Source organism: Magnolia sinica, chromosome 1 (assembly GCF_029962835.1).
Source record: "Magnolia sinica isolate HGM2019 chromosome 1, MsV1, whole genome shotgun sequence".
Taxonomy (NCBI): domain Eukaryota; kingdom Viridiplantae; phylum Streptophyta; class Magnoliopsida; order Magnoliales; family Magnoliaceae; genus Magnolia; species Magnolia sinica.
The window spans coordinates 3,511,221-3,583,309 of NC_080573.1; the positions used below are offsets into that span (position 1 = coordinate 3,511,221).

At 41.6% G+C, this 72,089-nt stretch overlaps 5 protein-coding genes across 14 annotated transcripts; 2 read left to right on the top strand and 3 right to left on the bottom strand.

The window, feature by feature from the left end:
* Nucleotides 1-1,201: 1,201 nt before the first annotated feature.
* Nucleotides 1,202-59,935, bottom strand: LOC131236943 (NADH dehydrogenase [ubiquinone] 1 beta subcomplex subunit 8, mitochondrial). 9 transcript variants are annotated; one of them, XM_058234545.1, is made up of 5 exons: nt 59,701-59,933; nt 59,463-59,549; nt 59,219-59,314; nt 46,635-46,692; nt 1,202-1,211 (listed from the first exon to the last, which is right to left on the bottom strand). In XM_058234545.1, the coding sequence occupies exons 1-4, from the start codon at nt 59,836-59,838 to the stop codon at nt 46,636-46,638; spliced, it is 378 nt and encodes a 125-aa protein (XP_058090528.1). In that variant the 5' UTR covers nt 59,839-59,933; the 3' UTR covers nt 1,202-1,211; nt 46,635. The 9 variants fall into 9 exon arrangements, with proteins under 9 accessions (XP_058090528.1, XP_058090490.1, XP_058090519.1 ...); XM_058234507.1 differs by lacking the exon at nt 1,202-1,211 and adding an exon at nt 40,846-40,901; XM_058234536.1 differs by lacking the exon at nt 1,202-1,211 and adding an exon at nt 40,889-40,926.
* LOC131236922 (14 kDa proline-rich protein DC2.15-like) lies at nt 21,226-22,248 on the top strand. Of its 2 annotated transcripts, none has more exons than XM_058234459.1 (2): nt 21,226-21,466; nt 21,620-22,248. In XM_058234459.1, the coding sequence occupies exons 1-2, from the start codon at nt 21,234-21,236 to the stop codon at nt 21,867-21,869; spliced, it is 483 nt and encodes a 160-aa protein (XP_058090442.1). In that variant the 5' UTR covers nt 21,226-21,233; the 3' UTR covers nt 21,870-22,248. The 2 variants fall into 2 exon arrangements, with proteins under 2 accessions (XP_058090442.1, XP_058090450.1); XM_058234467.1 differs by having other exon boundaries at nt 21,226-21,394; nt 21,599-22,248.
* Nucleotides 27,779-28,511, bottom strand: LOC131236935 (14 kDa proline-rich protein DC2.15-like). The gene has a single exon (XM_058234478.1). It carries the CDS (start codon nt 28,442-28,444, stop codon nt 28,031-28,033), a length of 414 nt encoding a protein of 137 aa, XP_058090461.1. The 5' UTR covers nt 28,445-28,511; the 3' UTR covers nt 27,779-28,030.
* On the top strand, nt 44,623-45,562 carry LOC131236976 (NADH dehydrogenase [ubiquinone] 1 beta subcomplex subunit 8, mitochondrial-like). The gene is made up of 3 exons (XM_058234569.1): nt 44,623-44,840; nt 44,992-45,078; nt 45,198-45,562. The coding sequence occupies exons 1-3, from the start codon at nt 44,703-44,705 to the stop codon at nt 45,300-45,302; spliced, it is 330 nt and encodes a 109-aa protein (XP_058090552.1). The 5' UTR covers nt 44,623-44,702; the 3' UTR covers nt 45,303-45,562.
* Nucleotides 59,936-64,186: 4,251 nt separating the features above from the next.
* Nucleotides 64,187-67,402, bottom strand: LOC131236982 (L-lactate dehydrogenase B-like). Its single transcript, XM_058234583.1, has 2 exons — nt 66,751-67,402; nt 64,187-64,957 (listed from the first exon to the last, which is right to left on the bottom strand). Exons 1-2 carry the CDS (start codon nt 67,351-67,353, stop codon nt 64,505-64,507), a joined length of 1,056 nt encoding a protein of 351 aa, XP_058090566.1. The 5' UTR covers nt 67,354-67,402; the 3' UTR covers nt 64,187-64,504.
* Between the last annotated feature and the right edge of the window lie 4,687 nt (nt 67,403-72,089).

The following is a 72,089-nucleotide window of genomic DNA, read 5'->3' on the forward strand; positions in this document are numbered from 1 at the left end:
AATCCAATCCAATCCAATCCACAAGTTGTGTAATCAAGTAATTTTTGTTAATGACACATCCATAAATACTGGATCACATAACTAGACTGAGTTCTATTTGAATTATTTATATGGCACGTGTATAATTTCTTAGCTCTCCAGCATATCATTCATCAAAACTCGGCCAGAGTATGAAAGTCTTTCTCAATGTGAAACGTGATTTCCAGAACTGCAGACGGTTATGAGATGGACCAAAAGAGAATTGCGCTTTGATGCTGTTCATACCAAAAGTCCACGTTCATTTGCGTAGGCGCAAGGAGGGCATGACTTTCCCTTACGTGGAGGAATGAATTCACACGCATGAGATCACCCCGTCCATGACGTATGCCATACTGTATTTGAAATGGGTCCCAGAAATCATGTCCTTTCATATGTCAAGTGAGCTACAACATGGAGAAGCGTTGAGATGGGGAGTCACACCGTTAAAATCGTCCAAATTGTTTGTGGGGTCCACCGTGGTGCGTACATGAGATCCAATCTACTCATCTGATGAGCAGAGTCAGGTTGAAAATATGTCCTAAAAATCAGGTCATTCCTCAATTGGGCCATAACACGTGAATTTAGAGGCCTAGGTATGCTTTCACAGGGATTAGAATGATTTTTAAGATCTATGGTGAAATTATGGCAGATCACCTGATGGACGGTTAGATCCGACGAATGCTCATTTTATTTAGGGCTAAGTCGACGCAAGTCACGTACTTCCATGCCTACCCGAGTCAGGGGTGGAGTACTTTTCTTTTCTTTTACTTTTTTATCTGCACGTTACCAGTCATGAGTTACCACCGTATTATTTAAGGAAATCATCACGTGCGTCGGGACAGATAGAAATTGCCAAACCGTCGAGCTATGCAGAGCCCATTTATGATTTTTCATGTGGCATCGAAACCGTTAATCTGGTGTAACTCCTCATGTATACCTCAAATACCAAGAATTATCTCAGCCCAAAATCGGGTAGGGGCACACCACAGGGAGCAATGTAAGATCTCGCCTAAAACCTGCATATTCTCGTGGGGTGGTACACCAGAATTTTGGAATGGCTTGAGTTTCAGCGTATCCCTTCATCCTAATGGGCCGCACCATGACAGGGGCAGATGAATGGACCCGACATTCCACCCCGACGTCTCTATGCTATGCGTCTCCCTCCCTCATGTCTCCATTATTCCTTTTGGTGTGGCCTATTTTAGCCATGGATCAAAATGGATTTTGAGAATCCACCACTAACATAGGTGATAGCATCTAATGAACGGGTTGGATGGCACTTATGGTGAACAGAAGGAGATGCACGGTTGGGATTCCATGCATAGCGCCCCATACAGCTCGTTCCAAGTTCCAACGCATCTTATCATGAATATATGGAAAGGATTCGGTTCGAGATCTTAGCCACGAATGATACATTCCATCCAAGTTCCAACTTGTTTGGTGTGAGTCGAACGCGGATTAGATACTGACAAGGTCAGTAGCCAAGTAGGGAAACGGAATGGCTACCCCCCGGAGACCAGCCGATGGCTGGTGGTCGGTACTCTGTGGGCCCCACCATGATGTATGTGTTTCATCCATGCCGTCCATATATTTTTACAGATCATTTTAAATTATGAGACCAACAATGAGATATATCCCGATCTCAGGTGGACCACATTGCAGGAAACAGTGTTGAATGAGCTTCAAACATTGAAAACATTTTAGGGGCCATAAAAGTTTTGGATCAAGCTGATTTTTGTTTTTACCCTTCATATGGGCCTGTATGACCTAATCAATAGAGTGGATGTCAAATAAACAGTACAGTGGGCCTTAGAAGGATTTTAATGGTGGATATCCAATCACTATTGTTTCATGTGGTGTGGTCCATGTGATATCTATATCCCTTTATATTTTTTGGATCAAGCACAAAATTATATTTATAAATGGATGAACAGAATGGATGAAACACATACATCATCGTGGGGCCCACAGAGCACCGACCACCAGCCACGGGCTGGTGTCGGGGGAGTAGCCAATCCGTTTCCGCCAAATAGCTACTGAAGTGACGTCACCAAGCTCAGTGGACCCTACCATGATGCGTGTGTTGTATCCATACCGTCCATCCATTTGGAGGGATCGTTTTATGGCATGAGAAAAAATGATATAAATCTAAAGTTCAAGTGGACCTCACCATAGAAAACAGTGGGGACAGTGACATCCACCGTTCAAAACTTCTCATGGGCCACAGAAGTTTCCAATCAAGATAATTTTTATTTTCATTTTTTCACTTCATCTATCTCTATGTTAACTTATGAATAGGTTGGATTTCAAAAATACATCATGGTGTGCCCTATAAATGTTTCAACGGTGGGTGTTACTTCTCCTATGGTTTTCTGTGGTGGGTCCACTTGAACTTTAGATCTATCTCCTTATTTTTCTCATGCCATAAAATGATCTCTACAAATGGTTGGACGGTATGGATAAAATACATGCATCATGGTGGGGTCCACAGAGCTCGGCGACGTCACTTCAGTATCCATTTGGCTACTGACCTTGTCAGTATCTAAACTGCATCAGCGCCCGTCACGGCCGCGACTTGGCTGTCGACCCGGATATGTGAGTGTAACTTGACGTGGCCCCACCTTATATATCTATGCTGTCAATTGAAACAGATACAAATCTTAGGTGTACACACCATAATAAACGGTGGTTATTGAACGCCCACTCCTGAGAGCTTCCTGAGGCCCACGGTAATATTTTATTTATTTTCCATCTAACCTATTGATATTGTTTATTGATATTGTTAATTGAATCGTTATAAAAGAAAAGTCAAATATCATCTTGATCTAAAACCGTTTTGCACACAAAATATTTTTAATAGTCATCAGTGGTGTGGTCCATCTGATATTTGTATCTTCTTCATTTTTTGTATCATGCCATAAATTGACTTAGAAAAACTGATGGTACGCGACTATGTGGACTGTGTTGCCCAGATAAACTTATTTTATGATTAATGTATTTGTTTGGCAGTGAAACTGCTTATCCAAATAAGCATATGAAATAATGTAAATCATTTAATACTCGATTCCTTCTCACATCATCATATTTGTGACAGATGATGTGTATTTTTTTCTTTTCAATCCATACTTAATTCAATGATTTGGACGGTTTTGATTGATTTAAAACATCACGGATTTACAAATGTTTTAGTGCATGTGTATTTACTACCGTACTCTACAGCCTATATCAACCATTTTTCCTTACTCAAAAGTCAAAGGTCAAAAGTCAATAATCCTGAGCAACGAGGCTTGCTTTCGTATGGTAGGAGTTAGGTAGGGGGGGAGTATCTCACCGCCAAGGTGGGGGAGATGACTTATTTTCATATGATCCAAACCGTCCATCAATGCGCCGATTCATGTTTAAATATTAATTAAAAAAAGATTAGATTGATCCAACACCCATGCAAGCGAAAATATATGAAATAGTTTAAAATTTTACATGAACCATCTAACTTGACATGGTGAGGCCCACCTTAATTTTTCAAACAGGATAATATTTTTGGGATTCCATAATTCTAGCAGGGCTCATAAAACGAACAGAGTAGATGGTGAGCCCAAACATAACTAATGGTATGCATCCCAGTGCCAACTATTTCAAATAGTGTGGCCCACTTGAATATTTGATAATCTTAATTTTTGGGATCCATGGTTAAAGTAGGTTGGAAAACCATATTGACGGTTTGGATTAGATAAAAGTTTCATCCCTATTTCTGCTAACCCGACGCAACTAAAACGCCTCTCTTATCAAAATAGTTGAATTTGACAAAATTTCTCGGAGTCCAGGCTATCCTGCTATCTCTATAACGGACGCGGATTCGGTGGATCCACTAACCTCCGAGCTCGGTGGATCCATGACATGACCGTGGGGCCCACCGTGATGTGTGTGGTTTATATCCATTCCGTCCATCGTTTCGCCAGCTTATTTTTGGGCCTTCAGTGCTGGAGCCCAAAAATGAAACAGATTCAAATCTCAGGCGGACCACACATCATATGAAACTTAGTTATAATTGAATGCTACCATTAAAATGTTCTTGGAGGCTACATAAGTTTTGGATAAGCTGATATTTGTGTTTTCCCTTTGTCCTTATCTCTGTGACCTTATTTACAATGTTCTTGGAGTAGAGTGGGGCTTCGACTATCTGCCACAGAATTTCCTTCCCTAAATGTGTGGATGAATTTAAGATTGAGGCCTAGAGAGAGCTGATGAATGATTTCTAGAGGGTACCAGAGTTTCCAGCCACATGAGTCGGAGTGGTTGGAGATTGCTTCGAAAAGAGTATGGGAATCTGTTTCAACTATGACTGAGGAAAGCCTCATTTCCTTGTAGAGCTTAAGGCTATCAACCATCACTCTGGTTTCTGCTACCATGTTAGAAACCTACCTGTAGCTGTTGTGGAAGGCGAAGATTAGATTCTCTGCAGTATCTCAGCAAATACCACCCCACTACCAGCCCCTGGGTTTTCCCAAGCCGAGCCATCAACATTCAGTTTACTCCAGTTCCTGGTTGGTCTTACCCATGTTACAATCTTGGCCTTGACAACTGAAAAATAGGGGGAATGGGAAGCCATGATGGAGCCTTGGAGAGTTTCCCCAATCCATTTCGAATTGCCAGTGTTAGTAAGTTGAGTACCAATCTCTAGAGGCCAATTTGAAACTCTGCTAATAATGGGGCCAGTGGAAAAGTTTATATTCTCGAATCTAGCTCCATTTCTACCGAGCCAAATCTCCCAAATTATGAAATATGGGGCCAGCCCTCTGAGTAATTTCTGGGCTTAGGATCTAGATGCCGAAGCAGTCCATTGTTGGATCTGGGATTGGATGGGTTGGTTGGGGTCGATGGGGATTTGGAAGAGGCAGGCAAAGTGGTTCCAAACTTGTACCGCAATCCTGCCATGGCAAAGGAGGTGGTGAATGTCTTCCACATGAGGGGTGGGGGGAGAAATTGTTGCACAGACTTGTGGGACTGATGGAAGCATGTTGCCATGATTGGTTCTGGGTTGTTGGATTTGCTTGGAAGGATGAGCTGAAATTTGAAGTGAAAGGCCTGAGTGAAGAGGTTAGGGAGGATGGGCGTTGCTGCTGTAGTCTTACAGTTGGTGGGTGTTGATTCGCAACGAGCGCAGGTTAGAGCAAAGAAGTGGTGGTCGTTGCTAGCCATGGGAAGGCTTTGGTCTGTTGATGGATGTGATGGGAGGGGTGGACATGCTGGGGGACTGCTGGAATCTGTAGAGAAATTGGGTCAAACAAAGATGGACGAGCTGCGGGTGGTTGGGGTAGAAGGGAATCAATGGGCGGGGCAGTTATGTCGCCAGCAGGGTGGTCACATCAAACACATACGGAGGCTAGGCTGATCCCAATATGTTGGATTACGACGTCCACTGGGACGACATTATGCATAACCTTCCAGGAGAAGACTGCTATCTAGGGGGGGAGAAATTTGTTCCATGCCCATAGAGCCCAACGTCGTTTGGATTTGGACGTGCGAATAGCATTCCAGGCTGATTTGGTTGAGAACTGGCCATTCGATGATAGATTCTAGATAAGTTTATCTCTCCTATCATATTTGAAAACACCGCTATAAAGAATATTATTGATGGCTTCGGCTGGGAGAATGTCTTGAACTTGGGCCAGATCCCAATTGCCAGAAGAATCCCAAAAGTCAGAGAAGATTTTATCTTTGTCGTGGAGCTGTGGTGGAGAGATTGCTGCACCAATCAGAATGCCTTTTTCTGTCCAATTCTGGAGCCAAAACTTGACGTCCCCTTTTCCAACTAACCATTTGGAATTGAGAATAATGAATGAAAACTTGCTTCTGATGTCTTTCCAAATACTTGAACCGAAGTTCCTGCCAAGCCTGATGTGGTTGAGGTGCCTCTGCATATATTTAGTTGAAAAAAGTTTGGCCCAAAGTGATTTTCCTTGAATCAGGCGTCAAGCCATCTTGCAGCGAAAGGTCTGCATGACTTCGCCTATCCAACGGATCCCTGGGCCTCCCTTGGTTATCGGGTAACACATCTCTGCCTAACTAACCCAGTGGTGTTTCTCAGAGCCTTACGCGGATCCCCAGAAGAAGGATGCAATTGTTTTTTCAATGAGCTTGATGGCTTTCCTTTGGATGTTGACTGCTGAGAGGATGTGCATTAGAATGCTAAATAGAATGTGTTTGATAAGAACTAGCCTAGCTGCCTGGTTCAAAAGCTTTCCTTTCCAACTGGCAATCCTACGTTCAATCTTCTGGATGAGAGGAAGTAGGTGGATGTACTGGATCCTTCCTTTGAGGAGAGGGACTCCAAGGTAAAGGATGGGAAGCGTCGATGACTAAAAGCCCGAGATGTTTGTGATTTGTCTGGCTCTTGCAGGTCCTGCTCTTCTTGGGTGGACTAATATGTTGGTTTTATACCATTTAAAAAACAGTGCAACTCATCCTCCTCGCTAGTGGCACTGATGTAAAGCTATTTAGTCCATGCAAATTATGAAGAACCATTCTTGATGGAGCATATACCTTTTCTTAATCAAACAACCCTAACAATCTTATTAATGCTATAAAATGGATGTTTTAAAATAAAATAAAATAGTGAGTGTCCCAAATTCAAAGAAAAGATCATATGGTTTATTTTCTCACTGCTTTTTTTTTTTTCATGCTCTATCCACAATTCAGGCAACAATTCGAACTGTCCCAACTATAGATGTATACTCTTGAAGAGTCACCACCATTTTTTAAGTCACTACTAGCACCATTAACAAATGAATTTAAGAGCCCGACCCACAACTTAATGCACATGGACAACTAAAGCATCCATTTGATTCCCCCAATCCATAGCTCAAGTGGTAGACCGAGTGAAAGATACCTCGTTTCAACATTGAGGTCTTGGCATCGATTCCCTAGAGGGGGTGGCTAACAATGAAGTGTGAACTAATGGTGGGTGCACTAACAGGCTAATAATAATAAAAAAAAACTAAAGCATCCATTCGATGGGTCCAACTGGAGATCTGATGCGTCTGGTGCAGGTACAAAACTTTCATGCCTCTCTCTCTCTCTCATATTGTCTCCCTAAGCACTAACAGGTTAGCCACTAACTCAAATTAAATTCTCTCAAATCTCCAGAGCTATATATATATATATATATATATATATATATATATATATATATATATATATATATATATATATATATATATATATAGAGAGAGAGAGAGAGAGAGAGAGAGAGAGAGAGAGGCATGAAAGTTTTCTCCCGGAAAAACTCATTTGCATTTATCAAAGGCAAATTTACATAGCAATGGACATTTGGGCTTCCTCAGGAAAAAAAAAGGACCTGGGGGAAGCCTATCATAATGACACAGAAGAAAGGAATCGATGGAACGAAAAAGAAACCAACTAGAGAAAGAAAGAAGAACCGGGGCCTATCTCCTTGAGTTCCTGTGCAGGGCACTGATATATATTTTTTTTTCAAAAAAAATGCCACATGGGCATTTCATTAATCCAAACGGAAGTTCAGGTACAATTCAGGGGACCCCCAGGAATAAAAGCTCCTAGGGGTGCCTATCATATAAAGCAGAAAATTGGCTATGCACACAAAAAATAGGACCGGGGATCCGGGCTATACATCTAACTATTTCTCCCCCACTCGGTCCAAAAAGCTTCCTTGACCGAACCCAAGCCCACCTTGTCTAGGAAAAGGAGACCTCAAACCTGGACCGATAGATCAGAAAGGCGGGAAGTGTAAAAAGGTACTTGATCTCTGCTTCCCGCCCAAGCCATTGCATCTGCCACCGTATTTCCTTCCCTGAATATATGGCGGAATTGAAAGTTACCTCTACTTCAAAGGCGGTTAATTCTTGTGATCCAGTATCCCCATTTTCAGCCGGGATGAGAGGATCCCAGAAGGAAATTGAGAGCCGCTATGAATCTGATTCCACCAGTACCTGGCGATAACCTCCACGCAGGCAGAAATCCATACCGTCATAGATGACCCAAAGTTCAGTGTAAATATTAGAACCCACCCCATATCCGGCAGAGAAGGCGAAACAAAAGGACCCCCTATCATATCGACAAATATCCCCACCTCCAGCTGGGTTTCCAACAGCCGAACCATCCACATTGATCTTAATCCACCCAGGAAAAGGTCTGTCCCGCTTCACCAAACACTGGATAGGCTTTCAGATCGATTTTGTGCCTCTGCTGGGATCTGTGTGGACGAACAAATGGCTAAGGAAGTCGTTAGTGGACATTGAAAGGGTCTGTTAAAGACTTGTAGCAACACCCCTGATCTAGCTGGAACTAACAGCAGCAAAAGAGAATGGGACGCCCCCTTGCAAAGAGAAAACCACCATTTGGCCCTCTCAATCGCCTCCGAAATTGCTGGAGTTTTACCATCGAAGATTACAGCATTACGAGTCTTCCAAATGGACCAGAAAATGATACACAGAGTAGCCTTGATCCACGAAGATTTGGATGGGCTGGCAGCCGTAGTGCCCCACCATTTAGATAATCTAGATTCAATCGAGCTAGTCTGCAATATGTGAATCCCCAAAAGCATTTCCAAAGAAGGACTAGATTGCTGATACAAGTGGGAAACTTAGGAAAAGATGAGACAGATCTGAAGAAGGACCTTGGGCCACACTCACTGCACAACAGGCACACTTGGAAGCCAAAGAAATGCCACGAGCCTGAGCAGCTACATCAACTGCGATTGCTCCCAAAATCAGACGCCACGTGAAGAGGGCGATTCTAGGAGGAAGTTTGCAGTGCCAGACCTTATTCACCCAGCTTTTAGATGGGAGAGGCTCACGGCATCTATCCCAAGCTGAAGAGATGGTGAGGTTACCCTGATCAGAAAAAGGCCAAAAAGGAGTATCGGCGCCATCCGATAGGCAGAAATCGCAATGGAATAAATAGTCCAGAACCCATTGAGGAAGGAAGGAGTAGGCAGCCGAAGGCGGTAGCGGACCATTCATATCCAACACCTCGTTCACACAGAGCTGAAGAAGAGGCAGCGAAATGGTGGGCGAAGCAAGATCGGATAGTTTGTCAAGGCCAGACCAATTATCGAACCAGAAATTACACTTTCCATCACCCCACTGGACTTGAGAGTCGACCATAGGGAAGAGAGCCATAATCCTCTTCCACAGAGGAGACTCAAAGGCCGAGAGGAGAGAAGCATCCAGAGAAGATAGATCATGTGCGTATTTGGCAGAGAAGAAACTACTCCAGAGGCTTTTGACGAAGTTGAATCTAATGGCCCAAGCCATTTTCAATTGAAAAGCCTTCATCATATCCTTGAGCCTGCGAATACCCAAACCCCCTTCCTCCTTCATTGTGGCAATAGATTTCCAGCTCTTACAATGACATTTGTTTTTCTTATCTTTCCATCCCCAGAAAAAAGCCGCAAATTTCTTCTCAAGAAAAGACAACACTGAAGACGGGATGTGCGCAGCCGCCAAAGTATGAATGAAAATGCGACTCAAAACATGACGCACGAGAATAATCCTGCCTGCCAGGGATAGGTATCTTGCTTGCCAGCCCTTGATTCTCCTTTCTACTTTGTCAATAATGGGTTGGAAAGCCGCCGCTTTCAGCCTGCCCGTGCCCAGAGGAACATCCAAGTAAGAAAACCTTGTTGAAGCTCTGGCGATCCCCAGAAGAGATTCAATCGCCCAAATTTTGGATTCATTCATCTTATGGGAGTGAAAAAATAAGCTTTTTCGAAGATTCACCTTTTGGCCTGGGGCGTCTTGATATGCAACTAAGAAAGATTGAAGGGTCCTTAAAGAAGATAAGCTCCCGTTCGAGAAAACGAGGGTATCATCCATGTATAATAAGTACGAAACTGTAGGGCAATTCGTTCTACTTTTAAAAGGCTGACATCAGCCCGTGTCACCCAAAGCTTTAAGGCCCCTACTTAAAGCTTTCGCTGCAATGATGAAAAGGCTAAGAGAAATAGGATCCCCCTACCGCAGGCCTCAGAAGGCTTTAAAGAAACCCAAGCTTTCCCCATTAATGAGAACTGAAAACCAGATGTTAGCCCAACATTTTTCGATGAGATCAATCAAAGGGAGGCTGAAACCGAATCTCTGAAGAACCATCTTGAGGAACGTCCAATCAAGCCTATCGTAAGCATTTTCCATATCTAGCTTCAGGACAATGTTCCCTCCCCTCGCTTTTTTATTCATGTCTCTAAAAAGTTTCTGCGACAAAGCAATGCTTTCTGCAATTGACCGGCCTTTGACGAAAGCCCCTTGTTCGGCTGAAATGATAAAAGGAAGCACTTGAATATTGAGCCTGATTACGATGACTTTAGAGAAGATCTTGTATAAGCTGTTGCAAAGGCTGATTGACCTGTAGTCAATAAATTTCTTGGGTGCATTTGTTTTAGGAATCAAATAAATCAAAGTAGCAGATACAGCTCTAGGGAGGGACCCACCTTGGAAAAGGAAAGTATTGCTTTATGGAGGGCCGGGCCGACAACATCCTAACAAGTAGCGTACAAACCCCCTGAAAAACTATCAGGATCGGCCGCACTCTCAACAGGGATGGACGTGATGGCCTGGTGAACTTTCGCAATGGACGGGGCAGCCATCAACATGACATTCTGATCTGCAGAAACTATGTTCGGGATTACCTCCAGAAGTGTGTAAAATGGTCAGTTGCCATAGTCCTTATCACTGTTTGACCTGTCTCTAACTCGATGCTGCTGATTACCACTCTTCTCCTTTTCTCAGTTGCTGAAGCGTGGAAGAAACGTGCATTCTTATCACCCGTCTCCAACCAGTTGATGCGAGATCTCTGTTTCTAGAAATGTTCTTCCATTAGTTGTATTTGAGCAAGGTTTGCAGACACCTCCCTAAGCTTATCCAGCAAGGCAATGGTATCGCTTACAGTCAGTGACGCATCTTGCAAGCGAGACTCACAGAGCTCCACTTCTTTCTCTGCCAGCGATAACTGGGAGAAGATGTTCCCAAAAACTTTTATGTTCTAAGTCTTCAGGGCCTGTTTGACAGATTTAAGTTTGAGCAGAACGTTAAAGATCGGATGGGCTGACTCTGTAGAATTCCACGCGTTCCTAACTACCTGTTGGAAAGAGTCGTGGTGGATCCACATATTTGGGAACCTGAAAGGCTTCTTTGTCGGGGTCGGGAGCCAGGGGGTTACCAGCAGGAGAGGGGTGTGATTTGAGTTGATTTGAGGAAGATGGGTCACCTGAAAAGACGAGAATCTAGTTGACCAAGCAGCATTAATGAGGGCCCTGTCCAGCCTGGCCCACACTCTCGCCGAACCACCTTGGTTGTTGCTCCAAGTGAATTGATTACCTGTGAAACCTGCATCTAATAATCCAACATTGTCGATAGCCGCCGAGAATTCAAGGGAACTGTTTTTATCTGCCGTTCTCCTACTTCTAATCTCGTTGGCCTTGATAGTGGCATTAAAATCCCCACACAGCCCATGGGATTTGGATGGCTGACGACAACGTAGCGATATGAGCCCAGAGGCATCTGTGTTGGATCCAGTCATAGCTAGCATAAATGAAAGTCAGCAAAATCGGAGTGGGAGCATTCTGCACATTGCATACAATAGATAAATATTGGTTGGATTTATTGATGATAGACGGGAAAATTTGGTCTCTGTAAAAAAACCCAAAATTTTCCCCCATCATCAAAGTTAGAGAGCGATTGGTGGAAGCCTGGGGATAGCCCAATCCTCACTCTCTGTGTGTCAGGAAGCATAAGCTCTAAAAGAGCCACAATCCTTAGGTCATACTTCTTAATAAGCCTTTTAGTTCTCAAAACCGATCACCGATTACCGATACCACGCATGTTCCATACTAGGATACTATCCATCAGTCACATAGCCCGAATTAACCGCCCGTCTCTTAAGCCTTCTTAGCTTGGATTTCCAATCACCTTTGAAGTACAACACCTTTGTCCTTTTTAGGAGCTTTGATCCGCTGGATTCAATTTGGGCTCTTTGAGTGGACCTTGGAACTATCATCTGGTTACTTTAGATAGAGTCTTCGCCTTCACTACCCGGGGAAACCTCCAGCAAGTCTCCCTGCAAAACCTTATATTCTGAACTTGGAGCTTGGCCAGTGTCTGTCTTCACAGTTAGATTATCTTGGTCGATCGACCTTCCAGCTGTCAAAAAGAATAGCGATAAGTCGATGGCAAAACCTTCATTGTCGAGAGCTGGGGCAATGAGCGTTTCCTGACTAGAGCCTGTGAATTTCGTAACTCCACTCCTGCTGAATTCTGCATTTGCAGCCTAAACAGTTGGAAGGGGACTTAGTGGGGGCGAGTTATTTCCTGCGGAAGTATTAGGCTAACCATCAAACAGCCTATTGTTTGATTTGAACAGGGCTCTTCTCTGGCCCACCCCTGATGAGGCTAGAGGGGAATTTCCAGTTGATCTGGATGGGGGAAGAGGTCTCTTACTCCGAATATTTTGAAGGAGGGCGTCCTCAATCTGAAGGGGCATAAGGACTTGAGGTTCTTCACGGGTAAGTCGGAGCTCTTAACAGGCCGTGTTCTGATCGGGGGCATTGAAACCCCTTGGACCGTGGGGTAATTGAGGGCCAAACCATTAGGAGGGTATTGTTGCTGGTTAGAAGGGGCAGCGAGTTGAGCTAGAGGAGGAGAGGTGAGCTGAGGGATTTTGTAACTGGAGCATTTAGGCAAATATTTGAGGGGTGGTCCTGGACTGGAATAGGATTGAGCCTGTCTTGCCTTGGCGTAGGCCTGTGAACATTGCTGGGCTGATTTTCTACCACATGAATTCCTTCTTGTACTTTCTTTTCTCCTCCCTGTGGCAGGGTTTGGTCTTGCTCTTGCCGGGAATGGAATGCCTTTTCCACCCAATCTTTCGTGCTGACATGAACAGGTCCATGAGAGAGATGAGAATCTAGGCCTCTCTGAAGAGGAGACAATTCCATCAATTCAAAAATTGGGAAAATTCGATCCTGGACTTTCAGGCTGAGAACTCTATTTAGTTCCACCCCCAGGTGGAGCAAAACCTTGATTCGGGCAAATCCTTAGAATGTTCCATGTTTGGCATTGACGTCCAATTGTATCACTCTGCCAAACGAATTTCCAAGGTCCAGTAATACAGCTTCAAACCAGGCATGTGATGGAATACCATAGAGTCTGATCCAAACTCCTTCGTCTCCCTTTGCCAAATTCTTGGAACAAGGAGAAATTGATTCTATGCCCATTTCAGCATGAATGAAGACATCTTCCTGGAATTCTGTAAAGGCCGCTTTAGAATTGAACATGAATAGGAAGGTTCAGGCTGATAGTCTAGAGATTTCAATTGTAAGAGATGCATATTTTGAAGTTTTAATGGTGTTAATAATTTGTAGGATGGAAATGAGGGACAAGTCACCTTGGCTACCATACCTAGTTGAAGATTCAAAAGTTTTTGTTGCACCGTTTTGGGATCTGCTACAGTTGGTTGTATCTCCGCCGGTTGAATCGTAGGCGCTCTGCTTTGCCTTCATGTCTGCACCACTGCTGCATAAGATTGGCCTTTGGAAACTGCAGGAGGAAGAGGTGGATTGATGGTTCTCTGAGGGTTTTGGCTCGCCGGGACAGGGCCTGTTCTAGACAAAGGGATCCCTTTCTTCCTCTGTTTCGCCCAGTTGACAGTGATGATTCGCCCATCGATTCGTCTCGCATTAAGGACTTGGATTGCTGTCATAACATCTTGCTCGTATTGGAAACGAACAAAAGCATAGCCCCAAGGTTTGGAGGCGCCCGGACGCTTGGGGATGTAAACATCGAGCAGTTTGCCATACCTATTGAATATTCCCCATAAATCTTTGCAGGTGGTGTCGAAGGTGATGTTCCCCACATACAGACTGAAGTCGGATTTGTGAGAGGTAGTCGTACTAATTCGTGCTGGAGAAGACTGTCTTCGAGGGTAAAGTGAAGGGGTTGAGGGCGATTTGGGAGGTGCGTTGGAATGCCGTTTGATGGTGGTCTTCCCCTGGTTTTACGGGAGGGGCCGGGATCTCCCCCGCATGGGGCCTGGGATGCTCAAACCCTTAACCCTAGATGGAGGAGTTCTCTCATCACATCAAGTTTACAAGCTCCTTCTTAGATTAGTTCCTTCCCAGGGCACTGATTATCTCCGTCGAAGCCGATCCTAATCGCCCCCAGGCCCACTTTATCAAGGAAAAAGCTTCCTCTAACGTGGCGCAGGAGAAGAGAAATATGTCGGACCAATGAAGAAGCTTGAGCGTCACTGCCCATACAGGCCATACTATCTGCAGGCCCTTCTCTGAAGATATGAACGAATTTCAACTAACCATGAGTACCAAATCTCTTGATGCTAGCTATCCAATAGGCCATTTTCAGCTTGGGTTGGCACTCCCATTCAAAAAATCAACCACGAGCTTAGAATTAGATTTCACAACGACTCTAGTTAAGCCAAAACGATAGCATAATGACAGCCCATCATGCACTGCACGAAGCTCTGCATAAATGTTGGAGGCAATCCCATAAATCACTATATATATTTGTGTTCCTGTTATGTGGCTTTATGAATTTAGCCATGCATAAATTGAAAACTTATCTCTTAGTGATAACTTCTCTTCTTCTTTTTTTTCATGATGGTGAGAGCCCAACACTTGTAACTTTGTTGATGGGTAACTTCACGAGAGCTTTTGGACAAGTGTGCCAAATAAAAAGGTAAAGCCTCGCCTATCATATAGGCTCACTAAAAGTAGAAAAAATTATAAACAAAACCCAACCCAAGCAGTACTCCCAAGAAAGATCTCCAACCAACCAACCAAGCTCCACCCAATCTCAGTTCCAGTCTAGGAAGACAATCGCTACCTAACTGTTCCCAGAAGCCCAATCCAAGGCCACCAAGCCTCAAATTTCTCGAATTTCTGGTGAAAGTTCTTCTCTACTTCTGAATAAATAGTTGGAGGTCCCACTACTCCCTAACCTTGCAAGGCCATCCATCACTAGCAAGATTCACCAGCAAACTGGGCAGCAGGGGTTTAGTGATACCTTCTGTAATAATCCGTCTTAGCGAAGACTTCTTATCTTTTCATTTTTAATCGAAAAATTGATAGAAATTTGCCAGTCTGTTTTCACATTTGCAAGACACAATGGTCTCTAGAGCCCATGTGTTTTACCCACTACAGGCAACAAGTGTTGTAAAGGATACGGTCGGTTAGAAATTACACACCCGGCCGGTACACTAAATTCAAGTTGAAACGAAATCACTGTAGCTAGGTCATTAGCCCCACAATCCGAACAACCCTAGGATAACCAGAACCACTTGGCTATTTATCAAAACCATGGGACATTTTTCATTTTTAAACATCCAATATATTTCCACCAGTCAGATAGTCGGATAATCAAACAAGCTTAATTTTTGGATTATGGTGAGTTTATATTTTCATATAGCACTCTAATTTTCTCATATTTTCCTTTCTATATTTTCTAAATCCTTTTTCTTTTTTGATTATTATTGAAACTACATCTTCACTGAAAAATATCTTTGTGATAAATGGCTTTGGAACCTGGTGCAGCGCCTATATTTTTTGTGCCATTTAAAAATGGTGTTGACTTATCATAATTATCTAATAAATGAACTTTGACTGTGGACTTTTTCTGATCTTATCTTATAGTGTCCATTTATACAATATTTCTTAAACGTTAGGATGGCACAATTAGGCGAGAATTGGTCTAATGTGCTTCCACGATTAGACATATATAATGAATGGTTTGGATCACGTACATGGCATATGTACGGTAATGACCCAAAGGCATGGTATCTCCCAAAACTGCGTTAGTGTACCTCCCCCCTAGGTGCCTTGGGAGGTTAGTTTCACAGACCAAGAGATCCATCCCGTCCATCCCGTCCATCAGGTATGATGCCTCTCAAAAACCACAGTAATCAAAAACTCGAGTAGGGTCTAAGAAACAGTTGGGATGGAACATCCACAGTTATTTTTGGGTATGGTGCACTGTGGCATTTATATGCCATCCAGTCCATTCATTTGATGTACCTCAACGGGATAAAAGAATTGCCCAGAAATAACAGCATTACAAATCTCAGTTCCGGCCATACCACATGAATTTAGAGGTTTTGGGTATAGTTTCTTTGAGGTGGCTAACCTGAGTATTGAACCAGCTTGATTTCTGGGATCAAAGCCAAGCAAGGGATGGCGTAACTGATGGATGGCATAGATTTAGAGTAAAAACGCCGATCAGGACCTAATTAATCTCCCGCAACTCCATAAATGCTTTGATCCGTTCCCGTGTTGGAGAATTTGGGCCTACTCCATTGAATACTTCGAAAATTTATGCAGACCTACCACATTCAAAACATATGTCGGGATCTTCCCATCTGTCAGATTTTTGGGCAAACTCCATTTAAGTTGGTTGTCACATGGGTATACCCTATAACCCAGTAATACAAAGAATCCCCTTAACCCTTGTTACCGGAAAAATGGGTCAGCCGATTAAAGGTCACGTCAGATGGGATAAGACCGATCAAATAGCCGCCTCAGTTTAAGACCACTATTGATCAAGGAACCAGCTCGAACTCAGCTCCACAACCACATTAAGTATAAGTCGGGGAGCCTAATTAAGGTTGACTAAGCCCCGCCTGCCCTTTGCAAAGCTGCCAGGTTGGCGAAACCCCACGTCGTCGTCCCAAGTTGGCAAAACTTCAGTCAGTATAACACCATCCTCAAAGGTTCCGACCTTGCTCCAATCGACTTTACTCAAGATCCCAACTGAAGATCTCGATAGACCATCGCAACATGGATCTCTCCAAGATTTCAACCAAAGATCTCGGAGAATATCTACGACATACTCGAGATTCAAATCCCTCTACAGTACGTCCCTACTAAATAGGAAGATCTCATCTATGTCACCGCATCTTCTCAACCATAGGTAGGAGTATCTCTAATGGTGAAAGGTACACGCAATTACTAGTCCAAAACTCCCTACTCGATCAGACCCAGGTTCCTTACTGACTTAGGCACTAGAGGGTCCCCGCACTAGCCAGAGTCTCCTTTGTCCATCCCTTGTGCAGGTACATGAAGGCCCAAGGAAGGCTAGCCATATTTCTGCATCAACAACCCTAATCTCTATAATATCCACCGTGATGTTTCCATTATATCAATTTTGTACATTCGCTATCCCAGCCCATGTTAGGATGTCATCTTTAAAATTAGGCGGATTCAAAACTAAATTGAACTATTAAAATAAAAACCCTAGTAATGTTTTATCGGGAAAGACACTTTTCTCAAACCTCTCCCCCCTCCTCTAATCCGCATTCCTTAAGGCAAATCAAATGCTTTTTTTCTCATTTTGTAAAGTTGATTATGACTTGCTTGTCACATGTGATTTCTAGGCAATATCTGCGCATCTGGCAGATTTAATACTCTGCCGGAGTATTGAACCTTTTTCTCAGAATGTCACAGTTGGTGAGTCCGTGACCAATTGAAATGTGCATGTTCTTCATTTGGGAAACATAATGGAAAAGGGAAGTAATAACAGGTGAACGTATTAGTACCACTTTACAATATTAGGAGCTTTTATTTCTCAATAAATGTGAAATGCGTGATGTAGACCATCCATTCTCGTACCAAATTACTTACCATATTCCAAGTGGGCCGCAGCTACTCCGACCTCAGTGTTAACATCCAGGCCGTCAACCGGCCGGGCCTGGAGTTGGCTTCTGCCCGTATTTTGAGCCTGACGAGCGGCCCCATTCAGAATTTTGAGCTTGCTAGACTGAGTCCGGGCATTGACAGCTCTACATCCAAGTGGGGCATTGTTTCCAACCTCTCATGTGTGGATGACGTCCAATCCGTTCCTCTGGTCGCCTTCACCGGTGTAGATCATTGAGTAAGAAAACATTAAGCCTATGTACTTATCAGGTTGTTTAATTAATTTATAATTGGTAGGTCAGCAAGGAGAAATCAGACCACTCATCAGGAATGCTGCACTGTCATCCAATTCTTCTTGATATTAATATCTATTTTTTTCCTTTTTTGATCTCTTATTAACACGTTCCTCCCTCTCTCACTGACATCAACAGTGGGACCGAGTAGTAAACATATTAAATGAAAGTCCATCTGGCATGGTGGTTATCTTTCATCCAAACCGTTCATTAGGTGCACCTAAACAGGAGGAAGGGAAATTCCGAAAAAAATAAAAATGCTAATAAGCTTAAGCACAGCTGAAGTGGGTGACATCAACTTACAGATTTTGGTTGTTATTTTACATTCTTCCCTAAGGTGTGGCCCATCTAAGTTGAGTGTGGAGCTGATTTTTTTTTTTAATGGAAGGTAAACATGAAGGGGATCATTTGATGGACGGAGTGGATTTCACACAAATATCACAGTCAGCCCCATAGAGCTCGCGTCTTGTACAAGTTGTGTACACCAAATGTTGCAGTGGAGTGTATTTTGTGGTCCTGAAATCCCCTACAAATTGGTATGCTATACATCCAGTACTCTGCCACACCTTCTTTAAACTACCTAGTTTCCCTTTAATTTCAACACTTCCCATGCCTTTTTATAAGGCAAAGTTTCAATAACTGAAAAATTAGTAGCAGGTAAATAATTCCCATTGCATGCTCATGCTTATAGTAGAGATTACAAAATCTTATCAACCAAATGGCCATCTCGCATGAGAATTCAAGGGCCGGGATGTCTTTGACTCCTTAGATTTGGAAAGCTGAAAACTGACAGCCAATTGATTGTAATTCAAGAAAACATGCATTTGATTGATTGTAATAAAGAAATTATGTATTTGAATTCATCTAATTAAAAATAGCACATTGCTAGTGTATAATTGTACAGTCATTTTAGGGCTATAAAATCAAGCAAACAAGACCAAATTCATCAAGAATACTTTTCTCTTCTTCTTCCTTACCTCTTGATGGTATTGGGCCAGATCCTGGCCAGCCGATTTTCATCCTCAACCCTAATTAAACTCTCCTCTTTTTCTTTTCTTTTTTTGGATCGTAAGTTAGTTAAGATGAGCCACATTTTTTTAAAGAGCAAATTGCATTTCATGATGGGAACTATACAAGACAATAGACATCCGGGCTGCCCCAGGACTAGAAAAGAACCCAAGGTTGCATATCATAAACCCTCTACGATGTGACTAGGGCCGAGCCAACTACTCCCCCACGTTGGACTCTCTAATAGAACCCAGCAATGGGGAAAGGGAGATCCGGAACCTGCCAGAAGAAGAGACTCCCTCAAAGCTCGCTCCCCAAACGGGCCAGCCCATTCGTCGGGGCCATTACCTTCTCTCATGACTTGAACAAAATGAATCTACCCCCTCTTCTTCAGTCTTTCTATTATGGTTGACCAATAATGTCGGTTCCAAGATGATTGGGATAGGCAATTCAGAGACTCCACTAAAAACTTGGAGTATGATTCGACCACTACCTTAGATAGCCCTTAGTACAAGCAATGGGCGAGGCTGTCATACACCACTCGCAGCCCTGCACTGTTACTGGAACCCACGCCATACCCTATAAAGAACGCAAAAAGGAGGTCGCTTTTTCCCCTTTACAAATACCTCCACCTCCCAAAATCCCCGGGTTCCCTCTAGCTTAAGATGAGCTAATTCTGCCCTTTTTCCCCCCAATCTGCCTTAAGTAGCTTATCTTGTTTTCTACTTATTAAATTAAAGTGATTAAGTAAGTTTAAATAAAAAAGCTACTTCTAATTCTAATTGATCATAAACCAAACTTACTTATCTCCAATGAGTTACTTATCTACTGTTGCAAGTAGAAAAGTTAACTTATTTGGTGGTATCCAAACAGGCCTTAGGAGCATAACCCAAGAATAAATGCGATTCTTAATTGACACTGCATCTTGCACAATAATAATTTTGACAGTCTGGATCACTTACCTAATTTTGGGAGCATAACCCGAAAGTTACTCTGGGGAGGTGACGATATGATTTGGCCCTTGGAATTCAGATCATTCACTATTTTTATTTTAACTATCCATTTGCTAGACATCAATTGCATGGTTAGGACTCAGCTGCCTACTACTGTAATTTAAAGAGATGCTACATCCACAATGTTCCCCACAATTAGGATGATCCAGATAGTGGTAGATGAGTGCCCAAGTGAGGAGGTAAATGGAGATATTGGTAGTGTTATCCAAGGGCTTTTTCTATATCACACGACCCCAAAGTCCATTCATCTTAAGGCTAATAGCATGTAGATTGGACTTGACTTGCCAGAACCCATGACATGGCCCAATGAAAATATGCTACGTGTACACCTCGGATGTGAGGTCTACAAATCACTTTGAAGATCATTCTTACATGAAATAAGGATTCAACCTTTCTCACTGCAGCCCCTCATATGATGTGCACTTATAGAGCATTTTCATTGGGCCATGTCAGTAGGGTTATAGGCAATTCACGTAATATTTTTAGAGAGAGAGAGAGAGAGAGAGAGAGAGAGAGAGATCCTTCAAAGGATAGTCATGCTTTCCACCCCTCCACGTCACCCACATGACGATCCGGACCCTCTGTTCAGAATCACCAGCTCATGGGATAAATATTACTAATCAAAGGTCATTACCATCCATACAAAGGTTTAGAAACTGCTTTTTTCTCGACTTTTTCCTTGCTCAACTTTGCACCAACGATACATTAAAACCATACCTCTCATCTGTTTTATGACAATTGTAATTACATCTCCTTTTGGATTATCATCACAACTACCTCCCCACTGCTAGAGATCAGTTGAGGACTATATGAAGTGACAACAACACTTAGGAGTTCCTTTTTTCTGCATGTGGGGCCCGTCATTACATAAAAATCGTGTCCAAATAACCTAGCAGGGTCACTTCGTAAATATTGTGCACCCAAAAATCATTCATTGGTGAATCTTACTGTAGAGCGGTCAGGGTGCTAAAATCTCACTAATGGGAAAATCTAAACCATGTAATCGACGCCTTACAAATGCATGGTGGCTAGAAAGGAATATTGGCAGTTGTTAAGGAGAAAGGGTGGTCCACCAGGTGAATTTGTAGGAATATTGTCCCATCCATGCAATTGTATTCCTTCCCCTGACAACTTCCAACCTCCCTGCTCTATAAATACCCACAACCCACGTCCAACTACGCCATCCCAAATACATCTTCTACAGCTGCTACTAAAATTTGTAGGTGTTTGGAGATGGCCTCAAAGAGCTCAGCATCAGCTGCCCTTTTCCTCTCCTTCAACCTTTTCTTCTTTGCTTTTGTCACTGCCAATGACAGACCTTGCCTTTGTACCCGTTGCTATTGCAACCCAACTCCAAATCCCAGACCCAGACCAACTCCAAACCCCAACCCTAGACCAACTCCCACAACTCCAAACCCCAACCCTATGCCAACTCCAAATCCTAACCCTACCCCAACTCCCACAAATCCTAATCCTAATCCTAACCCTAACCCAACTCCCGGAACTCCAAACCCTAACCCAACTCCCGGAACTCCAAACCCTAACCCTAACCCAAATCCTGGAACTCCAAACCCTAACCCTAACCCAAATCCCGGAACTCCTTCAGGTGGACGTGGTAGATGCCCTAGAGATGCACTGAAGCTGGGTATATGTGCCAATTTACTAGGGTTGGTGAATGTGGTTGTGGGATCCCCACCAACACTCCCGTGTTGCTCTCTAATCCAAGGGCTGGCCAATCTTGAGGCTGCCGTGTGCTTGTGCACTGCCATCAGAGCCAATATCTTGGGCCTCATTCTCAACATTCCTGTTTCCCTGAGCTTGATCTTGAACGACTGTGGTAGAAGGGTCCCAAATGGATTCCAATGTTAGATGTTCAATCCATCTCTAGCTACGACCGTTAGATGGCTTTAGTATCTTCTGTTACCTTATTTTTTATGTTTGAATAAACAACCCTCGTTGGTTCCTAGGATTGGGAATGCATTTCTCATGGCCTAGTATCATGGGTTGGGATGGGATGATATTGATGCACTCAATTGCTTTTGTAGTTAGAAATTAATGCTACTTTGTTATGCATACATCTGGGCTGTATGGCTTTGAATAGAGATGCTAATTGCACGATTTCACACGTGGAAATGAGACACATACGTGTAAAATCAGACCCGCTTGTCACTCTATACTGCGTGCCCAAATTCCACCCATCTAAAATCAGGATGGCATGATCATCATGTGGGCCACACATAGACTTGAATTGGAGCATTAGTCAATTCTCTGGCCAGTTCATTTCTTTCTTAGTTACATTGACATCTATGTTGATGGCGGCACCTGTTTTCACGTGTGAAGCGAGTACACTCAAACAAGTGCAATTAGCATTTGTTCATGTATTAATTTTCTTGCATGGTTTGTTCGGAGGAGGAATATGTGGCACGCAGTGAGATAAGGCAGGCTATATTGAAGTCAAAGAAAAACTAGAAGTGGGAGTTATATGATAGTCTGGCACGTATGGTCGCTTCATACACAGGGCTCAAAAATTGTACCTGCGGCATAGATTTGAACAATGTTAGCCTTGCTTGGTGTAAACTTGCTTGTTTTCATTGTACACCAGCAATTAGAGAGTTAGATCATTCGAATAAGGGTTTTTTTTTTTTTTTTTTGGCATTAATGATACATTTAAACTGGGAGCCAAATGAAAGCTAATTCGACCTGTGTCTATGCTACTTATACACATCAACGCTATTTTGTAAGTGCTTGCGTGTTCTCCCTCACACTCTATCAAAGTTTTTCTCACAAGGGTTGGTGGCTCCCCAAGCAGATTGTCTGCAACACCCGCCACCAGGGATGACCCAAGCTCTGTGGGGATGCAGATTTCCTGGGAAAGGCCTTTTCGCAAGAATATCCTGCCCTGGAAACCGAGGCGGAGCCTACCATGATTTTTGTAAGAAATCTACCTGTTCATCCATTTTATGAGCTCATTTTAAGACTTAGATCAAAAGTGAAAAGGATCCAAGACTTAAGTGGGCTGCACCAAAGAAAAAGGTGAGTAGGAGATTTATAATGTCATTACTACTGGGATGAACTGAAAACACAAATATTAGCCTGATTCAAAACTTTTGTGGCCCCACAAATATTTCAATCGTCCATGTTCAATCCTCACATTTTTTGCCCACTTGAGTATTGGATTGGGCTCATTTTCGGCCTCATGTCTTAAAATGACCTCACAAAATGGATGGGCAGGGTAGATTTCTCACAAACATCATGATGAGCCCCACCTAGGTTTTCAGCATAGAAAAGGCTTTAGCAGTGAATCCATGTCCGCTCTGTGAGCCCATTGTCATGTATATTGCCATCATCTGTTTTTTCTGCTCATTTTAGAACATAAGCCCAAAAATGAATCAGATAATTAAGGGGGAGGTGTTTCTTTCCCAGCAGATCTATGGGATTTTCATTTTGCTTTTCTAGCGTTTAGGGAGATTTTTGTGTAGCTGGGGGTTATACGATAGGCATGGGTCGACCTGTTGTAACCCTGCCCCCAAAAACATGTACAGCGAAGGTCCCATGTTAATAAAATTCAAAATATACGGTTGGTTTAATGTTCTTCTGTTTGGAAACACAAGGAAAAAGGATTGCCAACATCAGGTGCATGTCTTGATACCCTTTAAGAAATTTAGGAACCTTTATTTCTCAGTAAATACAAAGAACGTACTGTTTGATTGGACATGTAAACCGTCTACCCTGGTACCACAATATTTCAAGTGGGCAACATCATTGATTACAAAAAAAACACTCAGCCACCTAGATCAACTTGTTCAGTTTCAAATGGGGTGCGCCTCGTCTAAGTGAGGCAAATTTCCAATACTGACAGGCGGCAGCAAACTGGATAGGACTAGTTATTATTATTATTATTATTATTATTATTATTATTATTATTATTTCAAAGGTGGGCTCTAGCCACAGATTCATTCAACGAAAAAATTTACAACCTTTCGGGAGGTCCCAAAACAAAAAAGATTGGGACCACCTATCGTGAGCTGCACAATCAGAAAAGAAAGCAGAAAACAGGGCTGCCGCACCCTGGGGACCACCTATCCACAGACACCACTGAGATCAACTTTACAATCTCCGACGGACATCACGGACTACACCTAACCCGACTTTATCTAAGAAAAGAAGGCCACGAATACGATGAGGAAGATCCCTATGATTAGAGATGACACTAGAAGTTTGGGATTCGCTAGCCTCCCTGGCCATACCATCAGCCGGGCCATTCCCTTCCCTAGGAATCACCAAGAAAATAAACTCCGCATTCCGTTCCAAGCTCTTGATCCTTGAAACCCAAGGCCTCCATTTCCACAGGGTGATCGAATTCCCGGACACGAGGCCAGCCGCGACCGTGGAATCAGTTTCCACCACAATTGTTTTTTTTTTTTCTTTGCTTTTGACCGAACTTCATTCATTCCCAAACAACAGGATATACAACTCTACCAACAGACTCCCTAGCTTCGGCCTCCTCCTACAAAAAGCGAAGGAGGAGACTATCGTATGAATAGAAAAACCCACAAAACCAAACCACTAAACCTGACCCAAAAGCCAAGGCAGCGGAGCACTATCTCCTGAACTTTTTCCTAGCAACCCCTAATCCCACTCTGTCAACGAGCAGGAGACCTCTAACCCCCGATGGGAGATCGGCGAGGGAAGAAATTAGGGCCGAGGCTTGCTTCTCGCTACCCATCTTGGCCATGCCATCTACCGGTCCATTACCCTCTCTACAAATATGGAAAAACTGTACATGACAGATACAACTAAGAACACGGATTCTGTCAACCCAATACATCCAAAGGAAATGCACCACTAGAAGAGAGTCTGATTCAACTAAGATACTCTTGAACCCATGTTGAGATTCTTCTGTACTCGGGAATTGAAAGGTCCGATGTCTGATACACCGACTTCCACACATGTGGGGCCCATTGTTCGGGGATCCAAACTATAGATCTTGTACCACTTGTTGCAGATGCAAAACTGCTCAAGAAATATCCATGATTTGACAATCCCATCCATTCTATTAGTTTCCATCAACTACACTTTTAATATACAAGATGTAAACATGTTTCTCGTAGAATGGAAACAAATCCAAATATCGAAGTGTCATGATCCTCTAATCTAATGATATTTCTGAGGCATCCCACATCCACAGTGCGGTCCATCAGATGAACGGTTTGGAACAAGAGATCATAGGGCCTCCGTGTTGAGAATCCTGTGTCTCCAAAGTATATTCCAAATTCTGTCGATCAGTTAACCCGACAGTTTGATCGATCAAGACCGCCTAAAAGTGTCCAACGATGAATCTGTAAAATTCAAAGACCCACTAAATAGACGGTTGAGATATACCTCACCACCTTACACATTTGAGTTATTGGACGACGAACGTTCCTGAATCACCTCCAACGTAGAGCCAAAGTTACCAAATACCTTTGTGCAGCAAACCCAAAAAAAAAAAAAACCAACAAACAAACCACTGTGCAAAGCATCTATGAATTTTAAGGACGCGGATTGCGTACTACCCCCGCCCGTCCCTAGCTCCGAACGGGCAGTTCTGTGGGTGGGCCCACCGTGATGTATCTCTACATCTAAGCTGTCTATCACTTTTGTCAGATTATTTTAAGGCATGAACACAAAAATGAAGCAGATCCAACGCTCAAATGGAACACACCAAATAATAAGCTTGGTTGCATTAAAATGCACAAAGCATTAAATACCGGTTGCATTAAATGCAAGAGTCATCTGTGGTGTGGTCTATTTGACCATTGGATCTGCTTCATTTTTGTTTTGATGACTTAAAATAATTTGAGAAAAGGGATAGACGGCTTGGATGTACAGATACATTACAGTGGGCCCGCCCACAGAACTGCCCGTTCGGAGCTAGGGACGGGCGGGGGTAGTACGCAATCCGCATCCGAATTTTAAAAGCTACTTTTAGGCATCCTAGTGGTCCGCGATTCAACGAAGGACCCTCATGCACACGTGTCAAGGATCCAGGCCATTCATCAGCTAAGTTGGTGAATTTATAAAAGAATAAATAGACATAACCTCTTCGACCATATTCCGTTCGAACAGGTCTCAATCTCATCCATGACATACACGTTACCAGTAGCTTTATTTATCTGACTAAAAGGCGAAAGGGAAGGTTCAGGTAACAGGCACTTGGATACTCTGGCAGGGTGTGATAAATGATATGCAGTCACTTAAAAATTACAGGGGTGAGGTACAATTATTTCGAATCAAACCGTTCAATCATGATTCCATTTCAGATGTGCCATGATCCAAGACGACCATCATTTTGGTGGACATTTATTGGACCGTTAAAAATGAAAATATCCAATGGTCCTATTTCCACAAACAAGTGTCCACGAATCAAAGGTTAAAAATTGTTCAACCAATCTGATCTTGGGTCGTAACTTAGCGACGTGGGTTTCCACAATTTCGTTGGCTTAACTTAAGATAATGTATGCCACGTGTACAATCATAAGTGCCTGCGTATCAAGCACGCAAGTATCAGAATACTCCCCTTGGGGAAATTGGAGGTCCCTATTTCGGGCCCATTCCCAATAATTTTATTTGGTTGATTGCATGGATAGATAGACCACTTTTTTCTGTCCAATCAATAACACTATTAATTATATAATTATAGAGCCAACAAAAGAGAAGAGGTACACATCCATACACTGATGCATGCGCCACAATATGACACGTGTGTAGGATCTGAACTTTCAACCAATTGAGATACACTGTTTAGAGCTTCTAGCAGGTGGGCCATTGCATACCGGAATAAATGAATGGCTAGAAAGAAATTTTATCTGTCACATTGTGGCCTACTTTGATAGTGAAGTTGTATATTTTCAGGTAGAAGATCTAACCATAGAGAAAGGTAAGATCTCACACACATATTTCATATTTTTGTGTGCCACGTGTGTGGATGTATGTGACTCTTACACGCATATGTGTGGAATTAGCAAACCTCATAAAAGAAATGTCCACGTACCATCCAACATACATTCCCATCATTCTTGCTTCTGTGTACAACATCCCAGACTTGCCCAAACGAAATTACACTTCACACGGAGGCTGGAATGCCTATAAACCAGCAGAAGATAGACGCGCATACAAAGAAGGCAAACAGGCTACATATATCCTGGTGAATTTGGGCCCAACCAAGTTGGACGGTATGGATCAATGACCTTTGCATAGTCGTTTGCATGAGGTGCTAGATCAGATGTATTTTTGGTTGTGACTGTTCACCGGTTTTCCTTCGGCTTGAGACTTTGGTTTGTTCATAAAAGAACAGTTTATCATGATGGCTTGGTCCATTTTTCAGGTGGGCCACCGTCGAAATCAATGGACGTCCCATCGTCGGAATCAACATAGAGGCTTGGATGATCTAATGAGTAGACCAACCTGATTTTCCTTTGTTATGATGATATGGTTGTTGTAATGGGGTAGGATAGGGAAGGGTGCTGAGCTTTGGATGATGTTGTTGTTTTGGGATTCTCTTCTATGCTGCTTTGCTCTCTGTTAGTATTGTACGTGCAGTATCTTTCCAAGTCACATTAAATTTTATTTTATTTTTTTAAAAGAAGACCAGCCTGATTTTCATAAAGGCCATCTTCATGGTCTGATGCATCTTTTGCATGGTTTGTATGTCCCACATACAAGATTATATATGAAAGCTCACATTCAGTACCTGTACATTACAGGTTAATCCATTGCTAATTAAGAAAGCACCCATCTTATTCCATCAAGAATCACTTTTCTCAATAATACCCATGAGTACACGATTTATTACTAGCCTTGACTGATATGTTTATTAGAATAGAAAGGTCTAATCACAACAGCCTTTCATCTCAAAATCAATACACTACTCCAAGAAAAAAAAAAAAAAAGGACTCAACAAACCCACAACTTCAAACCCTATAACACAACAAACCAAATACCAAAGAGAGAGAGAGAGAGAGAGAGAGAGAGAGAGAGAGAGAGAGGCCTTAGGCACATTGGAAACCAGATGGGTACTTCTTTCCACAAGTGTTCAAAAGCAAGGTTAGGGAGACTGGGACATTGAGGTTTATGCCCAAGATATTGGCTTTAATGGCAGTGCAAAGACAGACAGCTGCTTCAAGGTCAATTAGGCCTTCAAGGAGACTGCAACAAGGGAGTGTTGGTGGAGAGCCAACAACCACATTCACCAACCCTAGCACATCAGCACATACACCAAGCTTCAGTGTATCTCTTGGGCAGGTAGGGTAGGCAGGTGGGTAATTGGTGGGGGGGTTGTAAGGCGTTGGAGTGGGCTTAGGTGTCACAGGTGGGCATGGAATATATGTGGATGTGACCAAAGCGAAGAAGAGAAGGTTGAGAGAGAGGAGAAGAGCTGTGGATGCAAAGGCCTTTGAACCCATTTCCAAACCCTAGAGAGAATATCAAAGGGATAGTAATGTATTTGGAGAGATGGTTTGATATTTGAATTGGGTTTTGGGTCTTTTTATAAGGAGCGGTGGGAGATTTGTGATGTGTTTGGTACCAAAAAAATAAGATGGTACCCATGTGGTATGATGGGCCAGCATTGAGCTGGCACTGCAAGTTGGAAGACAGGATTGTGGATTGGATTTTGATATTTTCTGCCCCAGCCCTGATAAGGTTACTCGAGGGAGTAGGATTTGGAATTTGCCATTGCAAGATCTAGACCGCTCATCATTTGGGTTGCACCCTTTTGCGGTGTGGCCCAAAAGAATAGACTGATTCGTTCATCAGATGGACCATGCCTATACGTAGAACGCAAACCACTGGTCAGGTCTTTTAGCTGTCCGTATTTTCATACCCATCGAACAAGCCTGATTTTCACGTGATGGCACATGCACTATGGACCAACATGATGAACAGCCCAGGTCAGCCGCACGCATTTTGCAAGTGTGGGAGAGTAGGATTCATCCTCTCTAGTCTTTTGCGTTTCTGCTTCTGTACATGTAGTCGACGTACGCAGGACGTGGATTGCGTCCTACCCCCGCCGGGCAGGGCTCTGTGGCGCCGTGATGTAAATGTTTTATCCATGCCGTGAATCTATTTTCTAAGATCATTTTAAAGTATAATTTCAAAAATGAGGTAGGTACACACCTCCAATGGACCACAAAATGGGGATTAAACGTCCACCATTAAAAAGTTCTTGGGAGCTGAAGAAGTTTCGGATCAAGCTTATATTTTTGTTTTCACTTCATCCACGTCTACATCAACTTATTAATAGGTTGGATGGTAAAAAAACATTACAGTGTCCCTTAGAATGGCTTCAACGGTGAGTGTCATTATCACTGCAGCTTCCTTTGGTGTGGTCCACTGGAGTCGTGTACCTGCCTCAATTTTAGAATGATAATTTAAAACGGTCTGATAGAAGCAATGAACGACGGGGATAAAATACGTCCATCGAGGTGGTCCCCACAGAGCCCCGCCCGGACGGATTACCGTCCGGGCGGGGGTAGGACGCAATCCGCGTCCACGTACGCATTCTCACTTCGGGAGCGGATTGGCTGGTGTACCAACGGTTCAAAGCAGATCAAAGTTACATGGGCCTCACAATAATGTGTTTCTCACATCCACACCGTTCATCCATTCCGGGAGATCATGTTAGACCTTGATCCACAAAATGAATCATATCCAAAGCTCAAGTGGAGCACACCACAAATAGCAGTGGGACAACTATTCTCACTATTAAAACATTCGTAGGGCCCACCATAACGTATATTTTTCATCCAATCTATTCGTAATGTCACACAGACCTAGACGAAGAGGAAAAACAAATATCATATTGATCCAAAATTTATGTGACCCCTAAAATGATTTCAATGGTATACGTTCAATTCCCCACTCCTTTTTACAGTGTAGTCCAATTGTTTTTTGGATCTGTCTTATTTTTAGTATGCAGCCTTACGATGAGCTCGCCAAGTGAACGGTTTGGATATAACTCATAACATGATGGGACCCACGGAACTGGTGACGTCAACACATTAGCCAGGTCGGTGATGTGTGGTACACCAGCCAATCCCCTTCGACCTCTACCTACACTGAACATGGTCACACGATCCAGCATATCATTGAGATTCTTCTGTACTCGGGAATTGAAAGGTCCGATGTCTGATACACCGACTTCCACACATGTGGGGCCCATTGTTGGGTGATCCAAACTATTTAGATCTTGTACCACTTGTTGCAGATGCAAAACTGCTCAAGAAATATCCATGATTAGACAAGCCCATCCATTCTGTTAGTTTCCATCAACTACACTTTTAATATACAAGATGTAAACTTGTTTAATTATCGTAGAATGTAAACAAATCCAAATATCGAAGTGTTATGATCCTCTAATCTATGATATTTCTGAGGCATCCCACATCCACAGATGAACGGCTTAGAGCACGAGATCATAGCTACGGCCTCATTTTGAGAATCCTATGTGTCTCCAAAGTATGCTTTTTGCCGATGAGCATTGTCACATAATTCATTCATCTCTATCTCTATCTATTCTTTCTTCACGAGCATGTAGTCCCGCCCTCGTTGCAACCCAACCCTTTTACCCTTTTTTAGCAATTTCTCGTACTTTGTCTTTCTACCAACCTTTTTGTACGTGCACTACTCGTGCCACTCACCCTGTTATACCATATATAACATGAGCAGGTTTTAGGTCTTTTTTTAATTAGTTTCATAAGGTAAATTTTTTATTTATTTATTTTTTTTTAAAAAAGAAGCTTTGAATATTTAATGGACATGGGAATTCACTTTGAATGATGACTGGGTATTTTCCAGACTCAAAAACGTATTTGTTTTCTTGGGGAAAGTTCGGATTTCACTCACAAACAACTTGCAAAGCTTAGATTTTATCGGCATCCTTTGAATTATTTGATATGAGTAACCCACTCAAATAGTTATTAGAGTGGGTTTTGAATTTTATATAATAATTAAATAAATAAATAAAAACCCACTAAAATTTTTCTTCCTCTTGCATGTAGCTACTACTATGGATAGATGTCTTAAATCTGTCTGATGATCTGTCGATGACATTGACAGGGTTTCGATGACATCGATGACAGTCGTCGATGACATCGAATGTTTCTCGATGCCATCGATAATTCACAGAATTTTTCACCCCTGGTCGCTGGACAGTTTTGGTCCGTTTTCGATGACATCGAAGATGTTACGCAGATTTTCTACGGAAACGCAGATTTTGCGATTTTTGTTTTCTATTTCGAGTCTACTTCTTTCTAAACTTATATAAATTGGTGTATGCGGGATTGAGAGGTATTCTAAGGCTTTCTAAAGGAGTTCCAAGTGTTCCTAAAAGGATTTTAGGGTTTCTAAAGGGTGTAGCAAGGGTGAAATTCGAGGTTGTTCAAATCAGGTAAGCGATCCTCTCTCTTTGTAATTTCTATTTTCATAGTGGAGATCTATCGCTTTGTGCTGTGGTTTTTTCTCGCAAGGGTTTTTCATGTTAAATCTGTGTGATTCCGCATGTCAAAATCCCAACAAGTGGTATCAGAGCAATCGTTGAGGCACAGATCTGAATCTGAGGGATTAGTAATAATGGCAAGCACTAGGTCTGATATTGAGAAGTACTCAGGGAAAAATAATTTTGAGTTATCGAAGATCAAGATGATGAGTTCCTTAATCAAGCAAGGCGAAGATGATGCTCTTGAGGAGCGAAAGTTTACTATGACTAATGATAATTGGAATACTCTTGATAACAAGGCTTTATCATCGATCCGTTTATGTCTCACGGATAAGGTTCTCTACAACGTCATGAGGGAGAAATTTGCGGCTAAGTTATGGGCGAAGTTAGAGGATGTCTATGCAAAAAAATTCTCTGAAAATAGTCTACACTTGAAGTAGCAGTAGTATAACTTCAAGATGGCAGAGGGTGGAGATCTGGAGGCTCACATCAGCAACTTTAATAAATTGGTTTGCATGTTGCTGGATATGAAGGAAGTGATGAAAGATGAAGAACAAGCATGTATGTTGCTGAATTCTCTTCCGGCGTCATATGAGTCATTCAAGGACACTATGTGTAATACGAATAAAACCTTGAGTGTCGACATTGTTATCTCAGCCCTTCAAAAGAAAGCTATGAGAAAGTTAAACGGCGACATGGAGACATCTTCTGATGCACTGTTTACAATGGGTAGGAATTTTAAACAAGATACGGGTTCTTCAGGTTCTAGATCCAAATCCAAGGGTAAGGGCAAAGGAAATGTAAAGTGCTGAAATTGTGGGAAGGAAGGACATGTGAAGAAGGATTGTGAAAATCCTAAATCGAAGAGAGAAAATTCTGAGGCTTCGTATAGGGAGGCCAATGCTGCCACTTCAGATGGATCGAGTGGATGTGATGGTAATATTTTGTCTGTGTCTACTATCAAGCGGTCATACGATGATCGTAAGGACGAGTCGATGCTAAACACAGGAGTATCTTTTCACATGACTCCTCATCGGAGTTGGTTCACCAGCTATAGGGAGTGCGATGGTGGACAGGTATTTATGGACAATGATATTGCCTGTAATGTTATGGCAGTTGGTTCGATGCGATCAAGATATTTGATGGGGTGGAGCGTACCTTAACTGATGTCAGGCACGTTCCTGATTTGAAGCAGAATCTGATTTCTCTTGGTGTACTTGAGGTAAAAGGATGCGAATACACAGGTATTGATAGTGCTCTTAAGGTATCTAAGGGGGCTGGGTAATCATGAAAGCGCAACGACTCGATAACTTGTATAGGTTGATCGAGAGCACTTCAAAAGGTGGAGCTGCAATAGATGTAGCGGATTCCACCTCTGCACATGTGTGGCATGTTGGGCATGGCCACATGAGCGGGCAGGGCAGGAAGGCTAAGACGTGTGGACAGGGATATAAAGTAGGTGGAGCAGCCACCTGTGAGAAGAATCACACGGCATAATCGCAGGATATCGGCGTGGTATAGAACGACTCCAATATCGCAGGGAATTCATCTTCTATTCTGATGGCTCTAGGTGAGCCTGGTGTTGAAAAGTGAAAGGTGACTATGAGCGATGTGATAGATTCGTTGTACCAGACCGACATATAGGAGCTGGTGGAGCTTCCAGTGGGCCGGAAAGCGGTTGGATGCAGGTGGATCTTCAAGAGGATACAGTATAGATATAGGGCAAGGTTGGTAGTGAAGGGTTATGCTCAGAGAGAATGGATCGACTTCTCAGAGATATTCGCGCCGACGGTATAGCAGGTGTCTATTAGATTCGTGATTGTCGCTAGTTGGCCAATGTGATCTTGAGCTGGAAGGATGGATGTGGAGTTTGTACTTCTGTAAGAGAAAGTGAAGAGCAGATCTACATGAAGCAACTAGAGCAGTTCGAAGTTAAATGGGCTGAGAAAAGACTTTGCAGGAGGTCGTAGTTCGACCTGTCGCTTAGGCAGTAGTTTGATTCCTTCATGATGAGTCAGGAATTGATGACATATAGATCGCTAATTATGACATGTCTAAAATCAATGTACTGAAGACTCGGTTAAGTGGGACATTAAGGATGAAGGATCAAGGGGCTGCAAAGATGGTTCTCGGCATTGAGACTGAAAGAGGAGTAGGCTTTGGTGATCACAGGAGGAATACCTTGTGTGTAAGTATTGATCAAGGATGTGATGGGCCAAGTAAAGCCGGAGAGCGTTCCCTACGCGTCTCTCCTCAAGTTTTCCTTAGAACATGTCCCAAAACAGATGAGGAAAAGCAGGATATCTCACGAGCCTTATTCGAATGTGGTTGACAGTGTATGTCATGGTCTGGATTAGACCGGTTATTTCACAGGCTATCAATGTTATGAGCAAGTACACCGCAAGCAATATTGGGTAGTAGTGAGATGGTAAGAAGACTACGTCTTTCCTTTTGAGAAGACAGGAGCAAAGGTGGTTGAGCACGTGGATTTTGATCCTACAGACATGCTCACCTAGATCGTTCTTACAGAAAAGTTCAAGTTCTGTGCAACTTTTCTAGGCTTGGTGATGGCGTAAAAGAATGACGGAGTTTGCACGAAAAGTTATGATGCAATGCAGAAATAAGAGAAGGGGACAAGAAGCTACACAGATGAAGATTGAAGACATGGTGGAGATTGTTATAGACAGATGTCTTAAATCTGTCTGGTGGTCTGTCGATGACATCGACAGGGTTTCGATGACATCGATGCCAGTCGTCGATGACATCGAATGTTGCTCGATACCATCGATAATTTACAGAATTTTTCACCCCTGGTCGCTGGACAGTTTTGGTCACAATTGAAAATATTCCGAGTCTACTTCTTTCTAAACTTATATAAAGGGGTGTATGCGGGATTGAGAAGTATTCTAAGGCTTTCTAAAGGAGTTCCAAGGGTTCTTAAAAGGATTTTAGGGTTTCTTAAGGGTGTAGCAAGGGTGAGATTTGAGGTTGTTCGAATCAGGTAAGTCCTCTCTCTTTATAATTTCTATTTTCATAGTGGAGATTTGTCGCTTCATGCCATGATTTTTTTCCCGCAAGGGTTTTCCATGTTAAATCTGTGTGATTCCGCAGGCCAAAATCCCAACAGCTACACAAGTATGGTATTAAAAGATACCATGCAACAAAGGCTTTATGGAAGTACTACAATAATTACATGAAATTCATATTGTACATCTGTTACACTGGCTCGTGTTAAAAAATTATGTTAACAAATAAACATATTTAAAACTTGAGTAGGCATATGAAAAGGTGGAAATGAATTAATTCTAGTCATGGAAACCATGAGTGCCCTTCCCTCTTTATCTATATATTTGCATATAGCCAGCACTTGTGCTACATTTTTTCCCTCCTTATTTCTAATTTTTCCTATATTCTCCCCTATCCGTATTGTATGTGCACGTGCTACATGCTCTGGTAAATTAGATGGGAGCCATTTTAGCAGCAAACTCATCTCATATAGAGCCCGTTTGGATATCACCAAATAAGTTACTTTCTTCTACTTACAAATAACAGATAAGCAACTTAATTATTTGAGATAAGCAAGTTTAGTTTAAGATCAATTATAAGTAACATCTACGCCCTGATCCATAGCTCAAGTGGTAGACTAAGCGAAAGATACCTCGTTTCAACTGTGGTCTTGGTATTGATCCCTAGTACAGGTGGCTAACAGTGAAGTATGAACTGACAATGGCATGTACTAACAAGATTTTTGAATATATATATATATATATATATATATATATATATATATATATATATATATATATATATATATATATATATATAAGTAACATTTTTTACTTAAATGTATTAATTATAAATCAAATTTATCTTTATAGAGATATGCTGAGTTATCATAGTAATGTATTCACAATGGGTCCGGTCGGGCTCATCATGTGAACCCTATGTGTTGGTATTCTGACTTAGTTGAAGAGTCTGTCGGGAGAAAAAGTAATTTATTTAGTAATGTATTCACAATGGGTCTGGTCGGGCTCATCATGTGAACCCTATGTGGTGGTATTCTTGACTTAGTTGAAGAGTCTGTCGGGAGAAAAAGTAATTTATTTAGTAATATCCAAATTGGCCTTTAGCGACACTAATGAGATGCATCACTTTCAATCATTTTCCTCGTCTCTCTATTTTCCTTGAGCCCCTTTCTTCGAGTTGTTTTTTTATTTTTATTTTATCTTCCGCCTGCTACATTTTTCCCTTCCAATTTTCCTTTAATTAAAAAAATAAAATAAAATAAAATAATAAAAAAATCTTCCCACAACAGTTTTTCCTTCCTATTTTCTTGTTTTTCATTCCTCCGTCAGCTACATTTTTCCCGCTACTTTTTCCATTTTTTTCTTCCACCCATTACATTTAAGTCTACATTAGAGGCTGATTGGACCATGTAATGAGGTAATCCACTGCTACGATTGTGAAAGGTATCACCCAACAAATGATGTGGACCGACGGTGGACCGCACCCTCTATTCGACTGCTTGACTAATTTTCACTTAGCATTAATACGGATTAAAAGGGGCAAGACCCTCGTGAAGACCAATCAGATAATCACATAGGCATGAAGCTTCAGATGTTACAATTGCTTGCTTATAGCTAAGATGGCATTTTGAATTCAATATGGGCCGTTGATGTGATCCTAGCACTATCTACCTTAGGAATGTAGTATATTACAAGGCCAACTTAACTAATTATACAGATTATTAAAAAGAGGAATTATCTTGTGTAAGTTGTATATATCCCATTCCAGAGCAAACGAGTTTTCCAGTACAACCACAGGAAACAGCAGGAATTGAATGCCTACAATTGAAAACTTCTTTGGGGCAATATAAGTTTTGGATGAAGCTGATATTTTTGTTTTCCCTTCATCCATGTATCTGTGACTTTATAAACTGGGTGGATAACAAATAAACATCACTGTGGAGCCAAAGAAAGTTTCAACGGTGGATGTCAATTATTCCCACTGTTTCCTGTGGTGTGGCCCATTGAGCTTGTAATATGCTTCAATTTTGAACTCATGCCTAAAATGGTCTGGTAAAACAGATGGACAGCATGGATAAGACACATACATCACGGTGGGCCCCACATAATATTGTCATAGGAAAGGTAAATATAGCCATTGGATCAGGGTCATATTGGGTGATCCAAACCATTCATTTGATGAGATACACATATGAATGTGACCAGTTAGAAAATTTTCAAGATTGGAAATCTTAAACTTTAGATCACTGGCCCATAAAACAACAGCTACGGAGACGGTCCATATTCAAATGAAAAGAGCGTTAAAATTTTCTAATATCGAGACTTTCTTATCAGGGACAACCATCATCTAGACAGTTTGTATTACCTAACATGACTCATAGATCCAACGGTTATAGTTAAACACATCCATTTTGATACGTCCGGATGTATTTAGCAAACTCCCTCAATACCATCTTTGCTAAGGAAGCATTAATTAATCACAATTATTGCTTCTACACAACTGAACAAGGAACATTCCAAAGAGATATCTCCATCCACCCGGTTTCTTCACATGGTTTCTGGGGCCCTCCTAATTCGTCTAGACCACAGGCCACAATCACCCGTGTTTTATGGACCCAAGCAACTTTTGTAATTTGTCTTAGACGACAGCCACAAACATCCAAACATGCCGACTTAGCAAAATTTTACTGAAATCTACCCCTTCCATGTCTATCCTCTCCTTCGATAGTAATGAATGGTTCCGATTGATTCATCAAGTTCAATCAAGTGGTTCCATCGCTCTTGTGAAAGTTACAACTGGCGCTTCTACAAGTACAATATTTCGGAGGTTAACACAATTTGGAAAGATTTTTCAAAACATAGTGCAAGTCACGTATAGAGCCCGACAGTACTGTTCCAAGTGGGGTCCATGATACAGTCATTTGTGATTAACATCCATCATACACGTGTATAATGGAGATTGGGCAGGCAGAAATGTATTTTGAACTATTTGTCACTGCTACGCCTAGCACATGCTCCACCAACGTTACTTTTTTTTTATTTTGTTTCATCAATCTATCATATATGCTCCATAGACGTGTCCCAGAATTTGGGACCGTGGTCCTGTTATCCAAGCCTTTGATCTGATGGGACCTACTGTGGATGGGGGATACATCAAAAACGAAAAATCCATCAGATTGGAAATTCTTACCATCAATGGCCTCCAATTAGAAGGTTCCAGAGAAAATACAATGACTGCTCGCATTCAACAGAAAACAGTCCAACAACCAAAGGTTAAAATCGTCTATTCTGGGAGATTTTTGGGCTGATCCCCTTCCTGTGATCAGCCCCATAAAATCAACGGTTAGATCATCAAAAGCACAGTCTCTGTAGATAGACAAAATGCGCTACTGAATATAGACCTCTGGTACGTCAAATAGTACAAAGTATTGGGGGGACGCGGATTGACGTGGCAAAGTTTTGTGGTACCCACATAATGAATGTATTATATCCACACCTTCCCACCATTTTGCGAGATCATTTTAGGGCATCAGTCCAAAAATGAGACAGATCCAAAGTTCAAGTGGACCGCATCACATAAAGAAGTTGGGATTGAATGCCTACCATTGAAAACTTCCTGGGTGCCACGTAAGTTTTAGATCAAGCTGGTATTTGTATTTTCCCTTCATCCAAGTCTGTGTGAACTTATGAATAGGATATTTCTATAATGTGCTTCATTGCCCCCACTGCTTTCTTTGGTTTGGTCTACTTGAGCTTTGGATATGTCTCCGTTCATGTCTCAAATCTAGAAAAATGGATGGATAGACATATACATCATGGTGGGGCCCATGGAACTTTACCGTATCAACACACCATGGAGGTCAGTGGTGTGTGCCCAACCATGCAATCAGCATCGGGGTGAAGGGCATCTCAATGAAGATGGGTTTGACACCCGGCTAGCAGCGTTAGAGCTGTATACGAGTCGACCGAGTTGAGCTTGGCACAGCTCGACTCAGCTCAACCGGTAGCTGACCCCAGCTTGAACTCAAACTCAGCTTGGCTCTGTCTTCGAGCCTGACTAGCCAGCTCAACTCGGTTCGGTCAACAACTCAGGCCATTTCGAGTGCGACATTTTCTCAGACACATGGAATGCACCTTCAATTTCTCACGGTATGCAAAACAGCAGCAGCAGTTTGAGGGCATTTCATCAAACACTCAATAGCAACATCAAAATCAAAATAGAAGGGTTGTTTTATCATGTAAATTTTTTTATAATGATTTATTTCGTATCATACCTTCCTCGCTGCTAATCCTGCAAAGAATGTATCATACCTTCCTCGCTGCTAATCCTGCAAAGAATGTATGCACTCGAAACACCACTTCATTGAGTCATTTCATCAAACACTTGGTGAGCAACATCAATATGAAAATATCTGAGGCACCAAACTGATTTGATCCGAGTCGATTCGAGCTCATACAATTTCGAACTCGGCTCAAAAAATTTCCGAGCCCCAAAAATCAGCTCAACTCGGCTCGAACTCAATTTCAAACCGAGTTGGATCGAACTTTTTCGAGTTGAGTCGAGCGAGTTAACTGAGCTAACTCGGTTCGTGTACAGCTCTAGGTAGCGTACGTCTCCTGACGCAGTGTGGTAGTTGTAGTAGTTCCAGGATCGGACCTGGACACTTCGGCTCTGCGAAGCAGTGGTCCCGTACTTTCAATCTTGCCCATGTTCCCATGCTTCAGCGATCCACACCGTTGATCTGATGGGCCTCACCGTGAAAGGGCATGCCCAATTGCCTCTCAGATTGGAATATCCAAATTCTTGGACCCAGGGCCTTCTCTCACTAGATACAGACCATTGCTGCATTCTTTTTTAATTGGCTATTTATATGCTAGTTATCAAAGGGTTAGGATATCTGTCAGGCCTTCTCATTAAACGTAGAGCATTGCCATCTTTTCTCTAATTTGACTATATTAGCAATGGATCGAACGGTTGTGATATGACAATTTTTTACGTGAACCCCCATCTAGAGGGGTCATCATATCAATGGTCTACACATGGGCCACACTTGCGAAATCAATGGCATATCGTATGTTTGCTTAGTTTCAGAGGCCTGTAAATCCAGTGGCAATTGATTCCTAAATAACCAAAAACAGAATTTTAGAAATTCAACAAGTAGCTCCATTAAGGTTATTGTCCGCCTAAAAACTGCAAATTACTCTGAAAATAAGGTAAATGCCTGACCAAAGCCATATTTTGGAAATGATCTCATTAACAAATCACACAGCTTCAAACATTTTCCATTCATATCATATGGGCTGATACATTGCATTCCGGGGCCAACCAACCAAGTCGAATATAGCAATCTTTTTTTTATTTTTTTATTTTTATTTTTTTTGAAGAGTGTCGAATCCAGCAAAATGTCTACCAAGTATTAGTTAAATTCAGCTGCTTGGGGTGTAAGATGATTTTGTGTTTGGATGCACTAATTATTTTAAACTATTTTGCCTTGTGCATTTGTATGCACTTCCACAAACTTCATTTAGTACCCACTGCTAAAGGCCCACTCATAGAAAATGTCAGCTATGAAAGGGATTGCATTTACCCTTTTTTGTGGGGGGGAGGTCTTTAGGAATCTGGCAACAAATCGCATTTTGGTTGCTTTCAATTAGACTTAGGAAGGAATGCAATTGCAATTTGAGGGCCACTCTTAAGTTAGGAAACATCAATAAGGGCCATTTGGAATTGAACAGAGGCTTGGTGCGAACCAAGTCATCGGTTATCCATGGATTGTTAAACCCATTCATGCACGGGAACCTGGGAAAATAAGGGCAATGTGACCCAAAACTTACAACCATTAGCAAGGACAGCATCTCTTCACACACACAAAAAAAAAAGGTGGAACAACATTGAGGATAGCTTGTTCCTAATTTACAGCAGACGAAACATTACTCCGTGTGCAAGCATAACATGGGGAATGTGCCGCATGTGTGACCATCCAAGCTCAAGCACAACACATTTGCACATGTGCCACCATCAATCTTCAAGCATCAAACATATGCCACGTGTGGCAATGTGCACATGCGCAGTAAATGCTACATATGCCCCCACATCAGGCCCCCACCATGTGCCACCATCTATTTTACTCCTTGTTTTGTTTGACAATCAAGGGAAGAACAGCTAGACCAAGACAACATGACCTAGATGGCCTTACCCAAGATAGCATGACCTAGCCTGTTCCAACACAATTTTGCTTGCCCTCGTTTCAACAAACTGCATGTTTGCAGTCGATGTCACTAGCGCATCCAAACACAGCCTTACATGTCAGGTTGGCAACCACAGACCACTTTACACATGGGAAAACTCTAAAAACTCTTCGCAGGCAAGCCATAACACAATCAACGAACGGAAAAGATCTACATTGCAGACAGAAATTCATGTCTGTAAATCATCAGAGAAAAAAACAAAAGCATTAAACTTTGCAGCAGCAATAATGCATTATTTTTGTCCTAAACAGCAGACATGAACATATCGCAGTTGTCAAGTTTCAAAGTTCCAACAAGACATGTAACCAACCTTACGGTTCTCCACCAAGCTCCACACGGAGGTTGTCGTATGGATAGACTTTTGGTGTCTGATCAGAAACAATGACAAAAAATTTCAGCAGCAATTTCACCTAGCTTCAGAAGCTTAACATTCCATCTCAATAATTCAATGCTTTGCTCACAAGTGCATAATGCTATCACATTGTTTCATGTGTTAAATAGATCTATGGTTTCTCAGGCCACAGACATCTGAAACACAAAAACATGGCTCCAAGCCACAGAAACTGTTAAAAGCAAACAAGTAAAAACAATTAAGCACGCTCCTCACACATCCCCACTTTAGAATAAAAATCAGCTAATCTGATATAAATTAGTTATCGACAGACCATGGCTCACATGTCACGATGTGTCACCCTTATACAAGATCCAAGCTGCCCATCTGACAGGCCACAATGTAACTCCCTGGCCCAAGAATGGGGCCAATCCACTCATCATGAAGGCTGCACATGAATGCAGAATTTGGACAATTGGTTAATTTCAGTTATTTGTCCATTTATTTTGTCCAAGTCTAGCCCATCTGATAAGAGGACCAATCTGACTTTTGCGTCAGGGCATCTACATGGTGACCTGCCTGATGGGTGATGAACAACTTGGATATCACACTTGAAATGTTGGCATGTGTGAGCCACTGGGATGGGACTCGAGCAAATTCTGTTGACGAGGCCCTAGCATATATGGTCTCACCCTTCTATATCATTTAGTTGACCTCTTTGACCAGATTCTTCATTTCAGATTTTCTACTGATGAGGGAATAAATAGCACAAACAAAAAATTGCAAGTGTTGATAGAATCATAGGTGAGAACCAACAGCAGTGATATAAGAGATGTTTGCTCACTACTTCGAGGTTCTAGTCCCACAGGCACCTCCACATGTCGCTATGCATGCTAACTGGGCACGTGCATATGACATCAAGGCCACGTATCAGGTGGAAAACAGTGCAGATTATCCAGCCAAAAGCTGGTCCAGAAAACCACTCAGGTCAGCCACAAATGAACAAAAACATCGGACGGTCGTTTTCAAGGCCATCTATTCTGCCTATTCCCATGCAGCTGACCTGACAGTTGAATAGCTTGAGTTTCTGGCTAGATGATCTACACTGGTTCACACGTGATACACAGATCACATTTGCCAGGTTGGCATGTGGAGCCCCAAATAAAGGTGCATGTGGACTAGTGGAGGATACATGAGGGGTTAGCAAACCTCCAGTCTCAGGTATGCTGATGGAAATTGATTTCATCATGCATTGAGGCCATAATGTTCTTGTATGATTACTTGCTGATGACAGGAGATTCAACTTGGCATGGAAAGATAATAGATACAAACATTGTCCGTCCTTGAAAAGCCCTCATGATGACAGTTATAAACAACAATGTAAAATCAGAAATCAAAGGGCACTTTCTACCAATTATCTTGAAACTAGCACTGATAGTTAACAGCAGAATTAATCCAGTTCAATATCTGCACCATAAAATAAGAGTAATCCACCAAATTTGGCGAATGAATCATTGAAAGATAAATGATAGACAACAAGGAATTATTCCAAATATCAAACTGTCCGAATTGTAGATGTCCAAACAACTAATCAGAAAAAAGAGCCAAGTGTTTACTAGCGAAGAATGATTGCATGCATGGGAACTTTTACCAAAGCACGAGACACCTAATCCAGTCCTAAACATCCATTACTCCTAATCCCAACCATCTATTTCAATAGGAAGTTGACAATGACTAATATGTCCTGGATCCCATCACAAGATTCACAACCATACAGCACTTCTGTAAATTGGTCATGATGACAATTAATATCAGAATCATATGATTTGGGCTCAAATTGAGCTAACTCGATATTCTTTCAAAAGAAGACCACTTGACATTGCTTAGTACCAAAAAAGTGGCCCAAAAATAACTAACAAAATAAGGGTACCTATGTACTGTAGCTAAATAATCTTTTTTTTTCGTCACGTATAAAATTACTAAATATATCGAATAATGGACCACACTGGCACATAGATCAATTGGACAATCATGTGGATCAATCGGACAATCACATGGGGCCCAGTAATTGATTGTACAATGTCGTGGACCTAATCCACTGATTGGATATCTTGATCATTGACACCTTGGGCCGCATCATTAAAGAGGCCCAAATTGCCTATAACTAACCAAGAAACAAAACCAAAACCAGTGGCGACTAACTAAAATGAGGGGCAATGTTCTGCACAGAATAGCAGCATGGTGCAGAAAATATTCCAACTAACTTAAACCTCGCAAACTTAATACTGCCACATGAATAGTGTTTTTGTCACTCTGCAAGATAGACCAACTTCTTCAAGAAAATATTTTGAAGAATCTGGGCGCTTTAATAGATTCAAGCGAAAGCATCTTAGCTGTTGTAATTCAAAGACAATTTGTTGTATGGCTGATTCTTTATCTGTTTAAAGATAGAGGATGTGCAAGATAGCAACAGAGTGAGGCAGATACTTTTCCTTTGAATCACTTGAATGCAAATACGGGAAACAAGTGTGTTTTCTTAACTTCTTTGTTGTGAAGTCTATCTTGGTGGTGTTTCAAATACAAATATAAGAAAATAATTGTCCCAATCCTCATGTAAGTATCTGGAAACAGAACTAAGTTCATTCTCTTTAGTCAAGCAGTTGCGGTAGGCATATAAACAATAGCTTAGACTAAGGAGAAATGCAAAGGAAGCTGAAAGGAGAAAGGAACAGACGCGGTTTGGCTTGACGCAAAGGCTGCTGGTTTGTGGATAGGCTGAAAGTAGGGCGGGTTGGGTCGGGTTGGTGCCCAACCCTAGCCCAACCCAAGTTTCTTATACCTCAACCCTAACCCAACCCAACCCAACCTCAGGTTGGGAATTCTCAACCCAAGCCCAACCCAAGTGGGCTCGGCCGGGTTGGCCGGGTTGGTAAGGTAGATATTTGCTAATATTTTCATTATTACATTAGTCTATTATATTTTCAATACATGTCTTATTTTTTGTACCTATAATTTTATTAATTATATATGTAGTTATTTATCATTAAAAAAATTTATTTTTTTTCTAAACAAACAACCTAAAATATGGGACAACTACTCCTTTAAAAGTCACATTATGTATCAAGCAATATATTTGGGAGAGAGAAATCCAGCGTATCTTGTCAGCTTGGGTTATCCGAAACGACATGGACTAATGAAACCCCTTGGCATTGGAATTTTCCATGCCTTCAACATAGATAATCCGCACTCAATTATAATTAATTTATAAGGAACTTATATATTGATTGGGTTCGGATTAGGTCGGGCAACCCGAGACCTCAACCCGAGCCCAACCCAAGTTTTATCGGGTTGGTGTTTGTATGACCTAAGCCCGAGACCAAATTGGATACATCCTGCCCAAGCCCAACCCAATGTCGGGTCGGTCGGGTTGAACCCGCCCTACTTCCCACTTCTTTGGGCTCGAGCCAGGGTCTTATGGTGTCGGGTCGGGTTCGATAGGTCCGACCCGACCAAACCCAACCCATTGCGAAATGAGGCTTCTTCCTCCTTAAAAACCACTCCAGCAACCGAAACAAGCAGATTTTCATTGATTGTGAGAAGAGATCTCTTCTTCCTGATAAATGGCAGGAAATCTGAGCAAAGTAGCATCGAGGATAATGGGAGGAAACGGAGTTGTCAGTCGATCCGTCTCTTCCTCCCTTCGCCTTCGAGCTGGCATGGGTCTCCCTGTCGGCAAACACATCGTCCTTGACAAACCAGTAATTCCCAGAAAAATTAAAAATTAAAAAAATCCTTATTTCTCTTACGCTCATTTCCTTTTCTCTTCGCTTCTCTTCTATTTCGTTCCTGTTTCATAAGAATAAAGAAGATAATGAAACCCTAGAAAAATCTCTTCTTTTCTGATTTCAGCTTCCCGCAAACAACGAGCTGATTTGGGACAACGGCACCCCTTTTCCCGAACCCTGCATCGATCAGCTCGCCCCCACCATCGGAAAGGTATCCAAATCCACATATTGCTTCATTCTCCATTTTCAATTTAGGGTTTTGATTGTTCCTTTTTCTTTTTTTCCTCATTTTATTGTGCTTCTCAAATGTCGGTAATCTCTCTCTCATAGTATGAAGCATTAGGATGGCTTTGCGGAGGCTTGAGTTTCTTTGCTGTTGTCTGGAACGACAAAGCATCTAAGATTCCCTTTGTAAGTTCCGCTGTTCGTTCTTGATACTTCCATTCTATTAACATGTGATAACACTAGAAGCCATGGGCAGATTTTGTATTGCATTTTGATATGAAAATGATATGTTCCTCCTCTTTGAGCTGTTAGTTTAGATGTATAGTGTAATGTAGAACATCAAAAAATGATAATTTGAAATTACATTGCCGCAAATAATGTATAGTGCAATGTAGTACATCAAAAAATGTTCCTCCTCTACTTTTGGATGCACTAATTATTTAAAACCATTTTGCCTCGCGCATTTGGATGCGCTTCCACAAACCACATCTAGCAACCACTTGTTGAACGTCAACTATGAAAGGGATTGCATTTACCTTCTTCTTTTTTTTCTTTTGGGAGAGAGGTCTTCAGGGATCAGGCACCAAATTGCATTTTGGTTGCTTTCAATTAGACTCGGAAGAAACGCAATTGCAATTTGAGGGCCACTCTATGCTAGGAAACATCAATAAGGGCCATTTGGAATTGAGGAGAGTCGTCCTCTTGGTGCAAGCCATCCAGGTCATAGGTTATCCATGGATTGTTAAACCCATTCATGCACAGGAACCTAGGAAAATAAGGGCAATGTGACCCAAAACTTGCAACCATTGACAGCATCTATTCACAAAAAAAAAAAAGGTGGAACAACATCGAGGATAGCTTGTTCCTAGTTTGGTGCAGACGAAACGTTGCTCCGTGTGCATGCATAACGTGCTGAATGTGCCGCATGTGTGACCATCCAAGTTCAAGCACCCCACATTTGCACATATGCCACCATCAATCTCCAAGCATCAAACATATGCCACGTGTGTCAATGTGCACATGATCAATAAACGCTACATATGCCACCACATCAAACTCCCACCATTTGCCACCATCCATTTCACTCCTTGTTTTGTTTAACAATCAAGGGAAGAATAGCTAGACCAAGATAACATGACCTAGATGGCCTTTCCCAAGATAGCATGACCTAGCCGGTGCCAACACAATTTTGCTTGCCCTCGCTTCGACAAACTGCATTTTTGCAGTCGATTTCACTAGCACATCCAAACACAGCTTTACATGTCAGGTTGTCAAATTAAAATCAATGCACCACCTGTCCACAGACAACTTTACATATAGGAAAACTCTAAAAACTCTTCACAGGCAAGCCATAACACAATCAACAAACGGAAAAGATCTACATTGCAGACAGAGAAATTCATGTCCGTCAATCATCAGAAAAACAAACAAAAGCATAAAACTTTGCAGCAGCAATAATGCATTATCTTTGTCCTAAACAGCAGACACGTGAACATATCATGGTTGTCAAGTTTCAAAGTTCCAACAAGACATGTAACCAACCTTATGGTTCTCCACCAAGCTCCACGCGGAGGTTGTCGTATGGATAGACTTTTGGTGTCTGATCAGAAACAATGACAAAATTTCAGCAGCAATTTCAACTAGCTTCAGAAGCTTAACATTCCATCTCAATAATTCAATGCTTTGCTCACAAGTGCATGATGCTATCACATTGTTTCATGTGTTAAATAGATCTATGGTTTCTCAGGCCACAGATATCTGAAATGCAAAAGCATGGTTGCAAGCCACACAAAGGGTTAAAAAGCAAACAACTAAAAACAATTAAGCATGCTCCTCACATCCCCACTTTAGAACAAAAATCAGCTAATCTGATATAAATTAGTTATTGCCAGAGGACCCATGGCTCACATGTCACGACATATCGCCCTTATACAAGATCCAAGCCGCTCATCTGACAGGCCACAATGTAACTCCCTGGCCCAAGAATGAGGCCAATCCACATATGTATGCGGAATTTGGACAATTGGTTATTTTTCAGTTAATTGTCCATTTCTTTTGTCCAAGTCTAGCCCATCTGATGAGAGGACCAATCTGACTTTCGTGTCAGGGCATCTACATGGTGACCTGCCCGATGAGTGATGAATGACTTGGATGTCACACGTGAAATGTTGGCACGTGTGAGCCACTGGGATGGGAACTCGAGCAAATTCTGTTGACAAGGCCCTAGCATATATGGTCTCTCCCTTCTATATCACTTAGTTGACCTCTTCGAACAGATTCTTTATTTCAGCTTTTCTACTGATGAGGGAATAAATAGCACAAACAAAAAATTGCAAGTGTTGATAGAATCATAGGTGAGAACCAACAGCAGGGATATAAGAGATGTTTGCTCACTACTTCAAGGTTCTAGCCCACAGGCACCTCCACATGTGGCTATGCGTGCTAACTGGGCACATGCATATGACATCCAGGCCACGTATCAGGTGGACAACAGTGTAGATTATCCAGCCAAAAGCCAGTCCAGAAAACCACTCAGGCCAGCCACAAATGAACAAAAACATTGGACAGACATTTTCAAGGCCATCCATTCTGTCTGTTTCCGTGCAGCTGACCTGACAGTTGAATAGCTTGAGTTTCTGGCTAGATGATCTACACTGGTTCACATAAGATACACGGATAACATTTGCCAGGTTGGCATGTGGAGCCCCAAATAGAGGTGCATGTGGACTAGTGGAGGATACACGAGGGGTTAGCAAACCTCCACTATCTCAGGTATGCTGATAGAAATTGATTTCATCATGCATTGAGGACATAATGTTCTTGCATGATTACTTGCTGATGACAGGAGATTCAACTTGGCATAGAAATATAATAGATACAAACATTGTCCAAGTTGTTGAAAAGCCCTCGTGATGACAGTTATAAACAACAATGTAAAATCAGAAACAAAGGGCACTTTCTACCAAGTATCTTGAAACTAGCACTGATAGTTAATAGCAGAATTAATCCAGTTCACTACCTGCACCATAAAATAAGACTAATCCACCAAATGTGGGGAATGAATCATTCAAAGATAAATGATAGACAACAAGGAATTATTCCAAATATCTAACTGTCCGAATTGTAGATATCCAAACAACTAATCAGATAAAAGAGCCAAGTGTTTGCAAGAGAAGAATGATTGCACGAGACACCTAATCCAGTCCTAACCATCCATTACTCCTAATCCCAACCATCTATTTCAATAGGAAGTTGACAATGACTAATATGTCCTGGATCCCATCACAAGATTCACAACCATACAGCACTTCTGTAAATTGGTCATGACAATTAATATCAAAATCATATGATTTGGGCTCAAATTGAGCTAACTCGATATTCTTTCAAAAGAAGACCACTTGACATTGCTTGGAAACCAAAAAAGTGGCCCAAAAATAACTACCAAAATAGGGGTACCTATGTACTGTAGCTAAATAATCTTTTATGGTCAGGTATAAAACTTACAAAATATATCAAATAATGTACATACCGGCACACAGATCAAATGGACAATCATGTGGATCAATCAAACAATCATCTGGGGCCCAGTAACTTCGGACAATGTCGTGGACCAAATCTACTGATTGGATATCTTGATAGTTGCCACCTTGGGCTGCATCATTAAAGAGGCCCAAATTGCCTATCCCTAACCAAGAAACAAAACCAAAAACAGTGGTGGCCAACTAAAATGAGAGGCAATGTTCTGCACAGAATAGCAGCATGGTACAGAATGAGAGAAAAAAAAAAAAAGTAGACAACCTCAAGATCACCTTCCACACTGAAGGGACCACTTCATAATTTCCTTAGCTATAGATGTGAGAGAGAGAAAGTAGACAACCTCGAGATAAACATTCTTCCAAGTCCACAGATCTCCATGGAAAAGCCCCCAAAACACTCACACCCCAAATGACAATCGAAGTCTCCCTCGATCATTGTAGCTCACAACTGGATTCAAAAGAGCTTTTTGACACCTTTCCAAAGAGCACAACTAATGTGTTCAACTGGGTATGTGTGTCCTCATTGCCTTCCCCTACCTCTTCCTTGGTATCTAGCTCATGGAGCTATCTTGGCTTAGCAACAAATTAGAAAGAAGTAAGAAGAAGAAAAGAAGTTTTGGGACAAAAGACAATAGAGATGGTTTTACTTCGAGGGAAAGGAAAAGAGGTTTTGGGACAAAAGACAATAGAGATGGTTTTACTTCGAGGGAAAGGAAAAGAGGTTTTGGGACAAAAGACAATAGAGATGGTTTTAATTCGAGGGAAAGCCTTTCTCCAGAATTTTAATAATAATAATCTTCTTTTTCTACATCATTTATTCAAAGACTACTCTGATTTATAGGAAACATTACAACGTCAAACAATCCCTACAAAATAGCAAATCCCTTACATGTTAAAGAATCCCTAAAAAATAGTAACAACTATCTACTTTGACTAGAAAACTTTAACATCAAATAACAACCCAACTCACAAATAATTGACCCCTCAAATCTCTCTAATGTTCATCTACTCTCTTTATTAATGATGACGTGGCCTTGCATGTGGCAAACACGCATGAAAATCCAAGCCTTGCATGTGCTTGCTTGAGTGAATGTAGGACCTAGCAAGTCAAGCTTGTAGGCAACCGGCCCAATCCTCTGAAGTATCTTAAATGGTTCATAAAATCAGGGTCAGAGTTCAATATTCTTACAAAGGGTGAGGGAGGTTTGCTCGTACAATTGTAGTCTTAAGTAAACCCAATCACCAACCTTAAGCTCCCTATCCGTGTGATGTTAATCAAAAATCCTTTTCATGCGAGATTGAGATGCCTGGAGCTGATCTCGCAACTCCACCAGGATCTGCTCTCTCTCTCCCTCTCTCTCTCTCTCTCTCTCTCTCTCTCTAAGCTCTTGGTGGTTCCTAGAATGAATGACAATAATGTTGGTGGAACCATCCATAAAAAATTTCAAACAGGGTCTTTTTTGTTGAAGAGTGGATGTTGGTGTTGTAGCAAAACTCAGCCCACAAAATCCATTTCACCCACTCCTTGGGATTAGAACTTGTAAAGCATCGAAGGAACATTTCCACCGTCCGATTGACTACCTTTATTTGTCCATCGGTTTGGGGGTGGAATGCAAAACTAAAATTAAAATCAGTACCATTCAATTTGAATATCACCTTCCAAAAAATGCTTGTAAATGTTAGATCCCTATCTCACACAATTTATTGCAGCATACCATGTGTTAGACGCGAAATCAATTTTGCATGCATTTTATTTATTCAAAGGGGGAGAGTTTGTAGGCATTCATAAATAATATAAACAAGCACAAAATATTCCAGATTTTATTCTAGAGATTCCAAATTTTGTACAATCCAGGCTATATGATCTGGCACAAGCCATTAATTACATTGTGTAGAATACCCTTGATTAAAAGGCAAAAGACTCCGTCTGCAAGGGACCATGTCCTTTTTAGAAGGTCGCTTGGACAACATTGAGCTAATGGTTCAGAACACACCATTCCCAAGAGTCGAGTGTTTATGTCCCATGTTATTTCAGTCGTAGGCTTGACGATCGTTGAACCTCTGAGCAAGCAGCGCAACTCAGGGCCCATGCTCGTCTCTAGGACAAGTGACCTCTTGAAGACCTACTACGGCTCTGAGCTTAAGCAGTCTAGCCTTCGGGTACTGGATTTAAATGGGCAGGGCACTAAACGACTCTAAGTGATGGAAATCCTTAGTATTGACACAATTCCAAGTCATTTTCGGAGTTCGTTCCAATCCTAATGTGATGATTTTGTATGTATTTGTATGGAAACGCCCCCTATAGGCGTAGTAAGAGTCGTTATCCGGGTTTTAAAGACATGTCAATCATGTATCCAACGTGCGGATATGGAATCCAGGCTATGATAACTTCTTGGTCAGCCTAGAATACGAGAACAAATCTAGAATGCTAGCACGATCGTCACGTTAGGACGATAGGCATGTAATCATTATGCCCTTTGGTGGGTCGAACTGGAGAGCCAATATTACATCCTTAGAGACACCTGGAGACGTGTGTCATTCGTAACCCGAGCAACCCGTGATCGCTTCTCGTTGGAACCTTCGCTATTGTCCAAGACTGCCTAGGGAGGCTTGAGCATGCTTCTAAAACCCTCACAGGAGGCGAGATCAACCGTTGAGCGAGGCAACTAGGCTGTCGCGCCAAACAAGTGTGATGCTACCCCTCGGGTGTCGCCGAGCAATTTGGCCACCACGCTGAGAGGCTGGCCCCCGTGACAGGAGGCTGGCCACCACGCTGGCCTCTCTCTTTCATCATTTCTTCCTTAGTAGATAGTTGGGTTGGTGCGCCGAAGCCCTCTCTCAGGCAAATTGGTTGTATCGAGGATGTCCCTTGCCTACCGGTGACTGGAACGTGAGATTCCAGTGACGAAATTGGGATTCCTATGACAGAATTTGGGTTTCTGGTGACGGAATTGAGTTTTCGGTAACAAAGTTGGGTTTCTTGCAGTGGAATTGGGATTCTGACGAGGTCTTTCTATTACCCCACACCTAAAGACCAAAAGTTTCAAAGTTCTTCCCCCTTTGAAGTAACGGAGTAGGCCATTTATAGCCAAGGAAACCGGGAAGTCAGCAAATGGTAGGATACCACATGGCGTGCTTTACACAGGGGGTTCAGTGAGCTACGTGGTGGTTTGGACTTTTGCGCATCGGTCAAGGCCTCCGCGCCGAACATTAGGGCCATCGTGCAATGCATTTGGCTGTCACGCGAGGCGTGTGAGCCGTCACACTGAAGGTCGCGTTGCCGCGCTGAAGGAAGGCCCCTGTTCTCCTTTTCTTCTTGAATTCGATGCATTTAATTCACTTTCTTTTCTTCCTCGAAGTAGTATGTCCACACATCAATCCTTATTCAAACTTTTTAGGCCCTAACACCATGCAACTTAAAGACTTGATCAAAAAATACTTGCAACCGTCTAAGGATGGGAAATGGGTATGAAATGAGCATATTTAGATAACCAATCCACCACAACATAGATGGTTGACTTAACATTAAATGTCGGTAACCCATCAATGAAGTCCATGGAGATATCGGCCAAAACTTGAGTAGGTATAGGTAACGGCTGCAACAGTCTAGTTGGTGATAGATTCTTTGCTTTATGGCGCTGACAAGTATCACATTGCTTGATAAATTCTTTGATTTTTTGCCTCATCCCATTCCAATAGAAAATTGGACGGATCCGATGTAGCGTCTTCTAGTAGCTTTCATGCGCACTAGAATGGATCTCCTTGATGATGATGGCATTAAGTGGAGAATCCTCCGTTAAGTATAGACGATTCTTAAAGAAAAGAATCCCATCATGATACTCCCCGAGCCCAATGGCTTCATTATCTAGGCACAATTGAACTAGCCGTTGTAATCGAGGATGGGTTTTGATGTTCTCCTTAATGGGTTTCGACCACCTCGGCACTGAAATGGTTGCAACCTCCGCCTTCTCATCCCGCCTAGACAAAGCATCGGCTACCATTTTTCACTTCCATGTTTGTATTCTACAATGAAGTCATACCCCCATTAACTTGGTGAGCCATCCTTGTTGGGCCACTATGGTGATTCTCTGCTCCTAGAGATATTTTAAGCTTCTATGATCGGTTCTAACAATGAACTGATGTCCCAAAAGATATGGACACCACTTTTATACCGCCAGGACCAAAACTAGCATCTCCTTCTAGTAGGTAGACAAAGTTAAGTTTTTTCCATGCAAAGCTTGACTGAAGAATGCAATGGGTCGTCGATCTTGGATCAATATTGCTCCAATACCCGAACCTGATACATCATATTCTACAATAAAGGACTTAGAGAAATCAAGAACTGCAAGGGTTGGCAACTGCATCATTGCATGCTTCAACTGCTTAAATGCCTCTTCTGCCTTGGGGTGCTAAGAGAGAGTCGTTCTGCAACATGGATGTGAGTGGACCCGCTATCTTCCCATAATTTAGGATGAACTTTCGATAATGCGCCGTCAGGCCTAGAAACCCACAAAGGACTTTGAGAATGGTGGGCTTGGCAAGAGCTATTTTAGAAGGGAGGGGGAGTTGTTATGTGCTTATGATTAATTGCTTGGATTTTTACATGTTTGCCACAAGCAAGCACATGCAAGGCCACGCCGTCATCAATAAAGAGAGTATATGAATGTTAGAGAGATCTAACGGGTCAATTATTTGTGGGTTAGGTTGTTATTTGATGTTGAAGTTTTCTAGTCAAAGCAATGAGTTGTTGCTATTTTTTAGGGATTGTTTAATGTGTAGGGGATTTATTGTTTTGTAGGAAATTTTTAACGTGTAGGGAATTTGCTATTTTATAGAGATTATTTAACGTTGTAATGATTCATATAAATCAGAGTAATCTTTTGAATAAAGGAGGTAGAAAAAGAAGATTATTACTAAAATTTTGGATGAAGGCTTTCCCTCGAAGTAAAACCATCTCTATTGTCTTTCGTCCCTAAACCTCTTTTCTTCTTATTACTTCTCTCTAATTTATCGCTCAATCAAGATAGCTCCACTGATGCATTCAACTTGGTATATGCATCATCATTGCCTTCCCCTACTTATTCCTCGGTCTCTAGCACTTCGAGCTATCTTGGCTAAGTGACAAATTAGAAAGAAGTAATAAGAATAAAAGAAGTTTTGGGACAAAAGACAATAGAGATGGAGTTTTACTTCGAGGGAAAGCCTTCCTCCAGAATTTTAGTAATAATATTGTTTTTCTGCCTCCTTTATTCAAAGACTACTCTGATTTGTAAGAAACATTACAACGTTAAATAATCCCTACAAAATAGCAAATCCCCTACACATTAATAAATCCCTACAAAATAACAAATCCCCTACATGTTAAACAATCCCTAAAAAATAGCAACAACTCCCTACTTTGACTAGAAAACTTCAACAACAAATAACAACCCAACCCACAAATAATTGGCCCCTTAAATCTCTCGAACGTTCATGTACTCTCTTTATTGATGATGATGTGGCATTGCATGTGCTTACTTGTGGCAAACACGTGAAAATCCAAGCCATTAATCATGAGCACATAACATCAACTTGCCACTTTTGTGGAACCATAGGACCAAATTGGGCTCCAAAACTGGAGGAGCCTTCAAACCCCTCTCATGTCATCCCAAAAAAGCCTTCCAACCCCACCTGCCTAGATTATCACACAAGCGAAGATCGAAGTTGAGTTTGAGAGAACCCACAACCACGAGTTCTCCTTGATAGAATTTTGAAGCATGACATTTTGTGGAAATCAAGCAACTTGGATACACTTTATAGGACAATTGTGAGGCATCCATTAATGAAGCTATCCGAGGATTGTTGATAGAGCTTCTATCCACTAACGAGCTCTAAAATTTGCTAGTAGATGATGGGATGCTATATTATTTATGAATGGTATTTTGGGCAGTAAATCACCATCTTAAAAGAATAAGATGAAAATGAGAAAAGAAAAGGAGATCAAATCGTCTTAACTCTTTAAGGCTAACAAGGTTGTTAATGCTTTAGCCGAAGAGGGAACCAGGCAATGTTGTCATAATCATTATCACATCGTGAATTTTAATCAGAGGTTAACTCCTATTCATATTGTATCGTAAATTGTACCATAAATCATAAGTTTTTTCCAATTTTCTTAAATGAATAAAAAATCAATTATCCATTTTCTCATGAAATGCACCAAAAACAACACTAATCATGATATTATCATGTGAATGTATCATTTTGTAATAATCAAGTACAATACATCAACCCCTTGCCATTGTACATGTATTCAACTGTATAATTCAAAAGAAAAGAACAAACTTTGCATGTGTTCCTTTCTATCTATCTATCTATCTATCTATCTATCTATCTATCTATATATATATATATATATATATATATATATATATATATATATATATATAAACAAATAAACAAAATGTCTAAAACATGTTCGGCCCGGCCCTCAGCATCTACTACCCTTTGCCCTTGGCTCTAGCCATACGAGTCAACAACATCATCTTCACCGCCACTAATATTAATATCGATATTAGCAATAATATCAGCTCTTCTTTAGAATTTGATATTGAAACACATTAATCTTCCTCCTCTTCTAGCACTTTTGCTTTTTCATATTACTTCTAATTGAAAGTTTTCTAAGACCTATAAAATAATTTATGCTTATCAGTTTAGCATAATTAAATGACACTAATAAACTTAAGTCGACAAGAGTACAAGATTAGACTACAACATACAATCATACATACCACGATGCCCACGAGGTAGAGCTTACAACTTCATCACCCTCTAATGCCTCGATAAAAGATTCACCCATATTCATTCGATCATTATTGACGAGTTATTCCTATTCGAAGACAAACATAGTGGCGGAACACCACAGCAAGAATTTGCAGATAAAACAAAGTCTCTAAATCAATGCGGGGGGTTAGCGAAAGCTACTTCTTCCCCTTCCTCATCCATGTGGTGAACTAGGAGGGAAGGAACATTCCATGCATGGAATGATAGAACAGAACAACCATCAACTACTTGGGTTAGGCTAATTATATACTTTAGTTAATTATGAAACTATAAGTTCAAGTAGATACGATCCAAAAAGATAAATAAAGTTGAGTAACAGAGATTGAATGCCCTTCCTCTAATTGTAAAATACAATCTTCAACTTGAAGTGCGTCATGCGAAGAGAGAAAAATGAATGGCTTAATCCAATCTGCTTAAAGAATCCGATAATGAGTGGATCATCAAGAAGGAGAATTTTGCCCTTTTTATGGATAATGATTAAATGAATAAGAGTGAATGTTTTATCGAGGCATTAGAGGGTGATGAAGGTGTAAGCTCTACCTTACGAGAGAAAGTATGATCATATGTTAGTCTAATCTTGTACTTTGTAGACTTACAATTAATAGTGACATTTAGTTATACTAAATTGATAAACATAAACTATTTTTTTTAGGTCCCAAAAAACTTTCGATTAGAAGTAAAGTAATAGAAAAGAAAAAGAAAAAGAAAAAAGCAAAAGTGGGAGAAGATAAGAAAGAGAAATTTATTTTAACATCAAATTCTGAAGAAGAATAAGATGTTATGCTAACATTGATATTGATATTAGTGGGAGGATGATGGCATCAACTCAGATGGTCAGAGCGAGAACCAAGAATAGATGTTGAGGGCCAAGCTAAACATGTTTTGGACATTTGTTTTCTTTTTGAATTATAGAAATGAATACATGTAAATGAGCAAAGGATTTTTATTTTTATTTTTTTCCTTTTTGAATTATATAGAGATGAATATATGTATAATGCAAAAGGTTGATGTATAGAACTTGGTTATAAGAAAATGACATGTTTATACACTTACAGATACATTGTATACAGTTGATCACATGACAATGTCATGATTTTTTTATTTTTTATTTTGCATATTTATGTGAAAATGGACAATTAGTGTGTTTATTAATTTTTCTTATTTATTTATAATTTTTAAAAAATAAGATATATTAAAGAAAATTGGAAAAAAAAAATCTTATAATTTATGATGCGATTTATCCCCGCTTATGATTCATGATACAATTTATCCCCGATTACGAATCACAATATAATAATGACCATGACAACATTCATTCCCACAAAAGTTGCATTTAAGGTGAAGGTTAGCACTTCCAGTCACTTTTGAGCAATAATCCAATTTAGGATCATTATCCTTACGCTTAGACTTTTTCACCATCTTCGAGAACAATCAACACAATCCTAGAGTAAAGACAAAATAAAATAAAATAAAAACAATTATTCCCTTAAAATAAGCATAGAAATCTTTAATATTCAAAAGAATCTTAAGTAAATAAAAAGACAAATATATTAAATAGTTTTCAACTTATTTACCCTAAAAAGTGAACAATGAAATGGGAAAAAAAGAATCTATAAGTATTTCTATATATTTTTTTACCAATTTCAATATAGAATCTCAATGGAGACAGTGACATTTGATTCCATTGACCAACGAAAAAAATATGTTGAATTCTTTCCCCTTGTTTTTTTAAACTCAAAAAATCTTCTCCCTTTCTCTCTTAAAAGAAACAAAAGAGTGCCTTTTTTTAATATGGGTGGACCTTATAAGTATTTTAAAAACAAACGGGTAAAAAAACAACAAGGAATAAGTTTTTTGAAAAAAGGAAGTTTTCACCAATTTTTCGGTGAATTACGCATATCATCAAATCGCACGATTCGACTAAATTGTATGATTAACGATTTGGATCATATGATTCAACCGTACTTACGATTTGGGTGTACTATTTGGATCGTGCACCACTGTGATACGATTTGAATCATATGGTTTGTATTGTGAATAGTACGATTCAAATAAAACTAGAGCAAGGCATGAGGATTTCTATGTCGGGAACTTCCTAAATTCTTATCATTATGTGTCGATAACTCGTTCCCAACTTTAGCTGAGGAAAGAGAGGTTGTGGCAGCTTCTTTCCTTCGCATTGTGTTGGGAGATTTGGAAAGAAAGGAATGGTGGAATCTTTAATGATCTGTCAATCACAATGGCATATTTGGTTGAGAGAATTAAAAGTTACCTTGCAATGTTCCAACATGTGTCAGTGTTAGGATCTATTTAGAGATTGGCAAGCCATAGCCATGAGCAAAGCATCAAAAGATAATTTGATAGCCACTTGGTCTCCCCCTGCCCTTGGGTGTTTGATGTTAACCACGATGAGTCCTTCATGGCAAATTTGAGACCTCTTGGCACTAATGAGTGATCACCCTATCATCAACCATGATCAACTCAATCACACATGATACCAATACATGCCATGTTGTGTAGGGAGTGTACAATGAGTATCAAAGTATTCCATAATGATAATGGTGGTCATAACGGCCACAACAGTTACCCATACGATATGGGTTGTGACGACGGTTACTGCCCCCGTAACGGTTATTACGGTCTCTTTTTTATTTATTAAAAAATCAAAAAACCTATATCTACCCCGAAATGTTGAAAACAATATTCGAAAAATATGTATATGCCCTATAACAGACCATTACGGGGTTGTCATGGCCTTTACAAGGGGCGCAACAGGCAGTTAACAGTGATTATGGGTCATTTTTTTCCATAATGACTGTTACGGCCGTTACGACGCCATAACAACTGTTACGGCCTTTACAAGGGTTGCCACCGTTACATTTATGTAACGGCCTTTACGGTTCCATAACAACCTTTACGGCACACCATGATGAGTATCTAAGAGATGACAAGGGTTTTATTTTGATGGCTTTCTCAAACCGCATTCCTAGTGGCAAAGTGCACGAAATAAAGGCTTTAGCCCTCGAAGAGGCTTTAAGGAATTTTACCAAAGAGTTTTCCAGGAATGTCTATCCATCCTTGAACCACATCTCCAATTGACTAGAGGCAACTCCATAGAACACATGTAGATCTGGTAGAGCTGCCGGTCATCAACAATATCATGGACGGGAACACATCCTAGAGAGCTGTAACCCAAGTCTACGTTTAGATGTACAGATTAATTAAATTGCAAACATTCTGCTAAATGAAGAGCGGTGAAAGAAATCAATTACAATTCCCAGTTTTCATAATGCGTAAGTAGCCCCCAAATGATGGTTATGCTTCTCCAAAAGCCAAATCGAAAGTACCATAGTTGCAATTTGGATCCCAACAGGCCAACACTCTATACAAAGACTACGGAAAATAGCAAATTGTACAGTGCATCTGGACATGCCACCAACTGAAAGTGTTGGGCCCCTGACCATCAGAAAGGAAAGACCAGAGAGTTGTAGATCATTGAGACTCTGTGACGGATTGCATGTGGGAATTGATAATGAAACAAAGTAAAGGTAAGTGATTAAACTCCTCCAAGGAAATGCATTATCTGCAGCAATGTAATTACAAATTATCATTTTTTGATGTACTACATTACACTATACATCTAAACCAACAGCTCAAAGAGGAGGAACATATCATTTTCATATCAAAATGCAATACAAAATCTGCCCATGGCTTCTAGTATTATCACATGTTAATAGAACGGAAGTATCAAGAACGAACAGCGGAACTTACAAAGGGAATCTTAGATGCTTTGTCGTTCCAGACAGCCAACAGTCCCAGAGCAGCAAAGAAACTCAAGCCTCCGCAAAGCCATCCTAATGCTTCATACTATGAGAGAGAGAGAGAGAGAGAGAGAGAGAGAGAGAGGGCTGATTACCGACATTTGAGAAGCACGATGAAATGGGGAAAAAGAAAAAGGAACAATCAAAAGCCTAAATTGAAAATGGAGAATGAAGCAATATGTGGATTTGGATACCTTTCCGATGGTGGGGGCGAGCCGATCGATGCAGGGTTCGGGAAAAGGGGTGCCGTTGTCCCAAATAAGCTCGTCGTTTACGGGAAGCTGAAATCAGAAAAGAAGAGATTTTTCTAGGGTTTCATTTTCTTCGTTATTCTTTTGAAACAGAAACGAAGTAGAAGAGAAGCGAAGAGGATAGGAAATAAGCGAAAGAGAAATAAGGATTTTTAAAATTTTTAATTTTTCTGGGAATTACCGGCTTGTCAGGGACGATGTGTTTGCCGACGGGGAGACCCATGCCAGCTCGAAGGCGAAGGGAGGAAGAGACAGATCGACCGACGACTCCGTTTCCTCCCATTATCCTCGATGCTACTCTGCTCAGATTTCCCGCCATTTCTAAGGAAGAAGAGATCTCTTCTCACAATCAAGAAAATCTGGTTGCTGGAGTGGTTTTTAGGCCCTGTTTGGGCGCGTGAAATACGGTGGAATACAAGGGATAGAATTACGGACGCGGATTGCGTCCTACCCCCGTCCCCGTCCGGGCAGGGATCTGTGGGGCCCACCGTGATTTAAGTATTTTATCCACGCCGTTCATCGCTTTTCTCAGATCATTTTAAGGTATATATATATATATATATATATATATATAATTGAAACAGGTCCACAGCTCCAGTGGATCACACCGGAGGAAGCTGCAGTGATAATGACACCCACCGTTGAAACCTTTCTAAGGGCCACCGTGATTTTTTTTATATCATCCAACCTATTAATAAGGTTATGTAAACGTGGATGAAGTGAAAAAACAAATATTAGCTTGATCCAAAACTTCTCCAGCTCCTAAGAAGTTTTTAATGGTAGAAATTAAATCCCTACTTTGTAGTCAACTTAATCCCTTTAACGTGCTCAATGTTTGGTTCATACCTTAAAATGATTTGAGAAAAGCGATTAATGGCTTGAATAAAACACTTACATCACGGTGGCCCCCACAGAGCCCTGCCCGGATGGATTACCGTCCGAGCAGGGGTAGGACGCAATCCTCGTCCATAGAATTATGGCCACCACTACATTTATGAGTTGCAGTGAGTGTTCGGCTGCATTGCATGTACACGTCTATCCCATGTGCCGCACATGGCCTATTTGGGTTTTGTGGGATTGCAATCATCTTATGGGTTATCTCATATGGGTTTGTTTAGGGCCCGTTTGGCCGGTCGGATTGGAGGGGATTGGATGGTATTGGAAGGGATTGGAAGTCAAATCCCGGGATTGGCCTACCGTGCCAAACAGAGTCAGTGATTTGATCCCAATCCCATGGATCTTAAGACAATCCACTGACAACACCATCATTACCTTTAAATCCCATCCAATCCACCCTAATCCTTTCAAATTTGCCTGGACGTGTTTGGTTTGAGGGATTGGAAGGGATGAGAAGGTTTAATCCATGCCATCCACCCTAATACCATTCAATCCCTCCCAATCCACCCGGCCAAACGGGCCCTTAGATTTTCCATGGGATTGAAGTGGATTTAAAAAATGGCGTCACCTCCTCCATCGTCACCCACTGTACGGATGGTTTATTTGACCCACTATGATTTATGTGTTTCATCCACTTTGTCCATACATTTCATTGGAACTTGAAGGGACAATGTTCGTTTGGCCGGGACATGGCCCACCATTGAGAACCCCCTTCAATGATCGGAATCGTTCATTGTGTTTGGCGGGGGGTTTTGATCAAAATCCTAGAGTTCTCACTCGATGATGCACACGTGTGTGAGCTCGGCCTCGAACACAAGATGAGCAGCATGTGGGGGATTTTTGAAAGTGGAAAGAAAGGTATTCGCTGCCTTGTTAATTCGAGGTCCGGTATAGTAGTTCGTGGACTATATAACAAGATTTATTTTCTATTTTCCGAACATTAGGCCAAGCATTTGAGTGATTGGAACCATTCAATATGTAGGACCCACAAGCCATATGCTATAAGAAGTGTGATTTGTACAAATTACCCTATCTAAACACAACGTATTGCTCAATGATTTACATTCAAGTTCATTTTCTGGGTGGCTCTGATTATTTTTAATGAAGAAGAGGACCTTCCAAGGTCGATCCACCGTGAGACACAGTCCGCGAAGTGGGTACTACACTAATACAAGGGGCCCAGATGGAGGACTACAAATTCACTTTCCTAGTCCGGACTACTTAACTTTTACCCTGTTGTTTTACCCTTCCTGCCATCTGATTCTTCAAATCTCGGCAACACTATACAACCATGCTTTCTCCACTTCAAATCCGTTGGAAGCTGAGCAACATGTGGGGGATTTTCGAAAGTTGAATACTTCATCTATGTCGGGACCCATCAGATCAACGGTGTAGATCACCAACCCCCAATCCTAACTTCCCATTTCATCTGGTTAAGGCTGAGGGAACGCATCACCTGCATGTGGATGAGCGGGACAAAGATAACCTCTCTGAATCCCTCGTCTTAACAACGGAATAACGGACAAGGCTCGAGGGATGGACTTCGCTGTTTCCCAGGCGTTTTGTTGAATACCGCCGGATATCCCTTGGGTTATGGTGGTTCGGTTTAGATCCACGGTCCAAACACGCATGTAGGTTACAGTGATCCCATCCCACCTAATCCCATCTAATTCGTCCGGCCAGACAGGCCCTTAAGGAGGAAGAAGCTTCGTTTGGCAATGGGCCGGGTTTGGTCGGATCGGGCTCCATAGAACTGGACCTGACACCGTGAGACCTAAGCTCGAGCCCAAAGTAGTGTTTAGGTGCACCCCGAACCGGCTGAGTTGAAATTTATCAAATCCATAAGTTTAATATTCCTCATCCATTTTTGGGCTACACATGGACTAAGAAATAAACATTTACAGTCTAAAATGAAATAGCATGATTTTAGTATAGAATTGCACATGTACATATGAAGCGAGCCCTGACCAGGCTAATGACATAAGCCCAAGGCCAGCCAGAATATTTGTCGGGCCAATATGAACATTCCACATGGGCTAAGCTAATTACTCCAAGTGCAGTCTAGAGCCAGGCTGAGTTCAACAGGTCGGATTGGCCCGTTGCCACCAATGAAGGATAAAGGGGAGTTGTTCGTTTGCAGACTGTGTAAATGGCATGCATGTAACTCCAACCAACTCATCCAAATCATGGGACATAGGATTGTCAATGGGCCAAGCTGGCCGATCGGGCTTCACGCCTGCCTACCTTGGGCTGGACTTGAGATAGAGTACTAGGCTTCACTCAGATTGTGCTTGGACGATGTACAACAGCACGTTAGCTCAGTCCTAATTCTAGGGTTTGCAAAGGATGATTTGGTTATAATTATATTTACACATCTAAGGCTGACAATATTCGAGTTCAGGCCTTAAATAAACATTTAGACCAGAGCTTGGGCTGCATGGCCAGTCATAAGCTTTAGTGTTTTATTTATTTATTTAAATGTACGCATTCATACTACGGTAGGATTTGACCGCAATGGGTACTTGGAACCCATGACCTCGTGAGGAGCACATGCCAGTCATAAGCTTGAGCTGAATTTGGGTCTAAGGTGAAAAATGCAAGCTCAACTTGAATTGGGTCATGCTAATCTGGATGGATGATTAATCCATCTCCATCCAGGATCCGCCACTTTTGGGTTTGCAAACAAGGCATCGGATATCGACTCTGACAAGTGACGCCCAGAATATGGTAATCCAGTGCATTGGCCTGATGCGTCCCACTTTGGATGGCCCATGCCTCCAAATTCTCCTCCATATCTGAAAGAAATACACCAAAGATCAGCTTTTACAATTTTAATAATAATAATTTTTTTTTTTAAAAATAAAAAACAAGGTCCCAAGATCAATGCCTGGAATCTTTGACTCTTTGGATGCAATATATCAAGGGTCTGGATTACCAAACCATAGGCCTTACATGTCAGAATTAAAAACCCTCGCCTACATTTTAACCTAGGTTTGCAAATCAGTTTCGTCGGGCTATACGGGTGTATCGTATGGACCCTACGTTGGACCTTTGGCTGACACAGCTGGTACGGCCATATCGTAAGTGGGCGATGCCAGTATGCATTGGGAAATGCCTGCCAGTTTCAGACGACACATCAAATCATGTTTGCAAACCATTGGGTCCGGTTGGGCATTAGAGCATGCTTGTCAATGGATTGGGCTATTCCGCATGACCATTGGGCCTGGCACCAGGCCCATGTTTGTTTTTGTGGTAAGCCGTAATAAAAGTTGAAGCCCGATCGCCTATTGGTCTGGCTTAAGTCTTCAAGTTCATTCAGCCCATAGGCTCACTGCAGCCAATGAGTGAGCCAGCCTGATGTTTGGTTTCAATAATCTATCATGCAGGCAACATCCAGGTCTAGATCTTCTCCATCGTCGATCCATTTAATCATGGCCCACATTCAGATCGTTCGAAGGCTTGGATTGGCACGAAAATGCAAGAAATCCTCATCCATGATGCAAGTGTAACAAGTCCCAATTCGAGACACGACCATCATAGATAATCCATGTGGGGCCAGCAGTCGCATTAGATGTGAACCATGACATATCTTGCTCAAGATCTTCTCCACCATCCATTTCAAACCACTAATGCAACCATTGAGATAGCCGCAATCAGACCGTTAAAAGCGTGCCACAAATACAACAGATACAGATATGCTGTATATTCAAGTGAGTTGAAAAGCAATCGCTGCGGATGGGCCATATCTGAAATATGGAAGGGCTGGAAACTGCGATACTAATCCGACCAGTGGTTTGCATAAAGAATAGACGGTTCGAAACAGATCCACGGCACACATTCAACCAGCAAATTCGATGGTCTCACAACCAGTTTCCACGGCTCCTAGGCCATGACCCATCCAAAATGAAACCCACCACCAGATCCAGTTCTAAAACGCGAGCTGGACTATTCCATTTGTGTTAGCTGAAATAAGGGTAGTAATGTAATTTAAGGCAAAACCAGCATCTGTCTTCAAGACCAAAAACAGGAAGGAAGAAAAACAGGCACCCCTTGGAGTCAAAAGGTCGCTGGTCACGCCGCCCTGCTCATCAGATCCCAAGCTGGTTTTGGACGTCCCATATAGCCTCGGCAGAATCCCTGAGCCGCTGCGCCTCCTCATCTGTCAGGTGCACGTTAGTCACGCCCAGCACCCCGCCTCTCCCAAGCTGAGCTGGCAAGCTTAAGAACACATTTCCACCGCTGCTGTCCTCGATTCCGTAAAAGCCGTTGGCGAGAACGGAAACGGGGTGGATCCGGCGCTGATCACGGAGCAGGGTCCTGGCTAGGCTGGCCACGGAGTAACCGATGGCCCACGATGTGTAGCCCTTGAGGCTGATGACCTCGTAGGCGGACCCCACCACGGCCTTATGGATCTTCTCCAGCGTTTCCTTCTCATAAGCTATCTCTTGCTTCTCTAGAAAGCTCAGGACTGGCACTCCCCCAACGCTTATGCTCGACCACAGCGCTACCGAGCTGTCTCCGTGTTCCCCGACTATATACGCCTGAAAAACAAACAAATACAAAAGCCAGTTGATTAGCTTCTGCCTACCAATCTGGGCCCTTCGATTAGTGGATCAGGAAAAAAGCTCTAGTGCGGCATGTTGCATTGGACTGTCCAATCCATTGATTTAGACCGTTCATTAGGTCCAGCCCATATTTAATGGTGTACCATGCAAGAATTACACCAATCTAATTCAATCGATGGTGTTTAATATGGACAGTCCATATCATTTATATAAAAATATCATCCACGAGAATCACTTTTGTGAGATCATTTACATTAAAATATCATTTTGGAAAATCACTTTTGTTACGCAATCGTATCCATCCGATCCATGGCCTGGAAAATGGATGGCTATAGAAAACAGTCCAATTTAAAATGCACATTTCATAGGCCACCATGAAAACATATAATATTAGCCATTTGATCAAGAGGACTTAAACATGGCCTGTCAAGATCACTGACAGAAAAATAAAGGTCAATAAACAATTTCATCCATCTCTAAATAATCATGGATTGCTTACTATTCTAAAGATGAAGAATCACTTTTGTTAGGCAACCGTAACAATCCCATTCCTTACCCAAGAATCAAGATAGTGGCCGTTTCTGTGGGGTGGGGCCCACCCTGATGTATTATTCTACATCCATGCCGTCCATCCATTTTGCCAGATCATTTTAGGGCATGGGTCCAAAAATGAAGCAGATCCAATTCCTAGGTGGACCATATCATTGGAAACAGTGGTGATTCATATTAATGGGCCACACAATTTTTGAATCAAGTTGATATTTGTTTTCTTCCCTTTCTCCAGTTGGGTGGTAAATAAACATTACAGAAACATTACCGTGGGATTTAGGTAGTGGCATTCAATCACCGCTATATTTCCTATGGTAGAGTCCACCTGAGATTTAGATCTTCTTTTTGTTTGGGCTCATGCCCTGAAATGATCTGTGGACGGCGTGGATATAGAATACATATAGCAAGGTGGGCCCTACAGTAAGGGAAGCACCTAATCCGCTCCCCCCAAATGGCTGCAAAAAAAAAAAGGCGAAATGAGTAATAGATTATTTCATTCCATCAGTATTATCTTTTAACGGTAGATCATGACCCATGTTCTCAACATAATGGACAGTTTGGATCTGTCCATTGGATTGTCCAAGTGAACCGACGCAACTAGGAGCATTATAACTTACAGTGCTATGAGAGCACAGTAGCATCCCTCTACGCTAGCGAATAACAATGCTTTATTATTAATTTATTATTTCCGTACCTTTCGCCATCACATAGACTTAAACGACCTAAAATGACCAAAATACCCTCCTTACAAAATCACTCTCCTTGACTTTCAGCATACCATCGCAGGTCTAACTTGTTGAGGATGGTGATATCTGTCAAACCATCTAGACCGTCAAAATAATGATCCAGCAATCCAGGCCATCGATGTAATGATCCAGGCAATCCACACCAGCATTCCAATCTCTTTCCATGACGGGCCCAGCGACCAGTATTGAAGAGGTTGGCCCCTGGTGTGGATGCCGATACCAAAAATCAACCAAGCTTCCACATTCAGTTAGAAGAAACCCATCATCTGGATCGTCCTTTATGGTTGATTGTGATTATTCCATGGCTGGCCATCCACGACTGGACCTACCAGAGGAACGAATTCGATCACTGAAAATGAGTACTGCGTACGGTAAACGGCATGCGGACCACATTTTTACGGTAGTATCTCGGGACATAGAAAAAGAACGAAAGAGTAAAGGGCATTGTAGAAAAACGTAAAAAGCCGGATGTACCTGCACGTCCTGCGCGTTAACGTCCAGATGATCGGCGATGAGGAAGCGGAATCGGGACGAGTCGAGATTCGTCCCTGACCCGATGACCCGGTTCGATGGGAACCCGGACAGCTTCCACGCGATGAAAGTCAGCACATCGACCGGGTTGGAGACGATCAGCAGTACGGAATTGGGCGAGTGGCGAGCCAGAGGCGGGATGATCTCCTTGAAGAGTGCGAGGTTCCGATGGAGGAGGTTGAGTCGCGACTCGCCTGGGATCTGACGGGCGCCGGCGGTGACGATGCAGAGATCGGAGTCGGAGGTGACAGAGAAGTCGACGGCGGAGAGAATGCGAGTGCGGGGGAGGAAAGCAGCGGCGTGCTGGAGGTCGAGCATCTCGCCGCGGAGCTTGTCGGGCTTGGAGTCGACGAGGGCGAGGATGTCGACGAGATCTTGGGTGAGGATGGTTTGGGCAATGGCCATGCCGACGTTGCCAGCTCCTACGACGGAGACCTTGGTGTGGCGTTTGTTGGAGGAAGGAGGTGATGATTGCTGGATGGGAGTGAAGAAGGCGTGGGCTATTTCCAGGCCCAGGTCCATTGACGATGATGGAGGGGTTTCCATGGTCGGAAGAGAGGCGTTTGGTTGGTGTAGGGAGAGAGGCTTTTGCTTCTGCGAGGACTTACAAATGAGAAAGCGAGACTTTGGGCGGAGTGCGGGACTGGTTTGATGGTGGGATTTTTTTTAAAAAAAATATAGATAAATCAGCACTTACTTATTATGGAATCCGTACCCTTAAATAGGTTTGGATTGGCTGCTGTACCACGCACCAGCAACCTCACTGGTGTGGGTACGTGTCGTGCGAAGACAGGTGCGTGAGCTCGAGTTGTACGAACGGTTCAAAGGAGATCAAAGTTAGCGGCCCCACAGTGATGTATTTATCATATCTACACCGTTTACTATTTGGCTAGATATTGATCCAAAAATCAGTAATTTCCAAGGTTCAAGCGTAGCACATCACAGATCCGTACTCTTGCTCGGTTGGTAGACTCAAAGGAGTTTCAACACCGGGTCAAGGGTTGAAGTAGCATCCACATGTGTGAAATCCCACTGTGGCGTAATCCCACTGTGGCGTGAGCGTGGGGTGTGTGCCTGTTAAAAAAAACTAAAAATGGTGTAGCACATCACAAATAACAGCGAGGATAATAATTTTCACCATTAAAACATTCTTAGGCTCATCCTAACATTTACTTTCTATCACATAGACTTAGACGAAGAGAAAAAACAAATATCATATTAATCCAAAAATTTTGTAACTCAAAAATAGTTTCAATGGCAAGCATTCAATCCTCTACTACTAAATTTTTACAATGTGGTCCACTTGATTTTTCGCTAGCCGTAAGACAAGCTCACCAAATGAAGGTACGGTTTGAATATAACTAATATCTTATGATGGGACTCAGAACTTCACGTCGTAATGAAATTGCACTCGCCTTAAAACTGCCCTTTGAACACGTAAGCTTTGAGGAGATCACGAAGTAGTGGATTAGGTGCAGTCCCGGCCTCACCAATACAGTGAGGTACTTACCGTGTGAGCCATCGTGTTGCATGTATTCTGTATCCACGTTGTCCATCCGTTTTAGCGTATCATTTGACTCCAAAAATAAAGCAGATACAAATGTCAGGTGGATTGTGCCATACATAAGAAATAATGATTGACCGTTAATGACTTATAATGGGCCACGAAAGCTGTAGATGAGTTGATATTTGTTTTTTCCCTTCATCCACGTATACGTGGCCTCATCAATAAAGTGGATGGTAAATAAACATTATAATGGGCCCTAGAATATTTTTAATTGTGGAATGTTAAATCAATACTATTTTCCACGTTATAGTACACGTGAGTGTTGAATATGCTTTCTTTTTTGAGTTCATACATTGAAATGATTTGTCAAGATAGATGGAGAGTGTGGATATAAAATAAATACATCAAAGTGGGACCAATGAAAAGGATTTTTAGGGAGCTCACCCGTTCTTAGGGGGTAATTTTTTACTATAGATGCAGCTGGCCATTTATCTTTTTTTATTCAATCAAAATAAAATTTACTTATCAAATTAGACTTCTTCTCATACAAACGAATCCATAAAGATGAAAATACTCCTATTTTTTCCAGCTACTTTACCCTAAAACCTAAAGATATTTTGGTCCAAAACCCTCGTTCTGTACCCTAAAAATCTACTTTCGTTACCCAAGTTTTCAGCTAGCGAAAAAAAAAAAGGCATAGTAGGGAAGCGTCTATGGTGCTAATTTTTTCATTTTTAGAAAGTGGATTCCGTCCTAAACAATAATACATCCAGGCTAGGTTATGTGAGGCCCACAATGATGCATTGGTTTTATCCACGCTGTCCATTCATATTTTCATATCATTTTAATTAGGACATAAGCTAAACAAAAAACGAGGCAAATTCAGGAAGCGAATCGGCCAGTGTACCACATAGCAGCTATATAGTTGGTGTATTGACGTTAGCAAGTTCTGTGAGGTCACATCTTGAGGTATGTGTTATATTCAAATTGTTTGTCTATTTTTTGAGCTAGTCTTAAGGCTTGAGTAGAAAAATAACATAGATCTAAAGATCAAGTGGACCACACCGAAAAAAGCAGTGGGGGATTGAACGTCTATCATTGAAACCCTTTTGGGGGTTACAAAAGTTTCGGATCAATATGAAATTTGTTTTTTCTCTTCATCCAGGTATTTGTGACCTTATGAACAAATTGGATGGAAAATAAATGTCTGTGAGGTCACATCTTGAGGTATGTGTTATATTCAAATTGTTTGTCTATTTTTTGAGCTAGTCTTAAGGCTTGAGTAGAAAAATAACATAGATCTAAAGATCAAGTGGACCACACCGAAAAAAGCAGTGGGGGATTGAACGTCTATCATTGAAACCCTTTTGGGGGTTACAAAAGTTTCGGATCAATATGAAATTTGTTTTTTCTCTTCATCCAGGTATTTGTGACCTTATGAACAAATTGGATGGAAAATAAATGTTATGGTGGGCCCTACGAATTTTTTTAACGGTGAAAATCATTATCCTCGCTACTATTTTTGGTGCGGTCCATTTGAGCTTTGGATATGATTCATTTTTTGCCTAATGCTCTAAAATGATATTGAAAAATGAATGAACAGTGTGGATATAATAAATACATCATTGTGGGGCCATGTAACTTTGATCTCCTTTGAACCGAGGAGCGTGGGCGCTCGTCTTCACACAACACGTGTCTACACTAGCTATATAGCCGGTGTGTGGTACACCACCCAAGCCGCCTTCCATAGATTCAAAGCTCAAGTGGACCATAACACAGGATCCATTACTGATAATGAGATCCACCGTTGAAATCTTACTTGGCTCACCGTGACGCTTATTTGCCATGAAAGGACGACAAATATCATCTTAATCCAAAACTCCTGCAGCTCCTAACAAGTTTTTAATAAGGGGTGTTCAATCCCCACTATGTGGTCCACCTAAGCCATCTATCTCATTTTAAGGTTATTAACATAAAATGATATGGAATGGATTAAACCGATGCATCACAGTGGACTCCACGTAGCCATGCGTGGATGGATTACATTATCCCAAAACTTCAATTAGCCCCTTGATGGTGTTACCCTTACAGTGTGGGACCCACCTTGATGGATGTATTTCATATCGACGCTGCTCATCCATTTTTAGGCTCATTAAGCACATCCGAATCTCTAGTGGACCACACCATTGGAAAAGGTGGTGCATGACCATTAAAAACTTTTTTTGGTAGGCCACAAGTTTTGGATCAAGCTGATATTTGTATTTTCCCTTTGTCTATGTCTAATCGACCTTATCAACGGGTTGGATGGCAAATATACATTAAGGATCTGCTTATGGTGAGCCTTGGGAATTTTTTAATTGGTGAGTGTTCAATCACCATTGTTTCCTATGGTGTGGTCCACCTTAGATGTAGATCTGATTAATTTTGGAACCACATTCTAAAATGGGCTGAAAAAATAGATAGACAACATAGATATACAATACATTATCAAAGTGGGCCCCACAGTACAGGTAATACCTAATCCACTCCCAGTTTGACAACTTAGTCCATTCATATTTGAGTTTATATATAATACATGTGTAATTTCAAAGTACATGCGCATCAAATGACATGCATACTTTGCTAGAGTTTTAAATAACTCGGACAAAACCCAAAAACCTCTTTCTCACTGCATTAAAAAATCTTTAGCCCCATGCTTGTCTGACTGCTATCATGCCTGCCATCACATGGGTAGAACTTTGGTTGGATCCAACCAATATTTCATCAGGTACACTGCCTTCAATCATAAACTCAAGTAAGCTACACATAGTAAACAATTGGTATGAAATGGCCACTATTGGTATTGTGTAGGCCCATAGAGGTGTGTATATTTCATTCAATGCATTCATCTAACTTACCTCATCATATCGAAAGCATTCTGGCAAAACCATGCTTTTACAAAACTAAGGTGGTTTGTAACATATGAAATTAGAGATTTTGGTATAATTCTCTATGGTGGTTTATTTGAGTGTTGAATTAGCCTTTTTTTTTTTTAGATCAATGGCAAACAAGGGGTTTTGTGTCTAATAGGGAGGGTTGATCTCATGCACTTGGAGTCTCCACCCCAGCATACTAATATGTTTGATGAAAGATACACACCATGGTGGCCCTATACACAAACCTACAATAGGCATCCCATCCCTATCATTCCCTTGGTGTGGGCTAGTCCCAATGTGGATCTTGCTTCTTTTCTTTCTTTCTTTGTTTTTTTTTTTCCTCCACATGTTCTAAATACAGAGTAAAACCTGATGGATGGAATAAATTTTACATGTAAAACATGGTGGCCCCACAAGCCTGGTTGTCTCTCCTATTAACTCCTAAAATTTTCTTATAATCTCTTTCCATATATTCTCTAGTTCCTTTTTCTTTCTTAGACTGGGCAACCATGGTGTCCACATGGCAACCACTTCATTTATCAGTTTTGTAAGCCCAAGTCAGGACATGAGCCTAAAAAAGAGGCAGATTAAAAACTCATGACAAGTCATACCACAAGATATAGTGGGATAGAAATGCCATCATTAAAACCTTCCGAAGTCCCATTGTGATGTTTATATTAAGTTCCATTGTAATGTTTATAGACAACTCAACCCATTCATGAAGTCGTTCCAATTGGGATAAGGGAAAATACAATCATCAACACGATACAAAGCTTTTGTTGGCACTGTGAAGGCTTCAATGGCAAGCATCTCAATGTTTCTCGAGGCATAGCTTACTTGAGCTTTTGATGTGCTTGATT

Excerpts from the sequence above, each read along its gene's own strand:
- LOC131236922 (XM_058234459.1), top strand. The coding sequence starts at position 21,234 with ATGGCCTCAAAGAGCTCAGCATCAGCTGCCCTTTTCCTCTCCTTCAAC. Across the intron at positions 21,467-21,619 it reads CCTACCCCAACTCCCACAAA|ATGCCCTAGAGATGCACTGA; the intron begins TCCTAATCCTAA and ends TGGACGTGGTAG.
- LOC131236935 (XM_058234478.1), bottom strand. The coding sequence starts at position 28,444 with ATGGGTTCAAAGGCCTTTGCATCCACAGCTCTTCTCCTCTCTCTCAAC.
- LOC131236976 (XM_058234569.1), top strand. The coding sequence starts at position 44,703 with ATGGCAGGAAATCTGAGCAAAGTAGCATCGAGGATAATGGGAGGAAAC. Across the intron at positions 44,841-44,991 it reads ACATCGTCCTTGACAAACCA|CTTCCCGCAAACAACGAGCT; the intron begins GTAATTCCCAGA and ends TTCTGATTTCAG. Across the intron at positions 45,079-45,197 it reads TCGCCCCCACCATCGGAAAG|TATGAAGCATTAGGATGGCT; the intron begins GTATCCAAATCC and ends TCTCTCTCATAG.
- LOC131236943 (XM_058234545.1), bottom strand. The coding sequence starts at position 59,838 with ATGGCGGGAAATCTGAGCAGAGTAGCATCGAGGATAATGGGAGGAAAC. Across the intron at positions 59,550-59,700 it reads ACATCGTCCCTGACAAGCCG|CTTCCCGTAAACGACGAGCT; the intron begins GTAATTCCCAGA and ends TTCTGATTTCAG. Across the intron at positions 46,693-59,218 it reads AAGCATCTAAGATTCCCTTT|ACACCAAAAGTCTATCCATA; the intron begins GTAAGTTCCGCT and ends GTTTCTGATCAG.
- LOC131236982 (XM_058234583.1), bottom strand. The coding sequence starts at position 67,353 with ATGGAAACCCCTCCATCATCGTCAATGGACCTGGGCCTGGAAATAGCC. Across the intron at positions 64,958-66,750 it reads TTAACGCGCAGGACGTGCAG|GCGTATATAGTCGGGGAACA; the intron begins GTACATCCGGCT and ends TTTGTTTTTCAG.